The sequence below is a fragment of the Gobius niger genome, assembly GCF_951799975.1.
Source record: "Gobius niger genome assembly, chromosome: 13".
In the NCBI taxonomy this organism is placed as follows: Eukaryota; Metazoa; Chordata; class Actinopteri; order Gobiiformes; family Gobiidae; genus Gobius; species Gobius niger.
This window is the reverse complement of record NC_136864.1, coordinates 1,483,266-1,538,964: the sequence shown is the minus strand read 5'-3', so window position 1 is coordinate 1,538,964 and position 55,699 is coordinate 1,483,266. Positions and strand designations below refer to the sequence as shown.

The following is a 55,699-nucleotide window of genomic DNA, read 5'->3' as shown; positions in this document are numbered from 1 at the left end:
ACTGGGACAAGAGTAGTTTTAAGGAAGAAATGATATAAATGTACTTGAATTAACAGATTAAATCTAAGGTTTGAACAGATTTGGTCTGAGGTAAAACCTTCTCTTAAGATCATTTTGTGTCATAGCATTTGTATCTTAGTTCAAACCGACTCAAATTCAACATAGAAGAACTTTAATTCAAGCATTTTAAGTCATTTATCTCATTTAAGATGGTCATGTTTCCAGTGTTGTGCTTTACTTTGGGCTGTTTAAAACTTGCCTCCCCCTGGTTTAATAGTGGAACCTAAACTGCACCAGCCCTCGTCACCAAGTCCCCAACGCAGCTGCGACTCACATCTGCACATTTCACCCCAGGCCCACAGAGCTGCTGTACCCCTGCTTGGGAAGCCCTGGTCTAAGCGCCGCCTCCGGCCCCTCAGCGGCGCCCCCTGTGGGAGCTGTGCGAGTCTACACTACTGTTCTGTGGCGCAGGCCGTCTCAACGGTGCGCTCTGTTCCCGACACGCCAGGGGGGCCGCCGACCCGATACACGGGGAGTGGGGGGGGCTCTCACTCGGGGAGGGGGGGGGGCTCTGACCTCAGCGTCTGTGGAGCCCGGTCTGAGCAGCTCTTCAAACGCTTCTACCACAGATTTATTGTCACATTTCTGCACTTTCTGTATTGCTCAGTCAGGGCTGGGTTCTGTTAAAATGTACGAGAATTATACTGCAATACGGGACAATCAGTACTTTTGTAGGGCTGGATGATGAGGCAGTTTTTTATTTTTTTATTTTGATCAATCTTGGTTTTCGATCGCCGTAACTTCCAGACTATTGAGCGCCTGAATTTAAGCCACAGCAGCTACATTTATAAACGTGTTTTAATTGTTTTATGTACAGGCCGCACTCGCCGTCAGCCACTTTATGCACCATCACATATGACCTACGGCAGGGGTAGGCAACAAAAATGGACAAGAATTTGACAAAAAAGTGAGAAAAATGGAGGAAAAAATGGACAAAAATGTGATAAGAATTTGAAAAAAAAAATGCAAATAATTTGACGAAAAAGTGACAAAAAATGTTCCAAAAAATGGACAAAAATTTGACAAAAAAGTGAGAAAAAATTTGACGATAAATTGAGAAAAAATGGACAAAAAATTGATAAGAATTTGACAAAAAATAATCGAAAAATTTGACAAAAAAGTGAGAAAAAATTAGAAAAAATGGACAAAAATGGACAAAAATTTGACAAAAAAGTGAGAAAAATTTGACGATAAATTGAAAAAAAATGCAAATAATTTGACGAAAAAGTGACAAAAAATTGACAAAAATTGGACAAAAAAATGTGAAAAAATTGACGAAAAAGTCCCGAAAACAAAAATGACAAAAATGAGACGACTGCCCAACAAAAAAAGTGATGAAAAAAATCTGATGATGTGAGGAAAAAGATCAATTTAGTTTTGTAGGTCTTAGCTTTCAAATGAGGCGTTACACTGGCCTACAGGATTTGGGTAAATTTTTCACTTGAAATTATACAAAATAATCTGAATTAAGAAAAAACTTATGCTTGTTCCATCGGCAAGAATAGGTTTGATCTGCTTTAAGGCCAGACCAAATCTACTCAATGTTTAGATTTAATCTCTTAATTCAAGTAGATTTAAGTCATTTCTTAGTGTTCTTAGAGTTTTCCTTTAGGATTATGGTCTAAAAGCTGCTCTGCTGAGACATTATAAGGAACTGACAGTATTTTTAACATTTCTAGAGAACTTTAACAGGCATTTGAGCTCTGATTTGAGTCATAATATTTCTCACAATCATCTCGAGGGCCAGAGTTTGATGATGGAGGGGCCGGTTTTAACCCCGGGCCTGACGTCGCCTTCCCCTGCTGTAGGAGAAACACTCAGAGAAACTCCGATCAGGAACAAGGCCGTGGGAACCCAGGGTGCTGAGGGCGCTGCAGCACCCCCTGGTGGATAGTGTGTGAGCTGCAGGCAATAATAACCCCTTAACTCCCGCCTGAACCGAGCACATTTTCTCCAGCTTTACCCCAGTACAAAAGCTTCTGGAAAAAAGGTGTGAAAAAGCAACAAAACTGAGACGAAAACAAGGATGAAAATGTGACAAAAAAGTGATAAAAATTTGACGAAAAAGTGACAAAAAATGTACAAAAATTTGACAAAAATGGACAAAAGTTTGACAAAAAAGTGATAAGAATTTGACAAAAAAGTGACAAAAAAATTTGACATCCTCACATGTAACAAAAGGCTGTTACCGCAAAACAAAGAGTGATAAAAATGCCTCCAAACGAGAGTATTTTGTCCCAGCCCTGAGAGGTGAGTGAACCTCGTGAGCCTCCATCGTCTCCACAGCTTTACGTTTGGTTTTGGCGCCGTTATTTGGAGTTTTTTTCATTAGAAAATCAAAACGTGGGGAAGAAAAGAAGTGTCTCGTAGTCTGGACGTTACGGTAGATTTCAGCCTCAGCGTCACTAATGCCCCCGTTCAGGTAAAGCAGCACAGTTTAAACCACACCCAGCCCGAAACATAGGTCAAACTCCGCCTCTGGTCGGCGCCCCCTGCTCCTCTACGGCGCCCCCTGCTCCTCCACGGCGCCCCCTCTCCGTCACACTGGGGCGTCGTCTTTCCGCTCTCGGACTTTTGCACAAATGGAAGCACTTTGGCGGCGTTGGCGAAGCCCCGCCCTCGCCTCCCGTCCCAGGCCGGGCTTAGGGCTGCACGATACGAGGAGTAAAAAACACTACGAACACTCACTACAGGTCGTTCACTACGTTACTATGCAGCAGTTTGAGACTCCGGGAGGGAAGGAAGCTGGGATTTCTTCGTGTTTTGTTTTGTTTCTTGTGACTTGATTCTAGCGGCGGCTTCAGGATCCGCACAGTCGTTTCAGGCGCTCGGATTTGTCATGTCGGTGCCGCAAAGACACGTGTCCGCTTTACATTTCTTCACCCGAGGAGCACTTTCAGGAAGATGCAGCGATGAAGAGGCAGGTTTTAGGCGGAGACGAGGGCGAGGGCGAGAGCGAGGGAGGCAGGACGTACAGGGATGAAAAGTGTTGAGAGATTAAAGCCGCCCTCAGCTCCTCTGGGACGGTTACTTTCTCACATTGTGTCATTAGATTTAGCACCTTTGAAACAGCGAGAAAACTTTGTCCCACAGGAGCAAAGATGAGCTCTACACCTGCCCCGCCTCAGCCCCAAACTCCACTCACCTCTCCCGCCTCAGCCCCAAACCACCCATTACCTGACCAAACCCCACTCACCTGCCCCGCCTCAGCCCCAAACCCCACTCACAAGCCCCGCCCCAGCCCCAAACCCCACTCACCTAGACAAACCCACCCCTCACCTGGACAAAAAATGGGGGAGAACATGGGGGAAAACGAGGGGAAAATTTGAAAATAAATGAAGAAAAATTAGGGAAAAATTTGAAAATAAATGAAGAAAAATTAGGGAAAAATTTGAAAATAAATGTGGAAAAATTAGGGGAAAATTTGAAAATAAATGTGGAAAACATGGGGAAAAATAAGATAAAATTAAGTTTAAAAAAAAAAATGAAATTGGGGAAAATGTGAAAAAAAATATTTGGGAAAAATGTGTGGAAAATAGTGGGAAAATTTGAAAATAACTGAGGGAAAATTGGGGAAAATTTGAAAACAAAATGAGGGGAAAATTTGAAAATAAATGAAGATTGGGGAAACACCCCTCACCTGGTCAAACCCACCCCTCACCTGGTCAAACCCACCCCTCACCTGGTCAAACCCACCCCTCACCTGGTCAAACCCACCCCTCACCTGGTCAAACCCACCCCTCACCTGGACAAACCCACTGCAGGGGGAGACACTGCAGGCAAAACTCATTTTTTTCAGTTTTCAGGTTTTGGGTCTAATTGGTCTCTGAACATATAAGCTTTCACCCGGAAACAGAAAATATGCCTAATCTTCACAATAACATGTTTAAATATTGCGCTGATTCAATGTTCCCCCATAGACTTACATGGGAGAACACAGTTTCAAGGGCCTTTTTCTCAAAACACATGTTTCTGTCATTGTGGCGACACTATGTCCACGTCAGTCGGACCTAAAGACTTCACATTTTCCAGCCTTGGACTGAACAATATTTGTAAGATTTTTTTTCAGAGGGATTTTTTATTATTTAATCCCTTAAGCCCCATTTATTGAGTCTTGAATGTCAAAAAACAAGGCAAAAAACAAATACAAAATTTTCCACTAAAAAACAGTTTATTTTAAAACTAAACAAGAAATCCAAAATCCCCTGTGAGAAAGTCTTGGTAACTCATTTATCAATAAAATGAAACCATAAATTTGAATGTAGCTCTATCCATTATTTAGATTTCGTCGCTGAAAAGAAAATTTTGGGCATTTTTAGGCATAAAACACCTTGTTCTTATATGAAAAGATAAAATGACAGAAAACTTGCCATGTATTTTTTTCCTCACATTTATGTCAGTTAATCGACAGCAAAAGTTTCAAATTGATATCTGTAAATATACATTTTTTCCCCTATTCACCTGCAGTGTCTCGCCTTAAGTGGTTAAAACGAGGCCACCAGGGGGCGCTACTACAGTGACGTCAGCTCATGAGGACCAAAGAGAAGAGCGTTCCTCACCTGTCGAACAAAACAACCCAGGAGAATGAGGGCGGCTCGAGCTGTGTGTAGTCTAATAGTTGGCGTAGGTCGATACCGGGGGGGGGGGGGGGGGTGAAATATCCGAGGGGGGGGTGAAATATCCGAGGGGGGGGGGGCAAGTTCTCACTCTTTTTTTTTTTTTACGTGTTTTCTGGCAGAATATAAACATATGTGTCTCGAGAGTCAAGTCAAAATCGGGTCCATATGGAAAAGCCGGCGCTCAAAGCTAGCGTTAGCATATGTAGCATGAAGCTAGCGTTAGCATTCGGGTTAGCGCTCTCCGTTATTTAAGTATTTATGAGCCGTTGAACCGCGTTGCTCCTCTACATTTCAGTAGTTCAGCATTTCATGATCAAGTATCTGTGTCATAAAGGGCGTCCCCGTGAATATGAGGATCACATGAGGATCACATGAGGATCACATGAGGATCGCAGGCGGCCGTAACCATGGAGACGAGCCGCCGTGACCGAGCGCCTCCTGTGCGGATCACGGAGCTGCCGGAGACTTTCCGTTTTTTATGCTTTTTGCGAAACGTCGTGATTCACATTTTACGTTGAGCTCATCCTGCAGCCCTAAACCCTGAGCCGGGACGTAGGGACCGCCTGTAACCACGAGGGGGCAGCGCTGAGCTCGTACTGCGGGGGCTGGAATCAGAGGTGGGCGGAGCCAAACGTTACTTTAAACACAACGGCAGCCAAAGAGTTCTAAAGACACGTTTAAAATACGCCTTGTTTTTTTCAGTTAAGCTGGCGGGAATTAGGTTTGGAAAAATCCCAGGGATAAACATGGGGGAAAATATTGAGAAATATGAAAATAAATGGGGAAAAATTGGGAATAAATGGCGAAAATATGGGGGGGAAATGGCAGGAAAAGGGGAAAAATTGGGGGTAAAAAATGAGATGAAATTGGGGAAAATGAGGGAAAAATAGTGGGAAAATGTGAAAAAAAATATTTGGGGAAAATTTGAAAATAACTGAGGGAAAATTGGGGAAAAATAGAGGGAAAATTAGAAGAAGAAAAATTAGGGGAAAATTTGAAAATAAATGGGGAAAACATGAGGAAAAATTATGTTAAAAAAAATAAAATTGGGGAAAATAGCGGGAAAATTTGGAGAGAGAAAAATGGGGGAAAATTGGGGAAAATTTGACAATAAATTTAAAAAAAATAGGGGGAAATTTGAAAATAAATGGGGAAAAATAAGATAAAATTATGTAAAAAAGAGGGAAAATTTGAAAATAAATGGGGGAAAATTGGGGGAAAATAGAGGGAATATTTGGGGGGAAAATGAGGTGGAAATTTGAAAATGAAGAAAAATTAGGGGGAAATTTGAAAATAAAGGGGGGAAAATTGGGGAAAAATAAGATAAAATTATGTTAAAAAAAAATAAAATTGGGGAAATTGTGATAAAACATATTGGGGAAAATAGTGGGAAAATTTGAAAATAAATGGGGAAAAATATAGGGAAAATTTGGGGGAAAAAATGGGAAAATTTGAAAATAAAGGAGGGAAGATTGGGGAAAAATAAGATAAAATTATGTTAAAAAAAGAAAATTAAATTGGGGAAAATGTGAAAAAAAAATATTGGGGAAAAATTAGTGGAAAATAGTGGGAAAATTGGGGAAAATTTGAAAATAAATGGGCCAACATGGGTAATGCTGTTTTTTTTCCTGCCTTTTTTCCCCCCGATGTTCTGAAAAAACACCTCATTATCATTGTGGGCGATTCTGCAGCCGTGCTAGTGCTCGATAACGTGCCCTGACCTCCGGCCGCCTCTGATTCAGAAACTCCTCCCTCTCGCGCCGAGAATCAAACGAGTCACTAATCCCTCGCTGCTGCGACGTCATCTGCAAACCCCCCCCCCCCCAATCCCCCCCCCCCATGATGGAATCTGTATCTCCCGCTTCGTAACCTGCCGACGCCCCGACGAGAAAAAGCACAACTCCTGCAACTCACTGCCTTGTCCAGCGGAGGGCGCTGCTGCTGCTTCCCCTCTGGTCTGCGTCTGTACAGCGAAACTAAAGTCCTCTTAAGTATTTATTTTTGCATCGCTCCAGGTCCGGAGAGTCCAGGAGAGTCCAGGAGAGTCCAGGAGAGTCCGGAGATCCTCCCGGAGATCCTCCCGGAGATCTGCAGCCTTCTCCTTTCTATATTTTTGAACAGAAGTCCGTTTGCATTTATTTTTGTAAGTTTTTTGTTTTGGGTTTGTCGTCACGCGGGAGGGTCGATAGCGGTTTCCCCGTTTTAGAGGCTGTGTCCGAGTGTCCGGCTCCCACAATGCACCGGGAGAGTCTTGAGGAGAGCGGACGGAGGCGGGTCTTTGAACGCGTGGACGACGGGACAGTCGGACACAGAAGCTTCGCCGTTCGGGACGAGGGCGAGGTCGTCGGAGCAGAGACGTTCAGAGTCTGTGGAGGACGTTTTTAAAAACACTAAACCCGACCCTTTATCTGTGATGTTCAGGTCCAGACATTTCAGGGAAACCGAAAGTGATTCATCAAAGATCTTTAATAAAACCAAGAGGAGACACTCATTTAAGAATCCCAAAATCCAATGAAATAATACTGTAATCTAAGACTGAGGGGGACAAAATGGCCGATGTATTTGTCATTTTATTTCATTTATTTTCGCTACATTTATGGTGCAAATTATGGCTCAGATGAAACTGTCCTTTTAAACAGAAACAAAGGTCTATTTTTCAGAGTAAAAATGTCCGACCTGATGTGAGACTTAAAGCGACAACAAATCAAAAACATGAATCGTGTTTCAAATTGTGACGATTTATCAACGGAAAAAAAACGTGTAAACATTTTTATATGACTTTATTACGAGGGTCTGGCCACATGTCCTGTATTCTGGAAGAGCACAGACCTTATACCCTTACCCCCGGGCATGACCGAGCTTTACCCAAATCTAAAAGCTTAAAAGAAAAGCATCCGCGAACAAAAATGTGCTGGAAAAGCAACGAAAAAGTGACAAAAAAGTGATGAAAAAGCAGCAAAAAATCAACAAAAACAAACATCAACAAACAAAAATTCCAGGTGTGACAAAAAGTTACCGTCACTTTTCTAGATTTTATCTTTCAAATGAGGCGCTACAGTGTCGCTCTGCAGTCAAGAAGCTTTTGGATTTGGGTAAAGCCGAACTGGAGAAAAGGCTCTCGGTTAAAGGGGCTAAAAGGAGTGTTAATTTTGACCACATATTTTATTTTAGTTTTAGTGTTTTGACAAAAATATAGTTTAATTTTTTGTCCAGATTTAGTGGGGAAAAAAATCCATTTTAGTCTAGTTTGAGTCGACTTATATTTATAATCTTCATTATAATCATGTTTAATGTTGTTCCTCTGCTTCATGTTTCTGCTCCACATGAACAAAGTTCAGAGCTGAACCTTTAACAGAGGATTTACATGATCTGAGGCTCTTTCAGACGCTCAATAGAAGTTTGGATGATTTTAGTCTCTCCTTTTCATTTTTATTTAGTCTGATTTTAGTCGACTGAAACATCTGGACATTTTAGTCACAGTTTTCGTCTCATGAGAAACTTTTAATTTAGTTTTAGTCCAATTTTAGTCGTGAAAAATATCACTTTGACTAAAATTAAGACTAAATATTTTAGTCGACAAAATTAACACTGACTATAAGGAGTTTAAAAATGTTACTTAAAAGTATTTTCCTCCCCCCACATGTTCCTCCATGTCCTCATGACCTGTTCACCACAGCTGCCTCTAAAGCTGCAGTTACACGCATGACCTGAGGGGGGAGTAGTGAGTATAAAATGACTAACTTGCATCGAGCCCCTTTAACCTCTTAACTCCTGCCTGAACCGAGCACATTTTCTCCAGTTTGGCTTTACCCCAATCCAAAAGCTTCTGGAAAAAAGGTGGGAAAATAGCAACAAAACTGAGACGAAAACAGTGATGGAAATGTGACAAAAAATGACAAAAAATGACAAAAAATTGACAAAAAAATGACCAATAAATGTGACAAAAAATGACAAAAAATTGACAAAAAAATGTGACAAAAATGTGACAAAAAAGTGACGAAAAATTGATGAAAAAGTGGAAAAAATGTCACAAGAAATTGACAAAAAATTAATAAAAAATTGACCAAAAAAATGTGACCAAAAAATGACAAAAATGTAACAAAGAAATGACAAAAATGTGATAAAAAATGGACGAAAAAATTTGACAAAACTTTGACAAAAAATTTGGAAAGAAAATGACAAAAAATGTGACAAAAAATGACAATAAATTTACAAAAATGAGTCTGATGACGTGAGGAAAATGCATCTGCAGTTACGAAGTGTGTAGAGATGTAGAACGTCTTTGCTGAGCTCCTGCTTTCTCAGCCTCTGTTTTATTCCAGATCTTTGGTCACTCGCACTTTCCAGAACCACATGATAGAACCAACATCTGGATCTTTTTAGCCTCGGCTTTTTCTCAAACTGAATCCAAACGTCCTCCACGATGTTTGAGCTTCTCTGCTGCGACTGAAACATGAGCCTGAACCTGTCGGGGAAACTCCAGGTTTTCGCTCAGACCTCGCGGAGGATCTGGCTGATCGTCCAGATGTTCCTGACGTCTGGCTGATCGTCCAGATGTTCCTGATGCTTGACCGTGCAGCCCCTCTCTGCGTTTGTGTGGAATGTTTTGGGCAGACGGACGCTCCTCGTCTGGACTGTTGTTGTTTTTCGGTAAGAGCGTTTTTCTACCTGTAGTTCCCTGTTTGGATCAGCGCTGCCTGGGGGGCGGGGCCTGTCCTGCTCCCGGGCTGTGATTGGCCGTGAGGCGGTCGCTGGAGAGCTAACACCACCTTGTTCTATCTTAGGTTGTTCTACTCATTTTTTGCACCCTTGAAATAAATTTATTGTATTTGAAAACTGACGGCTGTGGCTTTGATTTGGCGTCGAATTACTCCTGGTGTTACTACGCCTGAAAATATAGTTCCACTTTTTATCCGCACATTGTTTAATTTTGTGTACCGTAAATTCTATAATACTGTTCGCGGCTGGCGGAGGCAAATTAAAGCCGGTCTCTAAAACAGGGCTTTTATTAGAAACTATAGCGGTAGAAATATTCCCCATGTTAGGAATTTGTCTCATACTGGTGTAAATGAAAACTCACGTGCAGGAAGTAACAAACGGAACTGTGGAGGAGCTGATCCGAGCGTAACTTTGACACAGATTTAGCCACTTTTCAAACCTCCTGTGACCATATTTGAAAACAGGGCAAATGTTTATGACCCTCCAGGGTTTTAATAAAGTCTCCATCGCGTCTTCAAAGCACGTCCAGCTGCTCCGTGTGCAGGTCAGTCCCACGCCTCAAAATAACTCCTCCCATCAGCGCGAGCGTCTCGTCTTCTCTCGGGTCAGTCTCATGATCGATCACAAACACAAACGCTCCGTCTAAACTCGCCTTTTACACAAGATAACAACAAATAATCCGGTCCGCTGTAAAAACGAAACAGAAACCTGCAGTGACACTGATGTCAAAGCTCCGCTAACAGCAACGAAACACTTCCTGTTGTCCCGACAAAATAAAAGGCGTCAATGTTCCAGCCGCTGGGAGAGGGTTTGAAATGTTCATTAATAAATGTGTCATATAATGTTGTACGAAGTACCGTTACATTTTACGTCTCTTTACAACACCTGCTTTACGGCAGCACCTGTGTTACTGCGCTTGTGTGATTCCGCGCTCGTCAGTCAGACAGTCTAGCAGCTTGTTCATGTTGCCTTATTTTACAGCCACAAATAAAGGCTATTGGTTACAGTATTTCTCCACTCGTCATTCTACAAAATGAACCTAATATTTTAGGTGCAAATGGAAACAAATCTCGTTTTTCTTCTTTTTCCTGGTCGTCCGTTTTGCTCAAATAGAAATAAAGGCCTGTCTCTAATTGTGGCCTGGTTCCAATAAAGGCCTGGTCCGATATGCCCTGGAGTAAATAAAGGCCCCGGCCTCTATTAGAGCATTTAATAACAGTTGTTACTAAAGTACTTTCCACAAGAGAAGTGAACTATTCGTCCATTTTAAAGGTTATGATCAGATTTCGTATTAATGAAACTAAAAAGGTGATGCGTGCATCTTATTCGAGATTTTTTTTTTTTATTAAAACCCGACCCGACCCTCATGCATGATATCTCGGCCCGAACCCTTCGGGCCGGGCTCGGGCCTAAAATCTAACCTCTAGTGTGTGCCCGGGTCAGGCCTCAGCAGGGGGCGCCGTAACACGAGCCCCTCACCTCTGCACAGCCACAGAAAGGTCACAGTTACTGCTCATGTTTTAATTATGTCTGCGGGGCATTATCGGCCCTACACCAGGTCCCCCCCCCACACACACTCACACCCACATCTACACCCCCCCCACACCCACACATCCTCACACACACATCCTCACACACACATCCTCACACACACATCCTCACACACACATCCTCACACACATACACACACGTCACATTTTTGTTGAATTTTTGTCATTTTTTTGTTGAATTTTTGTCATTTTTCTGTTGAATTTTTGTCACATTTTTGTTCAATTTTTGTCACTTTTTTGTTAAATTTTTGTCATTTTTTTGTTCAATTTTTGTCACATTTTTGTTGAATTTTTGTCATTTTACACCCACACACCCACATGTTAAAACTAAGATGTTATGGAGTAAACTACCTAAAATCTCAACACTGCCCATGGAGAGTTACAGATGTTTCCTCCAGTGCACAGACCTCGGTGAAGCCCCTTTCTCCTGGATGAGAGGATGAAGATGAGTCTCTGGATGAGAGGATGAAGATGAGTGTCTGGATGAGGGGATGAAGATGAGTGTGTATTCTGATGCGCCCGTGGAGATGGCACATTATGAGTCTCTCCTGGATGAGGGGATGATAAGAGGGGATGAAGATGAGGGGATGAAGATGAGAGGATGAAGATGAGGGGATGAATATGAGCGTGTATTCTGATGCGCCCGTGGAGATGCCGCATTATGAGTCTCTCCTGGATGAGGGGATGATATGAGGGGATGAAGATGAGGGGATGATATGAGGGGATGAAGATGAGAGGATGAAGATGAGAGGATGAATATGAGCGTGTATTCTGATGCGCCCGTGGAGATGCCGCATTATGAGTCTCTCCTGGATGAGGGGATGATATGAGGGGATGAAGATGAGGGGATGATATGAGGGGATGAAGATGAGAGGATGAAGATGAGAGGATGAATATGAGCGTGTATTCTGATGCGCCCGTGGAGATGCCGCATTATGAGTCCATCAGAGCGCAGCCGGATCGTGTTTCGTGGCACAGACCTGCGTCACCCGAGCGCCTACTGAAATATTCACCTGTTCCCATGGGCCAAATCCAGACCACTCTCTCCCCCCGGGGCCAGAGCGGGACGGGGTCAGCGCCGAGGGAGCAGGACTCTCCCCGCGGACGGTAAGGCTTTAGGAGAGACTTGTTTATGTTTTATGGTTTGATTTAATCTGAGTCTGTGTGACGGACTTTACCTCCAGAGTGGATTCATGAACTCAGCTCGTTGTATCGATCAAAACAATTATGGAAATGTTGCTTTAAGAGGTTAACCCAGTATTCTGCAGTCGTGTTTAAAAGTACTTCCTGTGACCAGAGCAGCCTCAGTGTATTTGATCTGAGCGGTGGCACAGTGGTTAGAGCCTGTCCAGAGTTCAGTCCCAGGACGGGCCGGTCTGTGTGGAGTTTGGATGTTCTCCCCGTGTCTGTGTATGTTTCTCTCACTGCCACTAAAACATTAAAACTAAAACAACAAAGATTAAACTCCTTAAGCCACAGTTCGGACACACGTGTCACATGACGCTGTATCTGCTGTTTCATTGGCCGAGAGTTAAAGTAAAGTCATTTTTTATACGCCATATTTACACATAAATATAATGACAATAAATATGAAAGTATCTAAAAGTATTTAACCTCTTAACTCCCGCCTGAACCGAGAGCATTTTCTCCAGTTCAGCTTTACCCAAATCCTGTGTAACGCCTCATTTGAAAGCTAAGATCTACAAAACTCATCTAAATGGATCTTTCTCCTCACGTCATCAGATTTTTTCCCCATTCATTTTGTCACATTTTTGTCGTTTTTTTATCACATTTTTGTCCGTTTTTTGTAAATGTTTTGTCACACTTTTGTCATTTTGTCGTCATTTTTTATGTCAATTTTTTGTGACATTTTTTGTCAATTTTTTGTTACATGTTTGTGACATTTTTGGCACTTTTTCATAATTTTTTTCATTTTTTGTCATTTTTTCATTGAATTTTTGTACATTTTTTGGTGATATTTTTGTCATTTTTTTGTATTTTTTGGTAATTTTTTGTCAAATTTTAATATTTTTTTTGTCAAATATTTATCACATTTTTGATTAATTTTTTTTTTCATTTTTTCGTCAAATTTTTTATCAATTTTTTGTCATTTTTTGTCACATTTTTGTCATTTTTTGTCACATTTTTTTCATTTTTTGTCACATTTTTTTCTTTTTTTGTCACATTTTTATCACATTTTTGTCAATTTCCTTCACTTTTTTGTCACATTTCCATCATTGTTTTCGTCTCAGTTTTGTTGCTATTTTCTCATCTTTTTCCCAGAAGCTTTTGGATTCGGGTAAAAAAGTTAAGGGGTTTAAGTCTTTTCTCCCCAACACTGGGCCAGGATGAATGTGGTCTGAGGGGCTACAACAGTAGCACGGACTCGCTTCTGTCAGTCTACCCCAGGGCAGCTGTGGCTACAACAGTCGTAAACCGGAGTGAATGAACGATGACAGTGCGGCGCTTTGAGAAACTTGGCAACACAGGCTTGTAAAGTGCAAGAGTCCCGGATGTAGACTCCTCTGAGTGGAATAAACACGTCCAGCTTTTTTTCCCCTTTGACTTTGAGGAAGGAGAACTGAGTCACGCGCGTCGCCATGGAAACCGCTGCTATGGAAACCGCGTTGGGTCTGTTATTATCGTTATCACGAGCCCGTTATTACGCACGGTGCACGTGACCGAGGGAGGCGGGTGACCGAGGGAGGGGGGGGGGGGGGGGGGGGGGGGTGGTGAGGGCAGTGACCCCCAGACGGTGCTCCGGTAAAGTGACCGCGGGGCTCAGTGCGCATGCGGCTCCTTTAAGAAGCGAAGCGCCTGCCCCCGGTCTCCGCTCCACCATGGCACGAGCCGAACAAAAGCAGAGCCGCCGCGGAGAGGACGTGTCTCGCGCTCGGCCGTGAGGGACTCGGCTCGGACTCGGCTCGGACTCGGCCTGGACTCGGCGCGGACACGTCGTTACGCGCGGGCTGCACTCACGGTGACGCGGGGTTTTTTTGGGTCGCGCATTCGGGGACGCGGAGAAACGGAGACATCATCATCATCATCATCATCCTCAGCCCCAACATGCTGAGCGGCTCCAAAAGCACCTTCAAAGTGCGCCAGATGCAGCCGGACATGAAGGTAAGGCTGAGGGACGACGCTCCGGGACCGGGACCGGGACCGGGACCGGGACCGGGACCGGGACCGGGACCGGAGGCTTCAGAGGTTAGACTGAGGAATGTGGCGCTGAGCTGCTGCACATCTGCAGACCAGACTCAGGCCCTGGACCTGGAGCTGGAAAAGGAGCTGAGCAGTAAAGGATTCCCCCTTAAACCCCCCCCCCCACTAACCAGCCCCACCCCCTTTAGCCCCCCCACTCCAGCTTCAGTTCTGCTTTAACCTCTTAACTCCCACCTGGACGTGTTTTCTCCTGTTCTCCAAGTTCTCCAGATCTAAGAGCTTCTTCAACACAGCGATAAAGAAGAAAGGAAGAAAATGAGGATGTGAACGCAACAGTAAAGCGCTAAAAAGTGACAAAAAACAGTGACAAAAGAGCAGCAAAAAAGACAAAAATCCAGTTGAAAAAAGACAAAAATCCAACAAAAAAAATTACAAAAAAAACAGCAAAAAATGACAATAATCCAGAAAAAAAGTGACAAAAATCCAGAAAAAAGTGACAAAAATCCAGAAAAAAGTGACAAAAGAAAAGCAAAAAAAGGAATTTAAAAAGTGACAAAAACACATAAGGAAAATAAAAAGTGACGACATTGACAGTGACGACATTGACTTTACCGAGCTTTACCCAAATCTAAAAGCTTAAAAGGAAAGCGTCAACAAAGCAACGAAAACCAGGATGAAAACAGAACAAAAATGTGCCGGAAAAGCAACAAAAAAGTGACCCCCCCCCCGCTTTAACCGAGCGCATTCTCTCCAGTTCAGCTTTACCCAAATCTAAAAGCGTCTCGACTGGAGCTCACAGCCTGTAGACCAGAGCAACGCCTCATTTGAAAGCTAAGACGTGTTAGCGGTGCGTGTTAGCGGTGCGTGTTAGCGGTGCGTGTTAGCGGTGCGTGTTAGCGGTGCGTTTGAGCATTTGCCCAATTCAAAAGCACATGTAGCAACATATAGTGTCCAGATTAAGACATTTTAAGACTGTTTAGGGACACCAGGGGCCTAGCTCAAGGAGTGAGTGAGTGGTTGGTGGTCAGAGGGGCCGATGGCGCAGACTGGTTGCCTCGCTTTCAGCAGTTTACCCCAGGGCAGCTGTGGCTACAATAGTAGCTTACGACCACCGAGTATGGAGTGAATGAATAATGCAATGTAAAGGTCCCGATGCTAAAGTGGCTATGATAGTTAGCACCAGAGATCCCTATGCTACAGTGGCTATGATAGTTAGCATCAGAGGTCCCTATGCTAAAGTGGCTATGATAGTTAGCATCAGAGGTCCCTATGCTACAGTGGCTATGATAGTTAGCATCAGAGGTCCCTATGCTAAAGTGGCTATGATAGTTAGCACCAGAGGTCCCTATGCTAACGTGGCTATGATAGTTAGCACCAGAGGTCCCTATGCTACAGTGGCTATGATAGTTAGCACCAGAGGTCCCTATGCTAAAGTGGCTATGATAGTTAGCACCAGAGGTCCCTATGCTAACGTGGCTATGATAGTTAGCACCAGAGGTCCCTATGCTACAGTGGCTATGATAGTTAGCACCAGAGATCCCTATGCTAAAGTGGCTATGATAGTTAGCATCAGAGGTCCCGATGCTAAAGTGGCTATGATAGTTAGCACCAGAGGTCCCTATGCTACAGTTGCTATGATAGTTAGCACCAGAGGTCCCTATGCTAAAGTGGCTATGATAGTTAGCATCAGAGGTCCCTATGCTAAAGTGGCTATGATAGTTAGCATCAGAGGTCCCTATGCTAAAGTGGCTATGATAGTTAGCACCATAGGTCCCTATGCTAAAGTGGCTATGATAGTTAGCACCAGAGGTCCCTATGCTAAAGTGGCTATGATAGTTAGCACCAGAGGTCCCTATGCTAAAGTGGCTATGATAGTTAGCACCATAGGTCCCTATGCTAATGTGGCTATGATAGTTAGCACCATAGGTCCCTATGCTAATGTGGCTATGATAGTTAGCATCAGAGGTCCCTATGCTAAAGTGGCTATGATAGTTAGCATCAGAGGCCCCTATGCTAAAGTGGCTATGATAGTTAGCATCAGAGGCCCCTATGCTAAAGTGGCTATGATAGTTAGCATCAGAGGCCCCTATGCTAAAGTGGCTATGATAGTTAGCACCAGAGGTCCCTATGCTAAAGTGACTATGATAGTTAGCATCAGAGGCCCCTATGCTAAAGTGGCTATGATAGTTAGCATCAGAGGTCCCTATGCTAAAGTGACTATGATAGTTAGCATCAGAGGCCCCTATGCTAAAGTGGCTATGATAGTTAGCATCAGAGGCCCCTATGCTAAAGTGGCTATGATAGTTAGCATCAGAGGCCCTTATGCTAAAGTTGCTATGATAGTTAGCACCAGAGGTCCCTATGCTAAAGTGACTATGATAGTTAGCATCAGAGGTCCCTATGCTAAAGTGGCTATGATAGTTAGCATCAGAGGCCCCTATGCTAAAGTGGCTATGATAGTTAGCACCAGAGGTCCCTATGCTAAAGTGGCTATGATAGTTAGCATCAGAGGCCCCTATGCTAAAGTGGCTATGATAGTTAGCACCAGAGGTCCCTATGCTAAAGTGGCTATGATAGTTAGCACCAGAGGTCCCTATGCTAAAGTGGCTATGATAGTTAGCACCAGAGGTCCCTATGCTAAAGTGGCTATGATAGTTAGCATCAGAGGTCCCTATGCTAAAGTGGCTATGATAGTTAGCACCAGAGGTCCCTATGCTAAAGTGGCTATGATAGTTAGCACCAGAGGTCCCTATGCTAAAGTGGCTATGATAGTTAGCATCAGAGGTCCTTCCTCCTCGTGATAAATCACTCAAATGAAGCCGAGTGTTTAAGGGAGACGCTATAGAGCCGGGTTCTCAAACGTTTCATCAAAAGGTCCGAAAAATAAAAGTAAAAAAAGAGGTTTTCTGAGCTCCAAATCATTATATCGTCATTTAACCACAGACTGCATTAACATGAGCAAAAATGCTTAATATTGAAACTCATTTGAAACTTGTTCATATATAATCAGCTCTGATGGACACAGCAGTTCTAATGAGAGAAACGTAAGTTCCTAAAACACGGTAAAGGATGTTGCCAATTTCCTGTTTAGCATCACTTTGTTACAAAAGAGAGAGTTTTATTTTCCGATTAGAGCTTCATGTCTTCAACACCAGGAACAACAGTATATTAATAACTATGATCAGTGACGGTGTTGAAAGAATGTTTATTAATAATAGTGCTGTGTTTAACCTCCTAACCCCCACCTTTACTCCAGTTCAGCTTTACCCAAATCGAAAAGCTTCTTGACTGGAACTTGCTTTAAAAGATAAGACCAACAGAACTGATGTAAAAGGGTGGAATTCGCTGTTTTCGTCACTTTTTTGTTGTTTATTTTGTTGAGTTTTCACATTTTTATGGCTTTTTCCTTTGCTCTTTTTGTCACTTTTTCAGCACTTTGAAATTCTGGTGCTTGAGAAACTGTCTTCAGTTTGGCTTTACCCCAATCCAAAAGCTTCTGGAAAAAGGTGTGAAAATAGCGACAGAACTGAGACGAAAACAATGATGGAAATGTGACAAAAAAGTGAGAAAAGTTTGACAAAAAAGTGATGAAAAATTGATGAAAAAGAGGCAAAAATGTCACAAGAAATTGACAAAAAATGACCAAAGAAATTACAAAAATGTTACAAAAATGTGATAAAAATGTGACCAAAAAATAAGAAAAATGTGACAAAAAATTGCTGAAAAATTAAGAAAAAATGACAAAAAATGTGACAAAAAAGTGAGAAAAGTTTGACAAAAAAGTGACGAAAAATGTCACAAAAATTACAAAAAAGTTGACGAAAAAATGACAAAAATGTGACAAAAAAATTACAAAAAAAATGACTTACATAAATGAGTTAAATACCCAACAAAAAAAGATGGAAAAAAAATCTGTTTACTCATATTTGATGATTTTAAAACATTTATTTTGCTCAAATAAGATCATTTATGAGCTGACCCTCTGACCCTCTGACCCTCTGACCGCCCCCCCAGGTTGGGAACCACCGCTTTAGGCGACAGATTGTTCATTAGAAACAAAAAACTCCCTTGAAGCTAGCGTTGAGCTAACGTAAGCTAATGTTAGCATTGTGGTTAGCATTAGCATTGTCCCTGAAGCCGCTCGTGGCCGTCGGCGTCTCTCGTGGCTCTGAGCGCCGGGATTAAACTCAGACGGGTTTTATTAAGGAGAAGTTTGGCTTTGACTCTAAATGTGCTGGAAACATCTGGAAACATCTGGAAACATCTGGAAACATCTGGAAACATCTGGAAACATCTGTCATGCTGATGTTTGTGATGTTTGAGGCTGATGTGACTCTGACTCTGTCGTGGTGAATGGAATGTGTCGGCTCAGACCGGAGGGCGTGGTGCGGCTGGTGGTTAGGGAATGTTCTGTCGCTGTGGGGCTTAGGGACTGTGGGGGGGGGTCGAGTGGGGGGGGGGGGGGACGAGGCCTGGACAGAGGAATTTAAGAGACGTAAACACAAACTGTTTATTTCAGCTGAGACAAAGGGAAGGCACAGAAACATGTTTTACAGGCGTGTGCTGGGAATATTCACACGGAACAAACACGGACACCACATGAGCTGTAACGGGGGGGGGGCACTGACAAAACATATGTTCATTTTATCAGATTTTTATTGTTTTCTTTCTCGATATAACATCAGAAATCTGTTTTTAAATGTGCTGCAAACATTTACATTTACGTCACTTTGTCGTAGAGTCGGAGACGTTTCAGGGACGTCACAGAAACGTCTCAAAGGTTGAGGACGACAAATAGTGCAACACCAACACGACTGCTTCAGACCATGGAGACCTCAGAGACCTTTCACCTCTCAGACACCTCTCAGAGATCTCAGAGGTCTCTGAGATCTCAGAGATCTCAGAGACCTCTGAGATCTCTGTTTACACAGCAGCTAACACTGTTAGCCACGTTAGCATCATCAATTCACTGTTTAGTCCATCGGAGGGAGCCGTGTGACGATCAGAGTGAAGCTCCTTGGGGAGCGGGGGTGTGTGCCTGTGTGGGAAACACAGACACCCCCCCCCCCGTGTCTCTGAGACGACCGGCAACTGGAGACTGGAACTGGTCTCCAGGCCGGTGAGATCCGTCTCCATGATGTTGACCCTGTGTTACATATATATATATATATTTCTATATATTTGTAGTTCTCCCTCTGTGTGTTCAGTTTCTGAGTCTCTGAGTGAATCGTTTGCTCTGGTTTGTTTTGGTTTCGCTGCTTCAGAAAGTCTCATTAAAATGACGACTCTTCAGTTTTGTTTTGTCTTCGTCGGTGAAGTTCAAGGCTTTTCTGACTGATTTCAGAATGTTGTTCTTATGTGGAGGTGCCTCTGTTGTGACTCCTCATTCATGGATAAAAATAAGTGTCCACAGGCCCACGCCCTGCTCGCTCTGCTGAACAAACATGTGCTGCGTTCAGGTGCACTCGGTCACATTCCTCGCTTGTGCTGACGGAGGGAAAACCGCGGCTCTGGGATTCCTCTGGTTCAGCTTCAGCAGAATGTGGTTCTGCTGATGTTTAACTCTGACCTAAAGCCTCTCACTGAACAAACGCACGGATCAACCGGAGAACAAAGAGTCTGAAGAGTCTGGGGTTTCCTGTGTCGGCCTCACAGAAGTGTCTCCACAGAAGTGTCTCCACAGAAGTGTCTCCACAGAAGTGTCTCCACAGAAGTGTCTCCACAGAAGTGTCTCCACAGAAGTGTCTCCACAGAAGTGTCTCCACAGAAGTGTCTCCACAGAAGTGTCTCACAGAAGTGTCTCCACAAGTGACGGAGCTGCAGCTGAACATGTGGAATTCTCACTCTGTGTTTATCTGACTCTGGACAAAGGTTTAACGGCTCCTGTTTGAGCCTCAGGGCCGCGGCCTCGGCAGAAACGACTAAAGCAGGAGCAGCTCAGTCACATGAACCACACTCTCCAAACAACGCCACAAATATTTGTACAATTAACCCCTTAACTCCCGCCTGAACCGAGCACATTTTCTCCAATCCAAAAGCTTCTGGAAAAAAGCTGTGAAAATAGCAACAAAACTGAGACGAAAACAATGATGGAAATGTGACAAAAAAGTGAGAAAACATTGATAGAAAAGTGACGAAAAATTGATGAAAAAATGACAAAAATTTGACAAAAAAATTACAAAAAAATGTACACAAAAATTACAAAAATGTGACAAAATGTGACAAAAAAATGACAAAAAAAAACGACAAAAAATGACGAAAAAATTGACAAAAAATTGACAAAAAAATTACAAAAATGTGGCAAAAAAGTAAGAAAACATTGACAAAAAAAGTGACGAAAAATTGATGAAAAAGTGGCAAAAAGTCACAAAAATGTCACAAGAAATTGACAAAAATTTATGAAAAAGTGACTAAAATGACAAAAATATGACTAAAATGTGATAAAAATTTGAGAAAAGAAAATTACAAAAATGTGACAAAAAAGTGACGAAAAATTTATGAAAAAATGACAAAAATGTGACAAAAAAAATGTCAAAAAAGTTACAAAAATGAGTTGAATACCCAACAAAAAAATGATTGAAAAAAATGTGATGACGTGAGGAAAAAGATCCTCTCGGTTCAGGCGGGAGTTAAGAGGTTAATAGTGTGATGGAGTTTCTCGGCTCCACTGCCGCCGCTGCTGCAGGTTAATGTAAGACAATATCACAATTACTGTTTGTTTGTCAACAATCTCAAGAAATGTGCGGGAAAAAATGTGTTTGTGCGTCGTCCCCGTTTATAATAGATCCATGGTCGTCCCTGATCAAATACACGGAATTCAAATGATTTTATAATTGGGGAAAAGATGTGTGAAGTGTTTTTCCTGCCCTTTTGTCTTAGTCCTGACTCTGACGGACCTCAGCCTCAGCCTCCTCCTCTGTTCTCACTGAGCTCAGGCTCCGGAGACGCCTCGTGAACGTCACCACTTTCGCCGTTTTCTGTCGACGGCATTAAAGGAACAGCGGCGCTTAAACTGTACAGAGTGATTAAGTCACAGGGGCCTCAGTGAGGGGCCCCTCAGAGCCTGGACACATCAGGAGCGTCATCCATTTAAGGTTAACCTCTTCACTCCCGCCGGAACCGAGAGGATCTTTTCCCTCACGTCATCACTTTTTTTTTCATCATTTTTTTGTTGGGTATTCAACTCATTTATGTCAGTTTTGTGTCAGTTTTTGTCAAATTTTTGTCATTTTTTTGTCAATTTTTTAATCAATTTTTTGTAATTTTTTGGTCAAATTTTTATCACATTTTTGTCTCTTTTTGGTACATTTTTTGTGATTTTTTTGTGACATTTTTGCCACTTTTTCATCAATTTTTCGTCACTTTTTCATCAATGTTTTGTCACTTTTTTGTCACATTTCCATCATTGTTTTCGTCTCAGTTGTGTTGCTTGTTTCCAGAAGCTTTTGGATTGGGGTAAAGCCAAACTGGAGAAACTGCTCTCGGTTCAGATGGGAGTTAAGGGGTTGATAAAGCTGGTAAAGGTTTATTTTCAGCTGCTGTAAACACTGTAACTGCTCTGTAAAGCTGTTCATAACGATGTAGAATAATATAATCCTGATGCTTTGCTCTGTTTCAGGAGAGAATGATGACCCAGAGCGGAGGAAACGCCCGGAGCCGAGACGTGCTGGGCCTGCGCTGTCTACCAGGTACAGCTTCACCCACAGGGGGCGCTGGAGGGAGTTCAGTTACAGAGCTGTCAGTGTGAGAGTGCAGAGTGATGGACAGGCTGATGATGGCGGCGCTTCAGTGTCAGGCTCCACTTTCATCAGGGCGGAGCTTAACCGTTTATTAACCTCACCACTCTGACTGAAGAGATTTGGATCTGGATCTGGACCTGGATCTGGATCTGGATCTGGATCTGGATCTGGATCTGGATCTGGATCTGGATCTGGATCTGGATCTGGATCTGGATCTGGACCTGGATCTGGATCTGGATCAGGCTCGTCCTGCTCTCTGATCGGATCATTGTCCACAAAGTAGAATAATAATCTCCCTCTTCTGCTTCTCTCGGCTCAGTCGGACTCGCTGATCTTTATTAAAGACGAGCAGGAAGTCTCGCTTTAATCCCTGAAACCAGAAATCAACACATTTTCCTTGTAATAATTATATTTGATTGATCAAGTGTTGAACCCCCCCAAAAAGAGCTTCTTTATCGGGTCAAAAAAGTCCTAATGAGCGTGAGGCTCTGTGACCACGGAGCTTCTAGAGCAGATGTGAGACATCACATGACAATGGGAGGGAAGACCTTTGTGCCACCCCATAGATCCGCCCCTGCTGAGGCCACACCAGGCCGGCTCGGAGACAAAGTCCCACCAGGCCTCGTCCCAATAAGACATGCCCTGAACACCTCAGTCAGGAGGTATCCAGAACAGATGCCATAGCCACCTCAGCTGCTCCTTTCGACGTGAAGGAGCAGCGACTCTACTCCGAGCCCCCCCCCCTCACTAATATCATACAGACCTCACCTCTAAGATCCCGGCTACGGCCCTGCTGCTCCGACTCACACGATCACATGACGCTCCTGAAAGGCGTCAACGCAAACGATTCTGACTCATTTCTCTTGGGTGTAACACGGTCGTCACGGCAACGGTTTAAAAACGTTCACCTCAACAAATGTCACTTCCTGCCCGAGTCCAATAAGGGAAGAGGAACATAAACATCACAAAAGTATTAGGCTGTATCCAAATGTCCACACTCGTCCCTAACCCCTCATTCACTACACACTATATAGTCACAGTTGGCGATTCGGACGGAAGCCACGACTTTCTCCGCGCTGCGTGACGTCAGGCGCGCTGCGGCTGCAGATATGTTTTTTAAATGTTTTAATCTGAATTTATTTATTGTTACAAACGTTTACTTTATGAAACAGAACGACTGTTACAGGCGTTACTATCATCACAAAAAAGAAAAAAAAAAGTCACCACAGCGTGAGCTCACAGACGCTGAAAGTCGGTCAGAGCCCGGTGTCCGCAGCATCAGCAGATTGAGCGACCACATCTGATAAAAGTCACTAAACTCCAGGAATAAAGTATTTCTGTGATAAAAACCAAACTCAGAGACAGTGGAATATTTATGGATAAATACGAGTCAGATACTTTATGTTTAACATGGATTTTACGTGAATGGCTTGGATTATTCGAGAGGAAGCTATTGCTAAAGGTTAGCAGCTAACGTTAGCATGAAGTTATCGGTCATTTAACAGCTCCAGCTAAAGGTTAGCAGCTAACGTTAGCATCTTTTCACCGTAACCGGTTATATTCAGGTCGTTTATTCATGAGAAACACAAACACACGACTGAAACAGCTGATTTACTTCAGTCGTGTTTAGTTCAAAGACCTGTCTCTGTCAGGCTCTTCTCCCACTCTCGCAGTGCATTGTGGTCTATATTGTGACCATCGATACTCACTACTTTTCCAGATGCATTGTGGGAAATTTTGAGTGCATTACTTTTTTCTCTCTGGACATTCGGACACGCCTACAACATGTGACCCCTATATAGTCACTATATAGGGGATAGTGTGGACATTCGGATAAATGTGTTGAATCCAAATATGGTCATTTCCTTTGTGGGAGACAGCAGCGACTAAAGACGGGACAAATATACACAATTAAATAGTCCCTGTGAAAGGATCTCCCTCATGAGGCGCGAGGCGTGAGGCGTGAGGCGTGAGGCGTGTGAGGGTTGTTTCTGTGTCTGCGAGGCGTGAGGGTTGTGTCTGCGAGGCGTGAGGCGTGAGGCGTGAGGCGTGTGAGGGTTGTTTCTGTGTCTGCGAGGCGTGAGGGTTGTGTCTGCGAGGCGTGAGGCGTGTGAGGGTTGTGTCTGTGTCTGCGAGGCGCGTCCTCACAGGGAAAGCTTGTGGTGACAGGAGGAAAGCGGTGCATGAAAGTTTCATGTGTGACTGTGACCTGCTATTGACCCTTCACTCAGCGCTGCCCCCTGCTGGCCACACACACACCTGCAGCCAGAGGGCTTTTCTCTCTTCACCTGGAAACACAAGAAGCTGTTTAACCTCTTAACTCCCACCTGAACAGATCCTATTTTCCCCAGTTTGGCTTTACCCGAAGCAAAAAGCTTCTTGGGAAAAAAGCACCAAAACAGCCACAAAAAATGAGAAGAAAACAAGGATGTAAACGCGACAAAAATGTGACAAAAACTAAAAAAAAAGTGACAAAAATTCAACAAAAATGTGACAAAAATTCAATAAAAATCAACAAAAAAATGACAAAAATGTGACAAAAATTCAACAAAAAATCTACAAAAAATCAACAAAAATTCAATAAAAATTCAACAAAAAAATGACAAAAATATGACTTAAATTGAACAAAAAATCAACAAAAATTCAACAAAAAAATGACATAAATGTGACAAAAACTCAACCAAAGAGTGACAAAAATTCAACAAAAAATCAACAAAAAATCAACAAAAAATCAACAAAAATTTTATAAAAATCAACATAAAAATGACAAAAATGTGACAAAAATGCAACAAAAATTCAACAAAAAATCAATAAAAATCAACAAAAAAATGACTTAAATTGAACAAAAAAATCAACAAAAATCCAACAAAAATTCAACAAAAAAATGACAAAAACTCAACAAAAATGAAAAAAAAAAGAAGAAGAAAAAACAAAAAAGTTGACACAACACAGCAACAGCGCGAGGGAAAAGATCAGTTTTGTGGGTCTTAGCTTTCAAATGAGGTGTTGCCAAAAGAGGACAGAATGCATTAGGTTTAGGCGGGAGGTAAGAGGTTAATAACTCCGACACATGTGTTTGTCCCTAATGTGAGTCTTTATTCTTTTCCTGATTTATCAAGTGCTGAACCCAAAATAACAACAGCTGGAGCAGATGTTTTACATAAAAAGTATCTTCATCATCGTTATTGAGAAAGGCCTGAGCGGTTTGAATAACTGTGAATAAACCCCATGATCGTTATAATCCTGTTTTCATCAGTAACAGTCGAGTAATAATAATCTCACCGTGTAATAATAAAGATGAGCGGCGTCTTAAGCGCAGCGGTGTCGGTGGATGGCGTTGCCGTGGAAACGCGTGGGCGGCGAGCGCGGCGGTGCTGTGGAGGCGTGAGGCGTGAACACCTCCACCTCCGGCAGACAGTGGTTTCACTGAAGGCTCAGTTTAACCCCTTAACTCCCACCTGAACCGAGCACGTTTCCTCCAGTTTGGCTTTACCCCAATCTAAAAGCTTTGGAAAAAAAATAGCAACAGAACTGAGATGAAAACAATGATGAAGATGTGACGAAAAAGTGAGAAAACCTTGACAAAAAAGTGATGAAAAAAGACAAAAAAAAGACAAAAAATGGACAAAAAAAATGACAGAAAAAATCCCCCAAATTGTTAAAAAAGACAAAAAATGTTTTTTAAAAAAAAAAGACCAAAAATGACAAAAAAATGACCAAAAAAGACAAAAAAGACAAAAAAATGACAAAATAAATTCAAAAAATTTATTAAAAAGGACAAAAAATTATTTAAAAAAAAAAGACAATAAATGTGACCAAAAATGACCAAAAAAAGACTAAAAAATGGACAAAAAAATTGACAAAAAAATTGACAAAAAAATTGACAAAAAAATTCCTAAAATGTATTAAAAAAGACAAAAAAATGTGACAAAAAAATGTGACAAAAATGACCAAAAAAATACAAAAAAATGACAAAAAAATTGACAAAAAACACAAAAAAATGATTAATAAAGACAAAAAATGTGACAAAAAATGACAAAAAATGACAAAAAAATGACAAAAAATGTGACAAAAAATGTGACAAAAAGTTTATTTAAAAATTGATTTAAAAAAATGACAAAAATGCTACAAGATGAGTTGAATGCCCCCCCTCCCCCCCCCCAAAAAAGATGGAAAAAAAATCTGACGTGAGGAAAAAGATCCATTTAGATGAGTTTTGTAGATCTTAGCTTTCAAATGAGGTGTTACACTGGCCTACAGGATTTGGGTAAAGCTGAACTGGAGAAAATGCTCTCGGTTCAGGCGGGAGTTAAGAGGTTAAAGTCTGTCATTCTAAATAAAGACCAGGAGTTGTATCTGACCCGTCTGTGTCTGACCCGTCTGTATCTGACCCGTCTGTGTCTGACCCGTCTGTGTCTGACCCGTCTGACCCGTCTGTGTCTGACCCGTCTGTGTCTGACCCGTCTGACCCGTCTGACCCCTCCCCGGTGTCCACAGGCGAGTGCGTCCTCCAGAGGGTGGCCATGGTGAGGAAGAAGCTGTCGTCCAGAGAGGGGCGGGGCTGGCTGTCCGGGACGCTCTTCTGCACTCACTTCAGGGTGGCCTTTGTTCCTCAGGACGGCCCCAAACCCCCCGTGAGTACCTCAGTGAGTACCTCAGTGAGTACCTCGGTGAGTACCTCAGTGAGTACCTCAGTGAGTACCTCAGTGAGTACCTCAGTGAGTACCTCAGTGAGTACCTCAGTGAGTACCTCAGTGAGGACCTCCGTGAGTACCTCAGACTCCTCCCCCCGACTAAACTGTGGGCCCTTTTCAGGACAACGCCGACCCCGTCCTGCTGGGAGACCATGACGTGGCTCTGGCCTCCATCGAGAAGGTGGTCGTGGGTAAGGACGGAGGACCCTTCACTGGGGGGACAGGACTCTTCACTGGGGGGACAGGACTCTTCACTGGACTCAGGAGGGACAGGACTCTTCACTGGGGGGACAGGACTCTTCACTGGACTCAGGAGGGACTGGACTCTTCAAAGGGACAAAAAATTGACAAAAAATGGCAATAAATGATTTTAAAAAATGACAATTAATGTGACAAAAAATTGATTAAAAAGAGACCAAAAAAATGACACGAGGGACAGGTCTCTTCACTGGGACAAAAATATGACAAAAAATGACCAAAAAATGACCAAAAAAATTAGAATAAACGTGACCAAAAAATTGATTAAAAAGAGAAAAAAAATGTGACAAAAAATGGCAAAAAAGACAAAAAATTTACCAACAAAATATAAATAAAATGATTAAAAAAAGACAAAAAATCGACAAAAAAAAAGACAAAAAATGTGACAAAAAAAGACAAAAAAATGATTAAAAAATGACACAGGGACAGGACTCTTCACTGGGACAAAAATATGACAAAAAATGACCAAAAAATGTGGCAAAAAATTGATTAAAAAATGACAATAAATGTAACAAAAAATGACAAAAAAGACAAAAAATGTAACAAAAAATGACCAAAAAATGATTTAAAAAATGACAATAAATGTGACAAAAAAGACAACAAATGGACAAAAAATGACCAAAAAAAGACAAAAAAAATGACATGAGGGACAGGACTCTTCACTGGGACAAAAATATGACAAAAAATGACCAAAAAATGTGACAAAAAATTGATGAAAAAAAGACAAAAAAGACAAAAAATTGATGAAAAAAAGACAAAAAATGGATGAAAAAAAGACAAAAAAAGACAAAAAAAATGATGAAAAAAAGACAAAAAAAATGTTACAAAAAAGACCAAAAAATGATTAAAGAAATGATTAAAAAAATTACTAAAAATGTGACAAAAAATAAAAAAACAAAAACAATAAATGTGACATAAAATGACACAGGGACAGGACTCTTCATTGGACTCACAAGGGACAGGACTCTTCTCTGGACTCATGAAGGACAGGACTCTTCACTGGGGGGACTGGACTCTTCACTGGACTCATGAGAGACAGGACTCTTCATGGACTCTTCACTGGACTCTTCACTGGACTCAGCAGCCGCTCTCTGCTTCTTCCAGTGGGACCGAACCGGACGAAGCTGGTGACCCCCTCGTCCTCGCTGAAGTTCACCCCTGAGGAGCTGCTGCTTTACTGCCGGGACATGCGGGTGGTCTGCCTCCTGTTCGACCGCCTCACCCCGGACTCCCAGGTCCTCCAGGTCAGGACGGGTTCTCTGCTCCTCTTCATCCTCCTGATCTTCTGTGATTCATTCTGTCGTCGTTTCCACAGATGACCTACACCATCGCCAAGACCTACCAGCCCCTGAAGCCCGGGTCAGTGCTGTCCTTCCAGAACGCCGCCCTGGGCAGTGTGGGTACGTACGGGGCCAGCAGTCTCTGGGCAGTGTGGGTACGTACGGGGCCAGCAGTCTCTGGGCAGTGTGGGTAAAGTGTGATGAGTCTCTGGGCAGTGTGGGTACGTACGGGGTCAGCAGTCTCTGGGCAGTGTGGGTAAAGTGTGGTGAGTCTCTGGGCAGTGTGGGTAAAGTCTGGTGAGTCAGTCTTCACAGATGAAGATTTGACGAAAAAGTGAGAAAACCTTGACAAAAAAGTGATGAAAAAATGTGACAAAAAAGACAAAAAAATTGACCAAAAACATGACAAAAAAATCCCAAAATTTATTAAAAAAGGACAAAAAATGATTAAAAAAAAATGACAAAAAAGCTACAAGATGAGTTGAATACCCCACCCCCCACCCCAAAAAAAAAGATGGTAAAGCGTGATGAGTCTATGGGCAGTGTGGGTAAAGTGTGGTGAGTCAGTCTTCACAGATGAAGATTTGACGAAAAAGTGAGAAAACCTTGACAAAAAAGTGATGAAAAAATGTGACCAAAAAAGACAAAAAAAAGACAAAAAATGGACTAAAAAATTGACCAAAAAAATCCCCCAAATTGTTTAAAAAAAGACAAAAAATTGACCAAAAATGACCAAAAATGACCAAAAAAAGACACACAAAAAAGACAAAAAAAAGACAAAAAAATGACAAAAAAAATGACAAAATTTATTAAAAAAGGACAAAAAATTGATTTAAAAAAATGACAAAAAAGCTACAAGATGAGTTGAATACCCCCCCCCCCCCCAAAAAAAAAAAGATGGTAAAGCGTGATGAGTCTCTGGGCAGTGTGTGTAAAGTGTGGCGAGTCTCTGGGCAGTGTGCACTGCAAAAAGTAATTTACTAGATTAGTTTCGAAGTCTCAGTTTGAGCATAATAATCCTATTTTTTTTGTGATTTTGACTGGTTAAGATTCAGTTGGGCATTTGTCCTAGATTATCTCACTTGCTCTGAGATGTTTCTGACTCGTTTCAATACATTTCGCCGTTTTTTCAAGTACGTTTCTTTGCCACTGGGGAAAGAAAAATGGTCTTGTCCCATTGACAGTTTTACTTTCTTATTTCAAGCGATATTTACCACAGAACTGGTCTGAAATGTCCTCAAACAAGCAAAGTAAACTTGGTCAGATCAGGAAAAAGGTCTAAATGAGTGAAAACCGCTAAAACAAGATACATTTCCTCAATTTTAGTCATTTAAGCCAATGCTTGATATTTACTTTTTATAGTGTGGTCTCTGAGCAGTGTGGGTAAAGTGTGGCGAGTCTCTGAGCAGTGTGGCTAGTCTGGTGAGTCTCTGAGCAGTGTGGGTAAAGTGTGGTGAGTCTCTGAGCAGTGTGGGTAAAGTGTGGCGAGTCTCTGGGCAGTGTGGCTAAGGCGATCGTGTCTACATGTGCAGAGATGAAGCAGTTCCTGAGTAACCGCTGCAGGGAGCCGCAGATGAACTGGTTCGAGTCGGCGCTGGACTGGGAGCAGGAGCTGGAGCGCTGCGGAGCCGTGGGCTGGAGGGTCAGCGGGGTCAACGAGCGCTTCGAGATGGCCACCAGGTAAAGTCTGACCCAGGTCCCGACAGCGTGAGGCGCCCCCTGACTGTGGCGCTCTGTCCCCGCAGCCTGCCGCGCTTCCTGGTGGTGCCACAGAAGGTTCTGGACACGGAGCTGAAGAAGAGCTTCGCCCACTTCAGCGAAGGCCGGATCCCGGTCAGTAACGCCCCGAAGCTTTCAGGGATTTTAAACGGTAACGCCGTCAAGGGGTGACTCTGTCTGTGAAATAAAGTTCTTCCTTCTTCCTTAAACTCCACCAGAATAAAACTGTTTACACACTTGCAATTTATCGTCTGCAAGATATTGAAATGGCTGTTTGGAAGATGCAAATTTACAACATTGAGTTTATCTCCAATGTTAAAGAGGGGGTGTTCTGCTTGTTTCAGTCCCATAGCACCAGTCTATATCACACTACAATGATGACAAACCTTCTGTTGGTCTGTAAATGCAGTAAATTAGAATAACTGCCTTGTATAAAATGTCTCTCTCAAAATGGCTGTAGTGAATGTCTTGAAATAGGCCTCTGTCTCTTTAACCTCTTATCTCCCGCCTGAACCGAGAGCATTTTCTCCAGTTCAGCTTTACCCAAATCCTGTAGGCCAGTGTTACGCCTCATTTGAAAGCTAAGATCTACAAAACTCATCTGAATGGATCTTTTTCCCTCACGTCATCAGATTTTTTCATCATTTTTGGGGGGGTTTTCAACTCATTTTAGTAACTTTTTTGTAGTTATTTGTCACTTTTTGTCAATTTTTTGTCCATTTTTTATCACATTTTTGTTATTTTTTCGTCCATTTTTTGCTAATTTTTAGTAATTTTTTTGTCACTTTCTGTCATTTTTTGACCTTTTTTGTCAATTGTTTTGTCACATTTTTGTCATTTTTTTGTAAATTTTTGTGACATTTTTTCATAATTTTTTTTTTAATTTTTGGTCAATTTTCTGTTATTTTTTTGTACATTTTTTGTCAGTTTCTTGTCTAAGTTTTCTCACTTTTTTGTCACATCATCATTGTTTTCGTCTCAGTTTTGTTGCTATTTTCTCACATTTTTTCCAGAAGCTTTTGGATTTGGGTAAAGCTGGAGAAAATGTGCTCGGTTCAGGTGGGAGTTAAGGGGTTAAGAACCTCTGAGCCTTTAGACACGCCCCCTCCACACGCTGTCTGTGGCATCAGTGGGGAGGGGGTTCTGCTGAGGAGCAGTGGTTGGTTACTCGGCTGGTGACGAAAGCTCGGAGGCGTCTCCGGGAGGTGGGGGCGTTCCTAGGAGGACTCAGGCAAACCTATCCCTAAAATGGCCGCCACCAGAGTTTTTACAGATTACTCAGAAATATGTGAATGTGCCAAGGCAACACTTCAGCCATGTTTTTAATGAGGGAGTGACAGAATAACATGATGGAAAGCCTGAAAAAGTCAATTTTGCACAATAAGAAATGTGGGGGAAAAAAAATAATTTAAAAAATACATTTAGTATGTAAATTGACAAATGCTACAGGGTACAGCGGTGAAGGGCCTGTCTCACCGGTCTGGAGAGTAGTTGGAGACCCGAGCTCCTCCTGGGTAACTCAGCTCCTCACCCGATCTCGAAGGGTGCGCCCAGACACCCTGAAATCAAACCTGTTTGTTTTCGACACTACCCGGAGACTCGCCTGATCTCCAGGGGACGTCTCGGAGACATCTCTGTGACAGTGTGTGATGTTGCTTGTGCTCCTGCAGCGTTGGAGCTGGAGACACCCGCGCGGCGCTGACCTCCTGAGGATGTCCAGCTTTCAGAACAACATCTACCACGAGAAAGACGACATACGGTACTGCCCTGGCCCACATCGCCCCACACTCACACTCACCCTCACACTCACGCTCACACTCACACTCACACTCACACTCACACTCACACTCACACTCACACTCACACTCACACTCACACTCACACTCACTTTTATCCAGCCTTGAACCCAGGGCCGGACTGGGACTGAAACACAGCCCTGGACTCGGACCAGCCTGGCCCAAATCAGCGTAATCGTGACACTTCCACAAATACATGTTTTAACCTCTTACCCCCCGCCTAAACCAAATGCATTCTGGCCTCTTTTGGCTGTTATATAGGCCTGTGTAACACCTCATTTGAAAGCTAAGACCCACAAAACTGACCTTTTTCCTCGCGTTGTTGCTGAGTTGTGTCACCTTTTGTATCATTCATTTTTGTTGAGTTTTTGTAGAATTTTTGTCACATTTTTGTCACATTTTTGTCACATTTTTGTTGATTTTTTGTTGAATTTTTGTTGAATTTTTGTTGATTTTTTGTTGAATTTTTGTTGAATTTTTGTTGAATTTTTGTTGAATTTTTGTTGAATTTTTGTCACATTTTTGTTGATTTTTTGTTGAATTTTTGTCACATTTTTGTCACATTTTTGTCACTTTTTTTTCCACATTTTTGTTGAATTTTTGTCACATTTTTGTCACATTTTTGTTGAATTTTTGTCACATTTTTGTTGAATTTTTGTCACATTTTTGTCACATTTTTGTTGATTTTTTGTTGAATTTTTGTTGAATTTTTGTCACATTTTTGTCACATTTTTGTTGAATTTTTGTCACATTTTTGTCACATTTTTGTCACATTTTTGTTGAATTTTGTCACATTTTTGTCACATTTTTGTCACATTTTTGTTGATTTTTTGTTGAATTTTTGTCATATTTTTGTCACATTTTTGTCACATTTTTTTCACATTTTTTTCACATTTTTGTCACATTTTTGTAGAGTTTTTGTCACATTTTTTTCACATTTTTGTCACATTTTTGTAGAGTTTTTGTCACATTTTTGTCACATTTTTGTCACATTTTTGTCACATTTTTGTCACATTTTTGTTGAATTTTTGTCACATTTTTGTTGCATTTTTGTTGAATTTTTGTCACATTTTTGTTGAATTTTTGTCACATTTTTGTTGCATTTTTGTTGAATTTTTTGTTGAATTTTTGTCACATTTTTGTTGAATTTTTGTCACATTTTTGTTGAGTTTTTAATCATTTTTTGTCCGTGTTTTTCTCATGTTTTCATCCTCGCTATTTTGATGCTTTTCTTTTTAGCTTTCAGATTTGGGTAAAGCTCGGTTGAGGCGGGACTGGTGGCCCTCGAGCCAGTGGCGCCTCTGTGCTCTTCCACCTCATTCACACACTCCTCCCTCCTCCTCCCTCCTCCGCAGGAACCTGGAGCTGGTGCTGTTCGGGGGCCACTCGTCCCTGTGTGTGGTGGTGGAGCTGGGGGAGGAGCTGCCGTCGCCCCCTGACGTCCAGCTGGCCCACAGCCGCCTGCGGGGGCTCTGCCTGGGGGGTCAGAGACGTTCACTCTCTCTGTAGAGCTTAAGAAAATACATGATCACCTCTGATTCTAAAACTGGGACTAAAATGTCCAGATGTTTTAGTCGACTAAAGTAAGGCTAAATAAAAATGAAAAGCGGAGATAAACTCATCCAGATTCACTGACGTCTGAAAGAGCCTCAGATCAGGTAAAGTCTCTGCTGTCGGAGCCGCTCTGAGCTTCATCATGTGGAGCAGAAACATGAAGAGGAGCTGATTAAATATGATTATGATGAATATTATAAAAGCAAAGTCGACTAAATTTTCTCGCAATTTCAGTCGACTAAAACTAGACTACATTTTTTGACTAAATCTTTTTTTCTCTTTTTTCGTCAAAAGACTAAAACTAAATTAAAACATGTTGTCAAAATTAACACTGACACCAACTGATGAAAATTCCAAAAGACATCGCTTAAGGCAGCTTTAATGTAAATATTGATATTTTTACAAATTTACCAAGTTTGCTTCTTCTATTTGCAGCATTAGTTCTTCTGAGAATGTCTTCCAGATCCAAGTCAAACTGTTCACTGTGAGAAAATCCTGAACTGAACTGAAAACCAATCAAATTGAATGGGCCATATTCACAGTGACCCCACGTGTTTCCGCCTGGACAGTAAACCAGACACTGTCCTTCCTGTCCGTTTTCTCTTCCCATTAAAAATGAGCAGGTCCCACAGAAATGAAGCAATAGCTTTAGATTTGGTGAAGGACAGAGAGTAAAAGTTCAGATGTGACGGAGCAGGTTAGAAAATATTACATGAGACGTAACGACATTTGTCTTGAGGCTAACGCGGCTAACACAAAATAAAAAATAAAACTAGCGCAAAGTTTTGAACGAGCATGCGCAAAAAAGAATCGTCCTGTTAGTTTAAATAATATTTACTTGTTTACATGTTATATTATCATTTTTCAACACTAGCCTTTAGCTCTAAGATAAAAGCTCCGCCCCTTACGAGCGCTGGTGTTTCCTTTGGGGCAGATTCACAGTGAACATGATGTTTGTAACACGTTTCTGTGACTCCATCAGTAACTCGTCCTTAACCAGATCCTGAGCTTCTCTTTATGTGTGTGGGACCTGCTAATCGTGAACGGAAACGATCAGCGACAGGAAGTCCAGGTCTGGCTGACTGTCCAGGAAGACGTCACGTGGGGAAACTGTGCATAAGCCTATTGTGAATCGAATCGAATTGACTAAATGACTAAATGTCATGTGCAGAATGTCATAATCTCATCTGTCTTTACTCCTCGTTCTGTCCTTCTGTCCTTCTGTCTCTCTGTCCCCCTGTCCTTCTGTCCTTCTGTCCCTCTACAGACGTGTCCAGCTCTGTGACGGTGCCGGACGATAAATGGCTGTCGACGCTGGAGAGCACCCACTGGCTCCAGTACACCAGGTACTCACTCTCTACACCGGGTTTAGTCTCCGCCCCCGTGCTCCCCCTCAGAGTCTGCGTGTTCCTGATGTTCCTGTTTGTGCAGGTCTTGTCTGAGGAAGGCGTCTGAGGTTTGCTGTTTGCTCCGGAGCGGTCACCTCACTGTGGCGCTGCAGGGTGAGTCCAGCGTTTACTCGTACAGTAGGGGGCAGTGTTGGGCCGCACAGTAGGGGGCAGCGTTTACTCGTACAGTAGGGGGCGGTGTTGGGCCGTAAGATAAGATAAACCTTTATTGATCTCACAAAGGAGAAATTCACTTGTTACAGTCGGCGTTACTTCACAGTCTTATTGTACAGTCTGACAGCAGTGGGGATGAAGGCTTTGCGGTAGCGCTCCGTCCTGCACTGAGGGTGTCTCAGTCTGCCACTGAGAGAGCTGCTCAGCTCTTCTACAGTCCCGTGCAGTGGGTGGGAGGTGTTGTCCATGATGGAGGTGAGCTTGGCTAACACCCTCCTGTCCCTCACCTCCTCCACAGAGTCCAGGGGGCAGCCCAGGACGGAGCTGGCCCTCCTGACCAGCTTGTTCAGTCTGTTCTTGTCCCGCTCTGTGCGGCCCGGGGCCCAGCACACGGCAGCGTAGTGGAGAGCAGAGGCCACCACAGAGTCATAAAAAGTCCTGAGCAGAGGCCTGCTCACTCCGAACGACCTCAGTCTCCTCAGAAGGTGGAGGCGACTTTGGCCCTTCTTCTACAGGGCGTTGGTGTTGTGGGACCAGTCCAGCTTATTGTTGAGGTGAACACCCAGGTACTTGAAACTGTCCACCTCCTCAATGTCCTCCCCCTGGATGTTCAGCGGTGTGTGCGGCAGTGGCTTCCTCGTGAAGTCGATCACCATCTCCTTCGTCTTACTGATGTTCAAGCACAGGTGGTTGCGCTCACACCAGTCCACAAAGTCTATGATGACTGACCCGTACTCCAGGTCGTTCCCCTTAGACACACAGCCCACGATGGCGGAGTCGTCGGAGAACTTCTGGAGATGACAACTGTCCGTGTTGTATGTGAAGTCCGATGTGTAGATGGTGAAGAGAAACGGTGAGAGGACGGTGCCCTGAGGGGCCCCAGTGCTGCAGACGACCACCTCAGACTCACAGCTGCGCAGCCGCACATACTGTGGTCGGTCCGTGAGGTAGTCGATGGTCCATGCGGTGAGATGTTCATCCACTCCCGCGTCCTCCAGCTTCCCCCGCAGCAGCGCCGGCCTGATGGTGTTGAAGGCACTGGAGAAGTCAAAGAACATGACCCTCACAGCGTTCCCGGCGTGCTCCAGGTGCGTGAGCGCCCGCTCCGACAGGTAGATGACAGCGTCCTCCACTCCGATGTTGGGTCTGTAAGCAAACTGCAGCGGGTCAAGGGTGGGGCTTACCACAGAGCGGAGGTGGGTGAGGATGAGCCGCTCCATCGTCTTCATCAGGTGGGAGGTCAGGGCGACTGGTCTGTAGTGGGCCGGTTCCCTGGCGTGCGCTGTTTTAGGAACCGGGATCAGACAGGAGGTCTTCCACAGGACGGGGACCTTCTCCAGACTGAGGCTCAGGTTGTAGATGCGGCAGAGGACCTCGGAGAGCTGGTCTGCACAGGTCCTCAGCAGCCTGGGACTGATGCCATCTGGTCCTGCAGCTTTCCCCCGCTTCAGTCGCATCAGCTCATCAGTACAGTAGGGGGCGGCGTCGGGCCGTACAGTAGGGGGCAGCGTTGGGCCGCCTGGAGGGGGCGTGTGCAGTATTATAACAAGCGCTGGTTGTGTCTGCAGAGCCGGAGGACCGGGACCTGGGGGCCCTCGTGGCCTCCCTGGTGCAGGTCATGTGTGACCCGCACTGCCGCACCCAGATGGGCTTCCAGGGCCTCGTCCAGAAGGAGTGGGTGACGAGCGGGCACCGCTTCTGCAGCCGCTTCAACTACCACCGGGACAGCGACAAGGACGAGGTGAGGGGGGGGGGGCTCGTTCCTGCTCCTGCATTAACATTAGCTTCAGCATAAACATTAGCTTTAGCATTATCATTAGCTTTAGCCTTATCATTAGCTTTAGCATTAACATTAGCTTTAGCATAAACATTAGCTTTAGCATTAACATTAGCTTTAGCATAAACATTAGCTTTAGCATTAACATTAGCTTTAGCATTATCATTAGCATTATCATTAGCTTTAGCCTTATCATTAGCTTTAGCATTAACATTAGCTTTAGCATTATCATTAACTTTAGCATTATCATTAACTTTAGCATTCACATTAGCTTTAGCATTAACATTAGCTTTAGCATTAACATTAGCATTAGCATTAAAATTAGCGTTAGCATAATCATTAGCTTTATCATTACCATTAGCTTTAGCATTATCATTAGCTTTAGCATTCACATTAGCTTTAGCATTAACATTAGCTTTAGCATTAAAATTAGCGTTAGCATTATCATTAGCTTTAGCATTACCACTAGCTTTAGCATTATCATTAGCTTTAGCATTCACATTAGCTTTAGCATTATCATTAGCTTTAGCATTAACATTAGCTTTAGCATTATCATCAGCTTTAGCGTTAACATTAGCGTTAGCATTATCATTAGCTTTAGCATTATCATTAGCTTTAGCATTAACATTAGCCTATGCAATTTCTCCATCTGTGAGATCAATAAAGTACCATTGTAGCTCCCAGCTGAATGAATACGCGTACAAGTGGGATATGCCTTTTTTCCGTTTTATTTCCAGTAAGATCCGTATATCACCACCGTAAGAGCTAAAACATATATTACAGTGCATCAGTTTTAGGTTTAAGTAACATTGCAAACATAAAATAGAATACACATACCTTATTTCCCCATCAGCTAGGGCTAAGAGAACCATTCAAAACCATCTAACCATCCAACCCGCCATGACCTTTTAAACACTTCCTGCTTCTTCATAACAGGAAATGGCTTGAGCAATGCCGGAAGTTATCAAAATAAAATCCAAAAAGAAGAGGAGAAAACTTAGTCCAATACAACCATCTTATCTTATCTTATTAACATTAGCTTTAGCATTATCATTAGCTTTAGCATTATCATTAGCTTAAGCATTATCACTAGCTTTAGCATTAACATTAGCTTTAGCATTATCATTAGCTTTAGCATTAGCATTAGCTTTAGCATTATCATTAGCTTTAGCATTATCATTAGCTTTAGCATTAACATTAGCTTTAGCATTATCATTAGCTTTAGCATTATCATTAGCTTTAGCATTATCATCAGCTTTAGCATTAACATTAGTGTTAGCATTATCATTAGCTTTAGCATTATCATTAGCTTTAGCATTATAATTAGCTTTAGCATTAACATTAGCTTTTGCATTAACCTCCTCCTGGACTGCATGTGTCAGTGCCTGATGTTCTCTTCTCTCTGCAGGCTCCAGTCTTCCTGCTCTTCCTGGTCTGTGTGTGTCAGTGCCTGATGTTCTCTTCTCTCTGCAGGCTCCAGTCTTCCTGCTCTTCCTGGTCTGTGTGTGTCAGTGCCTGATGTTCTCTTCTCTCTGCAGGCTCCAGTCTTCCTGCTCTTCCTGGTCTGTGTGTGTCAGTGCCTGATGTTCTCTTCTCTCTGCAGGCTCCAGTCTTCCTGCTCTTCCTGGACTGTGTGTGGCAGCTCTGGGCACAGTTTCCCTCTCGATTCCAGCTCACGGAGGACTTCCTGCTGGCCCTTCACGACAGCGTGCACCTGCCGCTCTTCTCCACCTTCCTGGCCAACTCTCAGAGGGAGCGGCTCAAGAGAACCCAGGTAAACACCTTCTCCAGATGGAGCAACATCTGGGCACCTCAGCTGAGGCCCCGCCTCCTCTGGGTGAAACTAAAGGAGCATCAGTGCACCATCGAAACACACGGCTGAAAAGAGCAGGCGTTCTGATCAAAACTGCAGAATTTGCGAGTTTAACATTAGCTTTAGCATTAACGTTAGCTTTAGAATTAACGTTAGCTTTAGCATTAACATTAGCTTTAGCATTAACGTTAGCTTTAGCATTAACATTAGCTTTAGCATTAACAATAGCTTTAGCATTAACATTAGCTTTAGCATTAACATTTGCATTAACATTAGCTTTAGCATTAACATTAGCTTTAGCATTAACATTAGCTTTAGCATTAACATTTGCATTAAAATTAGCTTTAGCATTAACATTAGCTTTAGCATTAACGTTAGCTTTAGCATTAACATTAGCTTTAGCATTATCATTAGCTTTAGTATTAGCTTTAGCATTAGCTTTAGCATTAACATTAGCTTTAGCATTAATATTAGCTTTAGCATTAACATTAGCTTTTGCATTAACATTAGCTTCAGCATTAACATTAGCTTTAGCATTAACATTAGCTTTAGTATTAACATTAGCTTTAGCATTAACATTAGCTTTAGCATTATCATTAGCTTTAGCATAAACATCAGCTTTAGCATTATAATTAGCTTCAGCATTAACATTAGCTTTAGCATTAACATTAGCTTTAGCATTATCATTATCTTTAGCTTTAGCTTTAGCATTAGCTTTAGCATTAACATTAGGTTACATATTTGAAAAGGAGTGAGCAGAGATGCACAGCCCCAGTGCTTCGCGGCCCATTCGTGTTTGTGTGTCAGTAGCGCGGGATGTTCCTGTACAGTCACATGTTCACTGTTTGTTCTGGACTCATGGACATATTTGGAGCTTCTGTTTTACCCACAGGGGGCGCTAACCTTGGTGTTTGTAAATGTTTGGATTCTAGTTCTTCTAAACCCTCCGTTGCCGTGTTTCCGCAGCACCTGGGCCAGTCGTACACGCGTGTGGAGGGCTGGAGGGACCAGACGTTTGACCCAGGTGACCCGTGTGACCCGCCGCTGCCCCCCGTGTGGGACTGGGACCTGCAGTTCAGTAAAGAGCGGCAGGTGGCCTTCACTCAGCCTGTGGCCAGCTCCGGCCCAGCTCCGGCCCTGCTCAACGGAAACCTCAACACCAACACGGACACGCTGAGGGTGAGTCGGTCAGGACGGTCAGGACGGTCAGGACGGTCAGGACGGTCAGGACACTGAGGACACTGAGGGCGCTGTCTGTGTGTTGTTCATGTGTTGTTCATGTGTTGTTCATGTCTTGTTCATGTCTTCTTCATGTCTTGTTATTCTCGTATATTTGGGCAGATCACTGACACCATCCCGGGCTCCGTGTTCCTGCTGTCCCGGGGCAGTTTCTCCTGCCCCCCTCACCTGCCGCCCTGGCGCAGTGGCGGGGGCGGTGGTGTGTACCGGAAGAGCCACCGGAGGGCGCTGTCCTCGGAGCACGTGCCGGGGCTGGAGCGGCTGCTGAAGGCCTGGGCCGTGGCCGAGTTTCCTCACAGCTTCATCTCACACTCGGGCCCCCAGGGGCCCCTGGACCCGTACGAGCCGCTGCTGCCCCTGCTGCTGGGGCCCTGCATGAGTCTGTGGAGGCAGTGCTACCTGCGGGGGGCCATACATGCACAGGTACGTGGACGGGACTCAGACCTGGGGCTGGACTCAGACTCAGAGGGGATGTCGGCTGTTCGGGGGGTACCTGACAGTGAACGTTCGAGTGAATATTCCATCTGCTTCTCCCTGTGCAGGCCTTCTCACACCCGCTGTCGGCGCCTCAGCCCCACCCGGTGGACCGTCTGTCCCAGGAGGTCCTGCTGCTGCGGACCAGACTGGCCCAGGTCTCCGTCTCCAAAGACCCGCCGTCCCCGGACACCCGGCGCGGGACGACGGGGAAGAGGCTGATCCACCCCAACCTCAACCACAACGCCAACAACAGCACCTTCCTGTACCCCGGCCCCAAAGCCTCCGCCAACGCCCCGCCCCGTACGCTCCCGCCCTCCGCCAACACCCCGCCCCGTACGCTCCCGCCCTCCGCCAACGCCCCGCCCCGTACGCTCCCGCCCTCCTCCTCCTCCGCTCGCCCCGGCGCCCACAGGAGCGCCGGGAAACAGCACTCCTTCCTGTTCGGCCCCGCGTCCCCGGCAGAGGCCCAAACCGAGGAGCGCACGAGGGCACCCCACACCCAGAGCAAGCCCCCCAGCGCCTCCTGATACGCCCCGGGCTGCGGCGTGCTCACCAGGGGGCGCTCTCACCAGGGGGCGCTCTCTCCAGGGGGCGCTCTCACCAGGGGACGCTCTCACCAGGGGGCGCTCTCTCCAGGGGGCGCTCTCACCAGGGGGCGCTCTCACCAGGGGGCGCTCTTTCCTGTTCAAATAGACATAAATAACCAGACAGGGCCGCGTTTAAGGGAAACTGGGAATAGTCTCCATGTTACTCCATCCATCCATTTTCTTCCACTTTTCCGTTTCCGGGTCGTGGGGGGGCTGTTGGAGCTGCTCCAGCCCCTGTGGCGCCCCCTGCAGGTGGTGGGTCGACAGAAGGACGGCCTCATGGTTCTATCCAGGCCTGTTGGTCTCTCATCAGGAGCTTCTGACCCGTCACCTTTAGGACCTCTTTGCCCTGAGACCCTACAGGGGAACGACGCCCCGACGACAGAGCTCCAGATCAGTCGGGCTCAAACCCCCCCCCCCACCACTGGCGGTTCCAGGAGGGGGCCATGTTACTCATATTATAATATTGCCGTGACATTTCCTTTTATAAATAAACAGATCAGGGATTTTACATCCAATTTAAAAACGAATGTCGTATTGATCTGAAAATCTTTCAGGGTCCCCCCAATAATTGTAATAAAATACTCCAGCCATTCCCAAAGTCCAGGGTGTCGCGGCCCCCCCATCGTTTGAAGATCTATTCAAAAGAAAAACAACGACTGCAGCTAAATAATGATTTAAAGTGATACATTTCAGCAAATAATTGTATATTTCCTTTCCAAATGTATTTGCCAAGCTTTGGGGGCCCCTGTAGTGCCTCTGAGGCCCCCCTTTGGGACGGGGACATACTGCAGTATTTACCTTCATTAATCGTGATTAACTGTGATTATTTACTGGCTGAAATTAACTCTGTGACTTCCTGTTTGGATCCAGCACGCCAAAATAAAAGCACACAGGTCGTCTCAGTAACATTACAAGAATCGAACTAAATCTGTGCAATTAATCGAAATTCGACTACGATTTCGATTACAACAGTGAACTATTAGAAAATTAGCATAATCACAAAAAATCTATTATAATTTTTTTTAGGGGGGGTGTTCAAAAAAAAGAAAAAAAATCATTTTATTAGTCTATTTTTTTTTTTCAAATTTCATTTATTTAGTCTATTTTTTTTTTCAAATTTTTTTTTTCAAATTTTTTTTTCAAATTCTTATTTTTTTTTCAAATTTTTTTTTTTTTGCAAAGCCGACTTGCGTTATTTCACGGCACTGGGATTATTTCCCCTTCGCTTTTCACGTGCCGTGGCTCGTGCTTTTGCCTGACATAAAAACAAACAGCGCTGTGTGATGATGTCATCAGGCCGCGCTGCTCAGTTTGCTTGCGCAGGTGTGAGGGCTGGCCAGCAGGGGGCAGGTGTGAAACAGGGACCTCTTTAATCAAGGCATACTTGAAATCATTTGTACTTTTATGACTGTCCAGAAAACATAAAATATCATCATAGTGTTTTGATTAATAAATAAATAAAATAAAGATAGACTTTTTTTTTAAAGGCAAAAAATAATCGTTTGAATAATCGTGATTTCAATTATGACAAAAATAATTGTGATTATTATTTTTTCAATAATCGAGCCGCCCTGATTAAATCCACACATTTTAAGTGTTTTGGCAGAACTAAAGCTTCAAAGAATTCATGAACAAGATGGTGCTTTTATTTTGGCGGGCTGGATCGAAACAGGAAGTCGCTTAATCGTGATTGAAAAATTGATTTGTGATTAATGAGTTGATACTTTACGTTAACGTTGGCGGTTTCCTTGACGACAGAAGCTCCTCCTCCTTCACGTTTATCCTCCGTGTTGGATACTTTGCATTTCCTTCACGCCGTCGGGAGCTGAACTCGAGCCCCGTGAAGAGGCTCCGGCGTTTTGTGTCCCCCACAGATCAGGTCTGACCTGGGGGGGGGCAGATGTTTACAGATGTGCTGCTGTAAATCCTGTACATATCTTCACTTCTCACAGTGTTAAAGGCGTGGGCTTTGTTTTTTATATATATATTGTTCGAATTTGAATTGTGGTAACTATGGTAACGGGACCTGACCACATGGAACAAAAACTGTCCCAAAGTCCAGCGTCTTCTCTCCCGGTACGGACGAACTAATGAACCCTGATCGACACATGGAAGGGACAAACGAGGACTAAACCTGGACTAAACCTGGACTAAACCTGGACTAAACCTGGACTAAACCTGGACTAAACCTGGACTAAACCTGGTCCAAAGCTGGATTTTCTTTTACAGTGAAACAACCAAGAAACTTCCTTAATTATAAAAGGGCTGAAAAAAAACATTCCTTTTTTTTTTTTACCTTGTGTTTCACATTTCCCCATTTTTACCCTTTTTTCCCAATTTATGTCCACTTTTCCTCCCCATTATTTATTTTTTCCCCAATTTTTCCACTTTGTTTTTTTGTGTCACTTTTTGCCAATCCTCTCCTCCAACTTTTTGTACTTATTTCCCCAATTGTTTTTTCTCCTCTCCTTTTTCCCCATGACCAACACCATCAAAACTCTAAATATATATATATTTTTTCCGGTACCTGGGTTCGATTCTTGTATTTTTTCAATACCAGACCTTTTGTTCGATAAAAAGCTGATCTCGTTTAACGGTACACAGACCTTTAATGGAGAGACACGTGGTCACAGTAATGATGTGTGTGTGTGTGTTCTTGTACTTACGACATTGTGAGGACCAGTGTGAGTTTTAACCAACAGAGTGAGGACATTTTGGTAAAGTGAGGACATTTTGGGTGGTCCTCACTTATTTGAAAGACTGTTTGAGGGTCAAGATGTGGTTTTAGGGTTAGGGTTAGATTAGGTTAGGGTTAGGGTTAGGGTTAGATTAGGTTAGGGTTAGGGGCAGGGCTGGACTGGCAGAAAAAATCGGCCCGGGACTTTTGGGTCAAGACCGGCCCAAAAACAATGAGTCCTTGGCTTGAACTAAAACAGTATAAGCTACGAATCGAGGACAATAGCAGCATTTTGTTTCTGCCGAATTCAAGCTAACACCTCATAGCACTCAACACTTTCATCTTTTCATTTATAACTTGAAGGAACTTATGTCAAATTACTTAACAATCTTAAAATGTGCGTTCCGTTAATGAAGTTCCTCTCGCGACTGGAGTTAGAGAAGTGTGGAGTGAGAATAGAAGTCCCAGAAAGGCCAAACATTGTAAATCCTTTCAATGGAAACTAGAAGATTTACAAACTGCACTGACGACGAGGGGCAAGACGGAGTCACCTGACAACTCCCAGCATGCACTTCTTTGCAAACATTTGTCTAAAATGTATAAAAAAATAGAGGTCTAAGGTTCTGTGGTTCCTGGAGGGAGTTACAATAAACTATTTCCTCTTATATTCGCAGTGTGAGGGGCATGAGTGTGATGTCCCAGAGGCTCATCGCTCATTATACGAGATTATCTGTGAACCATGACTCAAGAAAGCGCCACCAGCAGGGTATAAAACGCGTCACATCCCCCTAGTGGAGGAGTTGTGTAATTGTATAAATGTAATGATAGAGATTCTGATGGTTTTTCCCGTTAATTGTGGGCCGGTGTCAGGTATTATGAGCCTTATTTCGGTGTGATTGGTCCAAAAGTACGTCGGCCCACCGGGAAAACTCCCGAATCTCCCGATGGCCGGTCCAGCCCTGGGTTTGGGGTCCTAACCTTCAGGTTCAGGTCTGGGTAATACATTATGTCTATGAGTGTCCTCACTAAGATTGCAGTACAAGATTGTGTGTGTGCGCCTGTGTGTGTGTGTGCGCCTGTTTGTGTGCGTGTGCGGGACAGTCGGAGCCTTGTGCCTCCTTTGTGCCTCCCCAAACAGAGACTCTGAATTGGGGCCAAAGCTCTGCCCCAGATCGGCTCCAGCGCGAGGCCGGCGCTCGCTCGCGGACTTCCTCTGGACTGTTTCTCTGTCGCGTTAAAGGCGCAGCCGCCGGAAAGAGTGGACATGTATCGGTACTTTTACTTTGTTTTTCATCATGAGAAAACCTGGATTAAACTAGGTCTTACTAAACTGTTTTTGTCCTTTTTTCAAAAAAAATATATAATGAACACTTTGACCCACAGGGGGCGTGTCGCTGCCGTGAGAACGTCTTCCACCAACACTAAGTATTTCCTGACTTATTTGTGCTTTTTACCGTGTTATAAAGCTGTTTCTTTGTCAAACACTCTTGAGTTTGTGTCTTTATTGTGTAAAAGTACAGGAAGACTTCACGGTTCACAGTTTATTTCTTAAACAAAGTTAATACAAACATCTGGAACATCTGGGCGTTTACAGTGAGCATTGGCACAGCAGCACGACGTCACACGCTTTTACAAAATTCACAGTCTGGCCTTGAACGCAGCGTTCGGAAATGTACATAAAGTGTCTGACAGTCCCCCCCCCCCTCACCCCCCCCCCCCCCCCCCCCCCTCCCCCCTCCCCCCCCCCCTCCCCCAGTACTGTCCTGCTCTTAAACTCTTTAATATTCAGTGTTTATATTCTATCAGTAGTTACAGCTTTAAAAATGTAATATGTTTGTATTACATATAATGTAGCTGAGTTACACTACTTTGAGTTACTCTGAGTTACTCTGAGTTACTTTTAGTTACATACTTAAAAGTGCAGTCAAACATTCCCCTTTGCAGATCTTACACCCGTGTCTTGATTTGGTATTTTTTACTCTTACATTTAAATGTTCTTGTAGCTCCAGTTACTTGAATTGTACTTTGTGTAAGCGATGCGTTATATTCATAGATTTAAAGGGGGGGTGTTATGCAAAATGGACTTTTTCAAGCTTTCCATCATGTTATTATGTCATTCCCTCATTAAAAACATGGCTGAAGTGTTGCCTTGGCACATTCACGTATTTTTGAGTAATCTGTAAAAACTCTGATGGCGGCCATTTTAGGGATAGGTTTGCCTGAGTCCTCCTAGGAACGCCCCCACCTCCTGGAGACGCCTCCGAGCTTTCGTCACCAGCCGAGTAACCAACCACTGCTCCTCAGCAGAACCCCCTCCCCACTGATGCCACAGACAGCGTGTGGAGGGGGCGTGTCTAAAGGCTCAGAGGTTCTTAAAGAGACAGAGGCCTATTTCAAGACATTCACTACAGCCATTTTGAGAGAGACATTTTATACAAGGCAGTTATTCTAATTTACTGCATTTACAGACCAACAGAAGGTTTGTCATCATTGTAGTGTGATATAGACTGGTGCTATGGAACTGAAGAAAGCAGAATACCCCCTCTTTAAGGGAAACGAGCCTCTACAGAGCTCCGCCCTTCAGGCTCCGGAGCTCCGCCCTTCAGGCTCCGGAGCTCTGAAGAGGCCTCCACTGTTTCGTGCTGATGTACAAAACCCAGCGTGGTTAAAAACATGACCTCCAGCCCGGCGCGGTCACAGGGTCATGGCGATTTTTAGAAAAAATAAAACTCTTTGGAGCCAGACTTTAAGCAGTGCAAGGGCGGTGTGAAGTCACCATTGGAATCCTGTTTACCGAGTGTCTTTTGGAGTCACCCCTGGCCACCAGAGGGTGCTATCACAGCGTCATGAGGACCAAAGAGAAGCGCTTTCCTCGCCCACACTCCTTCGTTACTGATGTACTTTTGTATTTTCACTTTTGTTGCACGTTTCCCCCAACACTGGCAATAATGGAATTCTACGAAAAGTCAGTTAATCAAATGAATGGTATTTTCTGAAGTGGGCGGGGCATAATAAGGTGAATAGAGTTCAAGCGTCCCGCCCACTTTTGCCTCTCTTTGTCTCAGCACTTGCTTTGTAGCAACACTTCCTGTAGAGCGGGAAGTCCGTTCATTCAGTCGAACCTTTGTGTCTGAACTGATCTGACCTCCAGTCCTGTAAACGGACACGAGCGAGGGGCGGGGCACAGTTCATGACGGCGGGAAGGGGGCGGGGCCGAGGGGGGAGAAAACCTCTCTCATAAACACATTCATCACACACCAATAAAGTCGAGGCGACGTCGGGTTCATACGGATGTTTTTTACAGCAGGTTGTTCAGTAGAAGCAGAAAAACGGCACTTGTTGCTAACGTTGTGTAGCATGAAGCTAATGTAGCTTCCTGGTTAGCGTTGTCTGCTCTTTAAAGTGCAACTAAAGGCCAAAGCTTCTCCTGCTGATGAACTGATGATCGTGAGGATTCTCTGCTGAAAGTTTGGTCATGTTATTGTAAACAAGTGTATATTCACATATATATATAGGCTAGACGTGTGTGTGCTGCCCCCTCGTGGCGACAAAGCAAACTGACTTTTGATCGTGTGGAAGTAGAACTCCCCGTCACGATCAGCTTCACTGAGTTACATTCACGAAGCAGCCGGAGCGCGAGGCGTTAGCTGTTAGCATTTAGCTGTTAGCATTAGCGCTGTTTCTCGTGGCACTGACTCCGCCCCCTCCGCCTCCGCAGCTGTTTGCACATGTGGGCAGAGGTTGGTCTTTAGTTGCACTTTAAGGCGGTATAAATAAATATGCCTTTAAGTATTTCTGCGTCTGGTCAAATAAATAAATGTACAATAAAATATAAATGTTCCTTTTGGGATTTCATCACCGGCCCGTTTCCATGGAGACAGCAGGGTTCCCAACACGAGGCCCCTTCGTGTGCTTCAGTCCGAGTCCCGGTCCCGCCTCAGCCCCAGCGCGTGCTCAGCTCCTCCGGCTGCTCCTGCAGGAGGCTGTAGGGGCCGTGGAAGTACCCGGAGAAGGAGGGCTGCCGCAGGGAGGGCCCCGGGGGGCCCATCTGCCGCAGGGACTTGCAGATGGGGCAGGGGTACTCGGACAGCCCCTCGATGTCCTCGAAGGCCAGGTTGACGATCTGGTCGCGGCAGTTCTCGCAGTAAAGGTGGCCACAGGACAGACGCTGGAGCCGCGCCCCGTGGGAGATGCAGCACTGGCAGTGGGGCAGCTCGGGCCCCAGGGACAGGGACCCCGTCAGGGAGCTGCTGTCCACGCTGGCCCTGCCGCTGCTGAGGCGGGCGGGGGACCTGCAGGGGGGGCAGAGAGGCGAGAGCTTCAGGTGTGAACTTTAGACTTTTGTTTGTCCCACCCCCTTCATCATCAAAGAGAATCATTTCTTTTAGCAGAAGAAGAAAAAAAACAGTGTTGATTTCGTCGACTAAAATATTTAGTCTTAATTTTAGTCAAAGTGATATTTTTGTGACTAAAATTGGACTAAAACTAAATTAAAAGTTTCTCATGAGACTAAAACTGTGACTAAAATGTCCAGATATTTTAGTCGACTAAAATGAGACTAAATAAAAATGAAAAGGAGAGACAAAAATCATCCAAACTTGTATTGAGCGTCTGAAAGAGCCTCAGATCATGTTAAAGGATCAGCTCTGAGCTTTGTTCATGTGGAGCAGAAACATGAAGCAGAGGAACAACATTAAATATGATTATAATGAATATTATCAATGCAAAGTCGACTAAATTTACTTGCAATTTTAGTCGACAAAAACTAGACTAAAATTGAAGATATTTTTTTGACTAAAACTAGACTAAAATCGAATTACATTTTCGTCAAAAGACTAAAACTAAATTAAAATATGTTTAATTAACCCTGAATAAAACATGAGTCACATGACACAATAACTGACCTCATTAAACCCTTTCCAACAGTCTGGGTCAGGGCCGGACTGGGACTGAAAACCAGCCCTGGAACGTGACACTTCCACAAATACATAACCTCTTACCCCCCGCCTTAAAGGGGCCAGATGCAAGTTAGTCCTTTTATACTCACTACTGCCCCCTCAGGTCATACGTGTAACTGCAGCTTTAGAGGCAGCTGTGGTGAACAGGTCATGAGGACATGGAGGAACATGTGGGGGGAGGAAAATACTTTTAAGTAACATTTTTAAACTCCTTATAGCCCCTTTAACCCAGAGCTTTTTCTCCAGTTCGGCTTTACCCAAATCCAAAAGCTTCTTGACTGGAGAGCGACACTGTAGCGCCTCATTTGAAAGACAAAATCGAGAAAAGTGATGGTAACTTTTTGTCACACCTGGATTTTGTTTGTTTTTATTGCTTTTTTGCTGCTTTTTCATGACTTTTTTGCTGCTTTTTCGTTGTGTTTTCGTCACTTTTTTTTTTCTTTTTTTTTGGTCATGTTTTTGTTGTTTTTTCATCGCTTTTTCGTCACATTTTTTTTTGCTTTCGTCACTTTTTGTTGCTTTTCCAGCACATTTTTGTTCTCAGATGCTTTTCTTTTAAGCTTTTAGATTTGGGTAAAGCTCGGTTGCGCCCGGGGGTGAAGGTATAAGGTAAAGTGAGGGGCCGGACCGGGGGCCCGAGAGCCAGTGGCCCTTCTGTTGCTCTTCCAGAATACAGGACATATGGCCGGTCCGCCCCTGCTCTGGGTAAAGGTTTGTCCTCTGCTCTGGTTTTGTGTAGCTTTGTTTATGTGAACGTCTCTCTCTCCCTCATGCAAACCCTGTTACACCATTTTTAGGATAAAACAAAAGCATTAATTCTTTTTATTCACACATTTACTTAAGCTGGTTTGTCCTCTTGGTCAGTAACAGCTAAACAGCTCGTTTCTATCCATATAACAAATACAATATAAGTGATGTCTTTGATATCTGAGCTGAGCCGATAAAGCTGTTTATATTTTAATACCTATTATAGATAAAATGAACATTGTTGAAATCAAAATGTCTCCGGTTCTGGACTGACCCAAACTCTAAACACGATAAAAACAAACGTGTCCCTGATATTTGTTCTGCCTTTAGCTTTGATCACAGCACATCAGGGGCGGACCAGCCTGTGTTCTGGAAGAGCAACAGAAGGGCCACTGGCTCTCGGGCCCCCGGTCTGGCCCCTCACTTTACCTTATACCCTCACCCCCGGGCGCAACCGAGCTTTACCCAAATGTAAAAGCTTAACCTCTTAACTCCCGCCTGAACCGAGAGGATCTTTGTCCTCACGTCATCAGATTTTTTTCCCATCTTTTTTTTGTTGGGTATTCAACTCATTTTTGTCACATTTTTGTCATTTTTTTGTCATTTTTTCGTCAATTTTTTTTGCACATTTTTGTCACATTTTTTGTAATTTTTTGTCACATTTTTTTCATTTTTTCATCAATTTTATATCAAATTTTTGTCATTTTTTTGTTACATTTTGGTCTTTTTTGGTCACATTTTTGTATTTTTTTTGTCAAATTTTTATCAAATTTTTGTCACATTTTTGTCACATTTTGTCACATTTTTGTCATTTTTTTGTCATTTTTTTTGCCACTTTTTCAGCAATCTTTCCTCACTTTTTTGTCACATTTTGGTCACATTTTTTGTCATCTTTTTGTCATTTTTTATTTATTTTTTTTGTCAATTTTTTATCACATTTTTGTCATTTTTTGGTCATTTTAAGTCATTTTTTTGTAATTTTTTTTGTCACATTTAGTCATTTTTTCGTCAATTTTTCGTCAATTTTTTGTAATTTTTTTTCACATTTTTGTAATTTTTTTGTCACATTTCCATCATTGTTTTCGTCTCAGTTTTGTTGCTTGTTTCCAGAAGCTTTTGGATTGGGGTAAAGCCAAACTGGAGAGAATGTGCTCGGTTCAGGTGGGAGTTAAGGGGTTAAAAGAAAAGCATGCAAGAACAAAAATGTGCTGGAAAAGCAACAAAAAAGCGACAAAAACACAACAAAATGTGACGAAAACGTGACGACAAAGCGCTGAAAAAAGCAACAACAACGTGACAAAAACGCAGGAGTGTTGCTCTCCAGTCAAGAAGCCTTTAGATTTGGGTAAAGCCGAACTGGAGAAAATGCTCTCGGTTTAGGCGGGGGGTGAGAGGTTAATATATGTCTTTGTGGAAGTGTCACATTTACGCTGATTTGGGCCAGACTGACCCAAAATCACACAGATACAAAGTCACTAAATATTCTAATCTCGGACGTTCGGCACAATATTGTTCATTTTATGTCCAAATTAGGCTTTTTTTATGCCTCAATGCAATAAATATAAAGCAGGCATCATATTAACATGCAGTCACATGTGGACATGTGTAAAACAGACCAAACACTTTCCCCTGATATTTTAAAGCCTTTATTTTGGTCTAAATCCTTTAAAAACTCAGAAACCTCATTCTCTCTGTGAATAACTTTATTGAAACAGCGGGACATTGTCTCCATAACAAAGGTCTAAACTGAGACGCAGTGCGACCACGAGGGAAAGGCGGTCACTATCACCGCAGCGCACGCGCCCCCTGCCCCTGAGTCCTCGGGCAAGACACTCCACCTGCCTCCCCCCGGTGTCCGCGCCGCGTCCGCGCGTTTACGTGAGCCTCGCGTGTTCGTGAACGCGCTCCGTGACCCACTGAGGGAGGGGGTTCTGACCCATCCCGCAGGCCCGCAGTGAATCATCCCGGGACACGGGCCAGGACGGACACGCGCAAGGCCCGTTGCGCAGCGCGAGCCTCTCACCTCGTCGACGTCGAGTCCTTGAAGCAGTCGAAGCTGAGCGCGGCGAGGATTCTCCAGAACAGGTCCATGGCGGGGCTCATGGCACCGGGGGGGGGCGCGGGGGGGCCGGTGGTGCTGCTCTGCTCCCGGACACAGAGCTGCCGTCTGCGGATGCTCCTCTTCCTCCTCTTCCTCCTCTTCGCCGCCGCTCCGGTCCCGACGACAGCGCAGTAAACGCGCCGCCAGAGGGCGCTGCGGAGCCGGAGCATCACGTCAGTGACGTCTGTGATTTTTGTTCCGCGTAAACGGATGTGCCTGAAATAAACAAAGTGTTGCATCTCAGTGAATCTGGAGCTAAAACATGATGAATAATGTTAGTAAATAAACCTAATGAGGGGCTGGATTAAAGGTCCTTTGTTATTAATCTGTTAACTGAGCACATTTTAAATCTAAAAGCAACAAAAGCAACAAAAACACGACCAAAGAGTCATGAAAAAACAACAACAAAGATTTGGATAAATAGTCTCCTCCCACATCTTTACAGTTTGGATCCAGTCAATCGTTCACTCTCATTCACACAAAGGTGTTGCCCATATACTCCCCATATACTGCCCATATACTGCCCATATACTGTTCATACACTGCCCATATACTGCTCATATACTGTTCATATACTGCCCATATACTGCCCATATACTGTTCATACACTGCCCATATACTGCTCATATACTGCTCATATACTGTCCATATACTCCCCATATACTCCCCATATACTCCCCATATACTGCCCATATACTGCCCATATACTGTCCATATACTGTTCATATACTGCCCATATACTGTTCATATACTGTCCATATACTGTCCATATACTGCCCATATACTGTTCATATACTGCCCATATACTGTTCATATACTGCCCATATACTGTCCATATACTGTCCATATACTGCCCATATACTGTACATATACTGCCCATATACTGCCCATATACTCTCGATATACTCCCCATATACTGCCCATATACTGTCCATATACTGCCCATATACTGTTCATATACTGCCCATATACTGTCCATATACTGCCCATATACTGTCCATATACTGCCCATATACTGCCCATATACTGTTCATATACTGCCCATGTACTGCCCATGTACTGCCCATATACTGCCCATATACTGCCCATATACTGTTCATATACTGCCCATATACTGCCCATATACTGCCCATATACTGCCCATATACTGCCCATATACTGTCCATATACTGCCCATATACTGCCCATATACTGTTCATATACTGCCCATATACTGCCCATATACTGTCCATATACTGCCCATATACTGCCCATATACTGCCCATATACTGCCCATATACTGTCCATATACTGCCCATATACTGTCCATATACTGCCCATATACTGCCCATATACTGTCCATATACTGCCCATATACTGTCCATATACTGCCCATATACTGTCCATATACTGCCCATATACTGTTCATATACTGCCCATATACTGTCCATATACTGCCCATATACTGCCCATATACTGCCCATATACTGTCCATATACTGTCCATATACTGCCCATATACTGCCCATATACTGCCCATATACTGTCCATATACTGCCCATATACTGTCCATATACTGCCCATATACTCCCCATATACTGTCCATATACTGCCCATATACTGCCCATATACTGTCCATATACTGCCCATATACTGCCCATATACTGCCCATATACTGCCCATATACTGCCCATATACTCCCCATATACTGTCCATATACTGTCCATATACTGCCCATATACTCCCCATATACTGTCCATATACTGCCCATATACTGCCCATATACTGTCCATATACTGCCCATATACTGTTCATATACTGCCCATATACTGTCCATATACTGCCCATATACTGCCCATATACTGCCCATATACTGCCCATACACTGCCCATATACTGCCCATATACTGTTCATATACTCCCCATATACTGCCCATATACTGTTCATATACTGCCCATATACTGCCCATATACTGTTCATATACTCTCCATATACTGCCCATATACTGTTCATATACTCCCCATATACTGCCCATATACTGTTCATATACTGTCCATATACTGCTCATATACTGCCCATATACTGCCCATATACTGCCCATATACTGCCCATAAACTGCCCATATACTGCCCATATACTCCCCATATACTGCCCATATACTGTTCATATACTCCCCATATACTGCCCATATACTGTTCATATACTGCCCATATACTCCCCATATACTGCCCATATACTGTTCATATACTGCCCATATACTGCCCATATACTGTCCATATACTGCCCATATACTCCCCATATACTGCCCATATACTGCCCATATACTGTCCATATACTGTTCATATACTGTCCATATACTGCCCATATACTGTCCATATACTGCCCATATACTGTCCATATACTCCCCATATACTGCCCTTATACTGTTCATATACTGCCCATATACTGCCCATATACTGTCCATATACTGCCCATATACTGTTCATATACTGTCCATATACTGCCCATATACTGCCCATATACTCCCGATATACTCCCCATATACTCCCCATATACTGTCCATATACTCCCCATATACTGTCCATATACTGCCCATATACTGCCCATATACTCCCCATATACTGTCCATATACTGTCCATATACTGCCCATATACTCCCCATATACTGCCCATATACTGCCCATATACTGTCCATATACTGTTCATATACTGTCCATATACTGCCCATATACTGTCCATATACTGTTCATATACTGTCCATATACTGTTCATATACTGTCCATATACTCCCCATATACTCCCCATATACTGCCCATATACTGTCCATATACTGGCCATATACTGTCCATATACTGCCCATATACTGCCCATATACTGCCCATATACTGTTCATATACTCCCCATATACTGCCCATATACTGTTCATATACTGTCCATATACTGCTCATATACTGCCCATATACTGCCCATATACTGCCCATATACTGCCCATAAACTGCCCATATACTGCCCATATACTCCCCATATACTGCCCATATACTGTTCATATACTCCCCATATACTGCCCATATACTGTTCATATACTGCCCATATACTCCCCATATACTGCCCATATACTGTTCATATACTGCCCATATACTGCCCATATACTGTCCATATACTGTCCATATACTGCCCATATACTCCCCATATACTGCCCATATACTGCCCATATACTGTCCATATACTGTTCATATACTGTCCATATACTGCCCATATACTGTCCATATACTGCCCATATACTGTCCATATACTCCCCATATACTGCCCTTATACTGTTCATATACTGCCCATATACTGCCCATATACTGTCCATATACTGCCCATATACTGTTCATATACTGTCCATATACTGCCCATATACTGCCCATATACTCCCGATATACTCCCCATATACTCCCCATATACTGTCCATATACTCCCCATATACTGTCCATATACTGCCCATATACTGCCCATATACTCCCCATATACTGTCCATATACTGTCCATATACTGCCCATATACTCCCCATATACTGCCCATATACTGCCCATATACTGTCCATATACTGTTCATATACTGTCCATATACTGCCCATATACTGTCCATATACTGTTCATATACTGTCCATATACTGTTCATATACTGTCCATATACTCCCCATATACTCCCCATATACTGCCCATATACTGTCCATATACTGGCCATATACTGTCCATATACTGCCCATATACTGCCCATATACTGTCCATATACTGTTCATATACTGCCCATATACTGCCCATATACTGTTCATATACTGTCCATATACTGCCCATATACTGCCCATATACTGTCCATATACTGCCCATATACTGTTCATATACTGTCCATATACTGCCCATATACTGTTCATATACTGCCCATATACTGTCCATATACTGCCCATATACTGTTCATACACTGTCCATATACTGCCCATATACTGCCCATATACTGCTCATATACTGCCCATATACTGTCCATATACTGCCCATATACTGTCCATATACTGCCCATATACTGTTCATATACTGCCCATATACTGTCCATATACTGCCCATATACTGTTCATATACTGTCCATATACTGCCCATATACTGTTCATATACTGCCCATATACTGTCCATATACTGCCCATATACTGTCCATATACTGCCCATATACTGTTCATATACTGTCCATATACTGCCCATATACTGTTCATATACTGCCCATATACTGTCCATATACTGCCCATATACTGTTCATATACTGCCCATATACTGTCCATATACTGCCCATATACTGTTCATATACTGTCCATATACTGCCCATATACTGTTCATATACTGTCCATATACTGCCCATATACTGCCCATATACTGCCCATATACTGCTCATATACTGCCCATATACTGTCCATATACTGCCCATATACTGTTCATATACTGTCCATATACTGCACATATACTGTCCATATACTGCCCATATACTGTTCATATACTGTCCATATACTGCCCATATACTGTCCATATACTGTCCATATACTGTCCATATACTGCCCATATACTGTTCATATACTGCCCATATATTGTCCATATACTGCCCA

The 55,699-nt window shown here is 43.4% G+C and overlaps 2 protein-coding genes across 2 annotated transcripts in view; one reads left to right on the top strand and one right to left on the bottom strand.

The window, feature by feature from the left end:
* The first annotated feature begins 13,705 nt into the window (after window positions 1-13,705).
* mtmr11 (myotubularin related protein 11) lies at window positions 13,706-40,650 on the top strand. Its single transcript, XM_079569334.1, has 17 exons — window positions 13,706-14,071; window positions 21,729-21,798; window positions 26,347-26,483; window positions 26,665-26,734; window positions 27,906-28,045; window positions 28,117-28,201; window positions 29,614-29,761; window positions 29,827-29,914; window positions 31,471-31,559; window positions 32,952-33,079; window positions 34,418-34,496; window positions 34,582-34,652; window positions 36,281-36,453; window positions 38,093-38,263; window positions 39,269-39,481; window positions 39,644-39,964; window positions 40,084-40,650. Exons 1-17 carry the CDS (start codon window positions 14,015-14,017, stop codon window positions 40,543-40,545), a joined length of 2,502 nt encoding a protein of 833 aa, XP_079425460.1. The 5' UTR covers window positions 13,706-14,014; the 3' UTR covers window positions 40,546-40,650.
* A 6,572-nt stretch (window positions 40,651-47,222) lies between these two features.
* Window positions 47,223-55,699, bottom strand: part of LOC306972840 (uncharacterized protein) — a gene marked incomplete at both ends in the record, with an annotated part of 26,831 nt that continues 18,354 nt past the window's right edge. Inside the window, 2 exons of the mRNA XM_079569547.1 lie at window positions 47,223-47,577; window positions 51,014-51,307. Coding sequence (XP_079425673.1) covers window positions 47,223-47,577; window positions 51,014-51,307 — 649 coding nt within the window. The remainder of the gene's footprint in view (window positions 47,578-51,013; window positions 51,308-55,699) is intronic.

Coding starts and splice junctions, on each gene's coding strand:
- mtmr11 (XM_079569334.1), top strand. CDS start 14,015: ATGCTGAGCGGCTCCAAAAGCACCTTCAAAGTGCGCCAGATGCAGCCG. Junction 31,560..32,951: donor CACGAGAAAGACGACATACG/GTACTGCCCTGG, acceptor CCTCCTCCGCAG/GAACCTGGAGCTGGTGCTGT. Junction 33,080..34,417: donor GCGGGGGCTCTGCCTGGGGG/GTCAGAGACGTT, acceptor GTCCCTCTACAG/ACGTGTCCAGCTCTGTGACG.